Raw genomic sequence first — 72089 nt, forward strand, 5'->3', positions numbered from 1 at the left:
AATCTTTTGATATTTAATAGCTTAACGCTCATCTTTCTGTATTGTGAGTACTTTTATTTTTGACACTTAAGTTCATTTTGCAAATAATACTCAATGTCCTTTTGCTGACATTAAGTGAAGTTTTGAATGCAGCCATCAACTTGTAATGAAGTATTCTTGTATTGCAGTACTGCTGAATGCAGCCTGCAGCATTGATTTTTATAAATATGAAGCAATTTTTTTTTAAATTACCTAAATTATTTTACTTTAAATGCAACCTATTAGTGGAAGCACATCAGATCCTCTGACTATTCTCACTCACATTTGGTTCTCTGGCAGCTAAATACTATCAAAGCACATATCTGTGAATCTCACTGGGTTAAAAGGAAGCTTTATTTAGTAGTTTGACCTCAGTGGCTCCACCCAACCCTCAGCGAGCTGTGTGCGTCAACAGGAACCTTTATGTGGAAACTTTATTTGCTATGACATTGAGGATTTCCACAAATATCACAGCAGATACTGTATCTGCTGGGCCTTTTTTCCTAAAGTGGCGTACCGCGGCGTGATGTGTTATCGTCTGTGAGTGCTTTCTGGGAAACTTGTCTCGTGTAGCCTGCTAATTTTGAAAATAAGCAACAGCATGAGAAGACCGGGATAACAGAGTCGATGATTCATCAGTCACCATTCTTGTCGTGATTATGATTTCTATTTTGACATCTGGGGAAAGTCTTTGAAGTGTGTTTGATGCCGTGGAGAGCCGGCGAGCAGCCTAATGGAGACGGAGTTTTAAAAACTGTTCTGTGCCTGCAAGTCTTCTCTGAGCAATCACCCATGACACCCACCCGTGGTGAGACTCCAGCATTTAGCACAAAACTGGAGCTTTCTGGTTAGGAGACAGCGATTATGATCCTTTTCAGCTCGTGATCCACTGAAATGAAGCCGTGTCTGCTGAAAACTCTCCTCCAGCTGTATGTGGACGCTGTTTTATGCCTCCCATACTGCTTTTTTTGGATATTTTACTTCATTATTCAATTAAAAACTTTTTAAAAATTCCCTTTTTCCCCATAGAAATCATTTCACAAATATTCTCGTGACCACCTCCAAGATCGACAACCACTGTTATAGAAAAGTATTAGCCATCTGTGTGGAAAAACCTTTTCTAAGGCGGAGGCAAATATGGCTGATCCTTGAGAAAACAGTGATAATGAGGAGGAGAATTAGCTGGAGTTCCTGTTGTTTGTTGGTGCCTTCACCTCTGTTTGTCAGTGAGGAAGTCACTTGTAATGTCAAAATCAGGAAATAATGAAGCTTAATGGCGCCGCTCATGTGTTTTCTTTTTTACCTCTTGACACGTGTTGGTGCAGCTCCTGATCTCCACCTCTAACCAAGCGATGACCCCCCCCACACACACACCCACACACCCACACCGCCACTATTTGACACTTGTGTATGGTGTTTTATGTGATTTTCTTTTCCTTTGAACACACACAATGTTACACTCTGGCTTTTTATTCATGAAAAAAAAAAAAAAGAAAGAAAGAGCAGAACATCAAGGGAACGCCGGCCACGTCTGGCTGGCACATATATCAGGGTGTTAACAGGTGAGGGTAATTTCCTAAAGGTGCAGACACCTGGCCTCACCTGGGGTTCACAGCAAGGCCAGGACACCTGTGCTGTTTTCTATCTTCACTCCCTGCAGAGGGCTTTGCTGTTACAGGTGTTCACACCTAACATTTATTTATTTCAGATTTCACAGGTGCTTCAGATACACTCAGCAGAGAAGAGCTCAGGTACAGTCGGTTTGAGAGGAAGAGGCACGACAGAACGTTGATTTCAATTTTGTACGGCGAGCTCTTGCACAAACTTCAAATATATTTACAATAATAAACAATCAATGATTCATAAGATGTGATATGTACAGTTATTACAAATAACGTGTTCAGTGACTGCAGCTGAATGAGTCAGTAACTGGAGCTGATAGATTTAAAAACAATTCACATTGTTTCGTCTTTCGTTCGCAGAGGAGGAAATCCCGCTCTGGTGTCAAAAGAGTCTGGTCAAGTTAATGCCAAGAAATCTGTGGTACAATACAAACAGTTTAATTGTGTAATTAACAATCAATAACCACTTCTAGTTAGAACATTTCTGCAGAAAGGAACCGAGAAACACTTATAAAACAGTCAGTCGTAACAAAATAACTGGTGTTCTCATTGAAATAAACTCATTAAAAAATGAAACACTTTTATACAGAATATTTATACAGGAATAGCTTTTTGAATTGGATTGTTAACCAAAGGAAGACACATCGCAGACATCGATTTTCACACAGATTGCATATGTTTTTCTTTCTAAGGTGTTCTATAGGTTAGTCATTTTACCTAAGCTTATTTGCATGATAGTAAAAATTGCATACAACATTAATTGTGAAGCTTGTAGCATGAGTTGGTTGACGTACAGCACTTTTTATAGGCAACCTTTAAAGCACATTTCTCCATTTAAAACGTTTAAGACACTTTTTGTTTTTACTGCCCATTGAAATTACATTTATAAATAGAAAAAAGATCGGTGGAATTTTAAAAAAGCTCTACGCAACATAAACTTTAAAAAAAAAAAGTAATTACATCAGAAACACTGCATGAACTGCAAATAAATAATGTTGGACAACATAAACATGGTGTAATTCACATTTCTAACTGTGGCAATTCAGAAAGTTACAGTGACAAAGGTTTTGCAAAATAATCTAACATCGGCAGTGCCGTATAGTACAAGGCATTTGTTGGCATAGTTTCTTTAAGACTGTATTTTTTTACAGTTACAATATAATGTCTATATATATATATTTATATTTCCTCCCTAACAAATAATATGTAAAGACTGAGCTATTCTCGGAGATTCACCTGGGCTGGGTGATCGCGTTCCAGAGGTTGGAGTGATCCATCATCACATTATGCGCTTTTTAAAAGAATATCTGATCTGCCAGCAGGCTCCAGACTCGATACCTCATTTTTAAGGCCTTGTCAACCACTTGGTCCTTGATTTCATTTGCTATTTAAAAAAAAAAAAAAAAAAAAAAAAAAAAATCCAGTTAAACATCACGTACGTAAACACCTATCAAAGTCCTAACAAACTCCAGGGGGGACTTTTTTTCTTTTTAAATATAATCAGTAGCTCAAAAAAGATAAAGTAAGTCAGTGTAAAACAACAGACAGAGTGCAGTCAGCAAATATCCACGGCAACATACTTAGAATAATTTTTTGTGCAGATTATTTAAATGATGCATCAGTCTTTACAGTGAATAATACAAGTTTTACAAAATCCAAAAAGTAGTACTTGAGTCTGAAACGGGCTCTCCAGTGTGTGAACACTCACTTCACATAGCCTGTCGGTCTGCAGCTCACATATATAAACACTCCTCATACAGTCCGGGCGCAGCACTGATTAAAAACACTACTTTTCTGTATTTGCGGTGTGGTGGTTCTGTGTCGGCCGGAGCGTTACATTTAGCACAGTCATCAGTCTGTGTGTGTGCACAGGAGGACTCTCAGTACGCGTTCAGGCGGGAGAGTCCTACTCCTTGGCCTCGTGTTCCAGCTCCGCCTGGGCCTCGGCGCCTCGGGCCAGCTGCTCCTCCATCTTGATGGAGAAGATGGTGCTGTTGGTCTGCGTGCTCTCGTCCAGCTCCTTCAGCAGCTCTCCGCTCTCCCTGAAGTCCGTCAGCTCCTCCTCGAAGGCCGAGCTGCTGCTGCTGCTGCTGCTGGTGTTGGTGTTGGCGGTGGCCGCGGTGCCGTTGTTGTTGTTGTTGTTGTTGTTGGGCTCCTTGAGCGCCTTGGCTGGGTGATTGACATAGAAGCGCTGGTTCTGGAAGAACTTGATGATGGTGAGCTTGGGCAGGTCCAGCTGTGCCGACAGGGTGTGGATGGCCTCCTCGTCGGGGTACAGGCCTACGTCCTGGATGAAGCTCTGCAAGATGCCCAGAGCCTCCAGGGAGATCTTCCCTCCGCAGGTGCGGGACTTGACACCTCCTCCGCGGCTGCCCTCGTCCTCCATCTCTGCTGGCGAGGCGGTCGAGGGCTGGCGAGGCGGCAACCGGGGACCGGTGGTCGGCTGCTGTTGCTGCAAAGGCTGCTGGGACAGGAGGGGTTGGGAGGGTTGCTGGAGGGACAGGGAGGGCTGCTGCTGGGACTGGGGTGGCTGCGGTGGGAAAAAAGGGGAAGAGAAAGGAGACGGGGATGTTATCAGTGAACACTTATCGGCGCCTTAATAAGGCCTTTCATTAAAATCAATTGAGTTGTGGGGAAAAATGGGCCCGCTGTGTATAGAACAGGCACTTGGCTGAAGGAATTTTCCATGTAATATCTCATTGAATGTAATCAGTTCTGCAGATAGGAGTTTTTTTTTCCATTTTTGGTGGTGGGAGATAGTGTCTCTCATTGTGGGGGTAGAGGCAACTAGTCCCGCACCTAGACACACGCATGAACTGAAAAGACACAATCAGCCCTACACACAGTGGGAAACTGGCCGCTCTATTATAGCTTCTGCTGCTTATCAGGCTCTATTGCCAGGCAGTGATAAACAAGCTCCCTGTGCACAATTCATGTTGCGATGGTCTGGCTGATTTGCTGCAGTGTGAGAATGCTATCGATGGCTTTCACTCGGCCGTCAGAACCCGTTAGTGTAAACACATGACACATTACTCGTAAAATGTCTCATTGTGTGGTTGGAGAGGGAGTGAGTGGGCAACTCGTGGTCCCTATTGACCCCGCAAAATGGGTGCTCTTTTATTTTCATTTCTGACTCAGACACTGTAGAATAGGTGTTTCATAATCAAGTTTGCAAAACAGCACTTTGCTGGGACTTTGTTTGCCAGCTGCATAAATGCACCCAAAGATGTGATTTTACTGTACCAACGTGCTGAGCTATGATAGCGAATGGGAGCTAATTTGGCTAATGTATCGTGTTAGTAAAGGACTGGCAGAAAATATTTAAAGACTGGTCTCTTATGGACAGTGTGGAACGGCACCATTAAATCAGCAATAATTCTATTTTATCAATCTACAACCACTTCTGTTTGCATGCAAAGTGTGCTGCTGGATTCTATTTGTAAAAGAATTATTTACCGTATATCCCGTAAACGGCAGCCGTGGTGAAACACTGGCCACGTCTCCACATCGCTAATCAACCGCTCAGCTGTGGCTCAGACTTTTAATAGAGGTATTATTGTACTTCACTCAGATATTTCGACCGTTATCCGAGCCTGCGTGTTATTCTGCATTCATCTGCCAGATGTCTTTCATAAAGCAGCTCTTTAAAATAAGTTCAGGCTAATGATATCTTAGAAAATGGCTTTTGCTGAAAAGCAGGAACTTTTAAGTGTTGCTGTGTTTCTAATTAACAAGAATTCATAAAACTCCAAAGTGTTGTTTATTACAAATTCCTGGAAAATTAGTTAAGATTAAATAAACGAGGGGAAAATGATGTTTTTTACTTATTTGTTTTTGATATGAAACTCCATAAAAAGTGAGGAAATATGCACAAATACAAGCAGCAGAGTTTTATCAGAAGAGTGTTTGTTTAGTTTTACAAGAACTGTTCATCCACTGGATGTTTTCTACAAGGATCAATTCATCTTTGGTTCATAAAGGTTTTAAAAAACTAAAAAGAGAAAATGCCCTAAATGTCCAAAAATTGCTTTCGACCGACCAACAGTTCAACACCCAAATATATTCACTTCACCGTCAGATGAAACAAAGAAAACAGCAAAACAACAATCGATCAGTTTGGAAATGTTAAAGTCAGAGTGGTCTACTAACTAATGTGCTGGTGTGTGTGTGTGTGTGTGTGCGTGTGTGTGTGTCTGTTCATGCATATATGCTTCCTCCTGTTTAATAAACGTCTCCATTTCTCTGCACGCGGCTCGTATTTCTTCATCTTTTGTGGTCAAGTTTTCATATTTTATCAGAAACTTGCAACAGAGTAATTGTGCATTTTAATGTAAGTCACACACGTGCACACACACATGCACACACCATGTTTTGAGTGTTTGCATCATCAAACATTCACTGTCCAAACTGAGGATCCAGAGCAGCGTGATGCCTCGGTGCCTCGCCCGGAGGCCGAGGCAGCACGCCTGCGGCGGCGCTCACCTGTAGCTGGTCGGCAGAGATGTGCATCAAGTGCGACGGCCGCTCGTTGTGGTGCTGCTGCCCGGCGCTGCTCTCCTGCTCGTAGATGGCGTCGCGTTCGGCCTGGGAGAGGCTCAGGAAGCGGCGGATCATGGAGAGGTTCTCCCAGAGCGTCCGGTTCTCCGGGGAGGGATCCTCCTTCCAGCGCAGCAGCTCGCACAGCCAGCCCTGAAGGGGGGATTATGGGGGGAGAGGGCAGGTCAGTAAAGCACTCGTACGTGAGCCCAGGTTAAAGAAGAACCGCTGAGAGGCTTCAACCGCGCTAAAACTAATTTTAGGCCCAAGAGTTCAGAACACAGTCGACCGGTTTCATCGAGCTTTACCTACGAGGAGAACCACATCATTAAATCTGCCTCTGTGGCGTTAAAATAGACACGAGTGACAGAAACACACCCACAGCATCACAGCAGCGAGGAGAAAAAGATCCAGTGTAACACCATTTCAAACGATTCATCAAGATGAATGAAGAAACTGTTTTGCAAAAACACTCTCCAGCACTAAAATAACACACACACACACACACACACACACACACACACACACACACACACACACACACACAGAACAGCCCATTGTTTCACCATATCTGCGCCTGCAGTCAGTGTGTTTTCCTCCCACAGCTGAAGAAGAAGATGTGAATTAACCAAGGTCAAGCAGCACAGCAGGAAGGGACGACTTAACGTGACGAGAAACACACACTGGCACGCTACGCTGTGCAGCACCCCTGGGAGGAAGCTGGTGACTCCCATGTTTGAAACGCTCCAGCAGAGGGCCATGGAAGACAGAGCTGAGGAGCAGCACGATCCGAAGGGCTTAATTTCATCAGCACAATGGGAGCACAGCGAGTGTGACCTGCCTGAAAGATTCAACGTGAGGCTGACACTCGGCTGAAAGCGCAGGACGAAAGGCGGCACGAACTCACTTGTTGTGTCACAGACTGTTTTTAAATAATAAAAAACTGCACAGAGTTACACATGAGCACAGTGCAACTAAGGTAAGACGAGGCATCGAGATGTGATCAAGCTGCGTTTTCACAAAATATTACTGTTTAAAATGAGGACATGAAATTTTCTACATATTTGCATTTGTATCAATAAGAGATAATATAAAGGAGCAGAAACAATTAGAGATTATTCTGATAATCCAGTTGTTTCAGTCACATTTTAAGCAAAAATGTGCAAAATTTCCAACTCCCAGCTGCTGTTTTTTGTCGTATATGATCGTTAGCTCTGGAGACGTTACCTCAACGGACAGATTCACTGATAATGAAGACAGCTGATAGTTGAACTTTTTCAGTCAGGAGTTTGACTGAGGTCAGAATTGGGATCAGTTCTGGATGAGAGCTAACGGTTAGCGATGAGAGTTCCATGTTATTTAATGATCGAACAGATCACAGTTACTGTAAATCAAATGTGTGTTTGTTGAGGCAGACAGAAGGGCCCTGCAGGGGTCGAGTGACGTGACGACCTCAACCTCAGCAGGCCAGTGCGTGTGTGTGTGTGTGTGGGGAATGACACACTGCAGTGCTCTGTGGGAGAGAAGTGAGGGGGATGAAGCTGTAGTGAATCGACAAGAGAGCTGTAAAGGGATGAGAGTGGATGAAGAAGGAGGGACGGTCGGGGAGTGAAACCAGCGAGGAGGAAACACGGCGTCAAAGAGGAGCAGCGAGGTGTGTGTGAGTGTGTGTGTGTGTGTGTGTGTGTGTGTGTGTGTGTGTGTGTGTGTGTGTGTTACAGAGGGCTACTCGCTCAGCCGGGTCCGTCCTGGCAGCGTGACAGAGCGGCGCTGTAATCTCCCGGCCAGTGCGCGGCAGCACCTTTCATTTCCACAGGATTACACCGCGCTGCTGGTCCGCACACACACACACACACACACACACACACACACACATGCACACACACACATGCATGCACACAGAGGGCAGAGCCACGCCGCCACACTGCATGCAAGAGATAACTCAGCAGTTTGGTTGTCCCCTGTTCCAACTCCTCCCATAAGCCACATCAAACCCAGGAGGGGTTTTGGAGGAAGCCGAGAGGGGGAGAAAGAGAGAGAGAGACATAAAGAGGGAGAAAGAGAGAGAGAGAGAGGGAGGAGGGCGGGTAGAGGGGGCCATAAAGCCTGCGTGCCCACCTTGTTCCTTTGCCACGTTTATTGTTGCGTTTTTAATTTGCATGCAGAGGGATTTGGACGGCGCTCCAGTTGGGCTGTCTGTGGTTTCAGCTGATTCGGTAGTGAGGGAGAACACACACACATTCACACACCCCGCAAAACACAAACAGACGCACACAAACCACCACACACCATCTTGTCAAAGCCAGAGAAACAGTACCCCGGCCCAACGATGGAGTAATCCAACTCAAACACTCCCCAAACCAGCAGGATTAAACCCAAAGTAGCAGAGCCAATCAAACAAAGGCACGACGTGAACTCCATTTCAATGCCAGGAAGTCCATTTGATGAAATAAAGTACAGAGAGTTTATTAGTTCACAAGTGCGAATGTTCGTTTGTGTGGCTCGTTTCACTTTGCTGCCTGCATTTCTGCGCTTTTCCGAGCTGATATTTAGCTTTTATAGAAGCCGTTGGTGACGTTCGCTAAACGTTTTTCATGTGATGTGCGTCAAACAGCGTTTAGGCTGCTCCCGGCCAGCACTGTGGACAGTGGACAGTCAGCGTTTTCCATGGCACTTTCAAGAGCTTTGTTTGTGTTTGTCTAATTGCATTGCTTCCACAGGCCAGGCAGAGGCAGCGGGGATAAAGGCAGGAGAGACAGAGACGGTGAGAAACAGAAAGAGAGTGACAGAAGTTAGTGATCTGACTGCCGTTATGTCGGTAAACTGACAAAAATAAGTAAAAAAGAGATATAATGAATGCATAAAACATATTTCTTCTAAAATGTAAAGCAGTTAGTTTGATATAAAACAATATTCTTTCCTAAGAATTACTAAACCATCAAGATTTCATGTTGGGCACTCCCGTCCAACATTATCATACTGCTGCAAATCTGTTTTCCCCTTTATTGTTTAATGCAATTTGTTGAGCCTCTCCACCGCAGCTGACAAGCACCAACCGCTCTTGATTGGATCATGGAACTTGCTGCCCCTGCTGCTAAAGTGTTCCAACACGGTCCAGAAAACAAAAATCTAGGGCTCTTCAATCCAGTGTACTCTGTGTTTTGTTGAAGATCATTAAGGGCTCTCTATAAATAAATAGAACAGGTAGTGCAGAACAGGCCGAGCTGTCAGCCAACACAGAATACAGCTCGCGCTCCCCGTTTCCCACTACGACTCCTGTTCAGTCAAGACATTTTCTCAAGTCCCTGTTCAACCATCATGGCCTCAAAGCGCTGCAGACAGGAAGCAGACTGGTGATGATGCAACGCTCATCAGAAACTGTTTTTTTTATATATGTATAAATGTAGGAATGTAAGGTTAAATCTCACACCTCTCCTCAAACCTCACCACACAAAACCACAGGCAGCAAACCACCTCAGACGAGCCGGTCGCTCAGCACCAAACGGCGGGCAGGCGGAGTGAACGGGGGGCTGGCTAAGAAGACGACAGTTGGCTTGTATCGGTCTTGATGCTGATGTGTCTGCTGGACGATGCAGTGGACAATTGTTGCTAACACGTTAGCCGTTCTTCAAGAAAAACGTCAGTTTGAGATTCAGGAAGTTCTGATCAGCATTTCTCTATTTTCTTTATATTTTATGGACAAAATTATTAATGTATTAGTCAAGTGAAATAACTGCAATGGCAATTTTTCATCATTTTTTGAGATATTATAGACTGTGCATCTAATGGATTAATTATAAAAATAACTAATAGATTAACTGATAGCAAAAATAACTGCAGTAATTTAGACCATAATGGGACAAAAATAGTTTTTTGAAATTGTAATTGTAGTGTTGTCACTAAATGCACATCCATATCCACAGTGGATAACACTCACTGTGCCGCTGGTAGAAAATTATCTAACAACTGCGAATAGGTCTGCAAGTACGATGGTGACGGTATCAGAAATCGTCTGGTGCTTATTTTCAACACAGCTGCTTCACAACAGTGTTGTTTATTTGGCAGATTACAGCATGACATCCTCATGAACTGCTCAAAAACGGAAAGAAATACCGATAAGCCAATCTTAACCAGTGCTAACAGATCTGATCACACGCAACCCAGCTCACAGGGAGCATTAAAATACACCTCCACATGCGTCTCGAGTGGCCACCAATAAACGTCCATCATTTCCGACTGCATCGTCGTTTTTGGCCGAACAGTACGAGCCAAGACGCTGGAGAACGGACACAATGGTTTTTGCACAAAGGTCCAAATACTTCAAAATATTCACAAAGTTTATAAAGTTACTTTTAATTCAACGGTGCACAAAATTGCACCTTTTTTAAGGGAGTCTGGGCACCTGATTGCATGGTTTACTGCTGAACGTTTGCAGGTTAGACCCATTTTTTAACAAAGAGTAGCTGACGGGCCACGACAAACTGACACAATGATCTAAGGAAAGAAACATCATGCATGCATTTAATGCTGAATTTACAAAAAGGCACGAATGATTAAGAATCTGCCGTCGTCATTTGGCAAAGTTTATGAAGTTTCTCTCCGAATTGGGTATTTTTTTCTAGGACTCTGTGGACACTATGGTTTTGTAATCCACTGGTGAAATCAGTTGAAATTTTCTTGGATCTCAATGGGTCCCCATTGCATCTTGGGTGTGTTTGCACCTGTACTTGGGGCCGTCCACTTGTGATTGGATCACTAATGCCAGGTGTAAACAGGGCCTTATAGCCCACTGAGTAGTGAACTAGAAACCCAGTTTATTTATGATGCTGAACAGATCTCTCAGTTGAACTCACAGATGCTGCAAACATGTTCATTGGAGCAATAAGCACTGACAGGCATAGGATTATCTTGCTATGCTGGCACACACCTGCGACAATATTACACAATAATCCGCTGCCTCTAGGTCATCGTTGCTTAATTATTAATTAGTTTCAAACAACAGGACTAGCAATCAAGAACCACCAGCCTTTTCTTGTTTTACAGCAGACACGGATCTGACCAGAGGCTCATGGGGCTCTGGGGTCATAAGGTGGCAAATTAAAAGGGTAATAAACTCTTCAGCAGGCTATTGTATAGTCCTGGTAAAAATAGCAAACGGTTGCTCTGATAAAAATATTTTCCTCGCAACACAATAGTTGAATTCATGCGTGAGATTCACCCAGCTATGCAATGTGGTACACCGTGTATGTGAGTGCTGCAGTCACAAGCTGCCAATAAGAGCATAGGCCTGCTCTGTCAGAGAACAGCATGGTATTCACCGCCCAACCTACCCGCCCATTCACCCATTCAGCACCAAGCTACCACTGCTAACACCCCCAACATGGAGGCTCGCAGGGACGCACATGAACTGGCTTTGCTGTGAGACAGTGACAGTGGACAGACAGACAGAGGGACAGACGGACAGAGGGGTCTGTCGCACGGCCTGGCCGACACCTTCCCTCTAATCACATTTGCTTGTTATCAGCCTCATCAGGCTGACCTCGGCCACTGCAAAAATAAATAAATAAAATAAACCAACAGATGTCCATCAATTTTCCATTTGAGTTTTTCCCCCCTCCTTTCTCGGATTACTGCCTGACCAAATATAACGCCGCAGTTTCAACCCCAGAAGCAGACCGTGTGAGTCTATCCAGTACCATTTGGATTTTGGACCTTCTGGACAAAAAAAAAGGCCTCGATGACACATCAAATAATGAAGGAAAAAAAATCACAGATGAAGAAATGATTGCGGCCATTGTTGTGGCGGGCTGGTTGGAGGACGGGACTGTTTCAGAGGCAGCCAGACAAACCTCTTCTGTGTCTGAACAAGAGAGACAGCTAAAAGTAGGGGGAAGACAATGCATTATTGTCTTTCCTCCTCCTTGAACCTGGCAGAGGCCCAGCCCTGGCAGACAACGCTATGCAGATAAATGCAGCCGATAACATGTTTCTCCTCCCTGAGAAAGCCAAAGCGGCGGCTGCACGTGCCTGTAAGGTAACGTGTGCCGTGTTGTGAGAACATGACGCCACTGGTGGACGCCCATCTGCTGACGACAGTGGAGTGCTGAAAGGTTCCTGATGCTCGGGCATATGCGGATCTCCCGCAACAATAAGCAATAATTGACTGCACAATTCAGGGCCAGACATTTTTGGGGAGGAAAAGTCTTCATAGAACAGCTCTGAGTGACTACAAATCATCTTCGGCATGCTGTGAGGAGGACAGGGCAATGAAAACGGGGTCAGCAGCCTTATTTGAACTGCAACAGCAACTGGAAGGACAGTAATGATGTGCAGAAAAACACTGTAGCCTGCCATAACACCACAAAGTCCTATTTATTTGTCCATTAATGTCTTTATTCAATTTCTCCTTTAGCGTCTAAGCAGCCGGTGAAAGCTGTTTGCTCATCCTGCTGCGCAGCAATTCCTTTATACGCTCTATGTTACGGGATATCATGAGCATTGGACTGAGCGAATAACTGGAGCCATTTGTATCAACGGATAATGAGTCAGGTAAGCAAAATCCCAAACTCCCACCCAAAAGAAGTCCATTTAGTCCTTTAATGAAGGGACAAGTGTTCTGTTGGCCCCGCCATCAATGCATCGTAAGAGATCATTTATTCTTCACTGTAGCGTTTAACCCCTTGATTATCGTTGCACCACTGCAACACTAGATGAATAACGATGGCGTGCATTCATTATGTACCCTAAGTAATCATGTTTATATTCTTTTATGGACTCTGTGATAGGGAGATCATCACTGCGAGGGCAAGGTTTGCACTAAAAATGACTGCTAGCAAGATCTTAACATACGAATTTGCCACACTACAGAAAAGGAGAAGATTACTGAGCTGTGCATTCATTATATACCCAAAGTAATCGTGTTTGCTTCCTTTCATTCACTTAGAGCGCAGTGAGGAGAAGGTTTGCGCTGGATGTGGCTTTGCTAGATCACAAAATACTCATTTATCCAGCATTACTGAGAAGAAGATTACTGAGCGTTTGTCAACATGCTCCGTGTACATCCATACATTTTTAAGGAGGACTGTGTCAGCGCTCCAGAACATCAGAGAGGGCTCAGCGCAGGAGCATAAATCCACCTTTACTCCCATCAGTTCTTTGGATTCGAACCAGCGACCCAGCGGTCACGAGCTCGCCTCGCTAACAGCTTCCATTAGAGAGTATGCACACATTAAACGGCATGGTTGTAAAGAAAACCAGAATTAGATACAAACAAAAGGACCTTAACATTTTTCTATAAATATGTACATTTTTTACGCCGTGCCTGCGGCGGTTCAACATATGGTGATCAAAGAGTGGAATTTATTATTAGGCCACATTTATATTTCCTGTGTGATTTTTCATAACCCCACCAACTGATTCCACTTCACACGCTGGTCCTGAGCGTTCGTAAGGAAGCGTGCTACAAAATAGATGGATCGAATGGACGTCTTTTTGAAGTGACAGATAGGCCCTAAGGATGGTTGGATCTGCGACCGGTGATGGATGATGAAATTTCTACTTCTCGTCTGTACCAGCGATGAAGCTGCGCCTCTCTTCAGGAAAAGCTTATGAGGATTAAAATCTGAGTCATCTATATCATCTGAAACTAGCCTTTTAAAAAAAAAAATAAATCTTTTTTTTTTTTGTCATTAAATAATTTTGATGCCACTCTGATGTCTTGTCAGAGTGGACGCTTTCCAGATCGCCGTTGCCAGATTGTGTCACTATCCTCTTATGTGAGGATGTCAGAGGCTGAGCTTCAGGAGAGAAATTTGCCAGTGTGAATCAAACATGCCAAACAATTAATCTCTATTTGAGCCGCGACACAGAGAAGTCTTAGCCAAACTGAAGAGGGGTCGCGACCTCTGCGGATACAATAAGCGAGTTGACAACAATCACAGACTGACAGCTAACACGACACACATTGTGGAGGAAGGCATGACTGTGCAGGAAATGGCCCTCTCTGTGTCAGCACTTGCTCCCAGAAACAATACCAGCCAGTTTTGTGTGGCGGTTTACGTCATGGCTGCCGAACCAATAAAGTGTGCAGGGAATTTTCAAGCAACCAAATAGAGGCAGATGGAGCATAAAGAATAGCCAAAGGCAAATGACCAGTCCATCTAAAATGGAGCACATTAAACATCTGTGTGTTACAGTGTTTTTTCTCCTTTGACTGCACGTTTTGTTCTTTTTCAGCAAAGCTGGTCTTCACACACAGCTGCACATAACACACTAACAACAATATAAGCTGGGAGTTCCCCGGTGCAACCGCGGCCCACATGCGTCTGAGTCTCGGCAGGAGGAGTGCCTTGCTCAAGGGCAGGAGCAGAGAGAGGCGCGTCTGAATATCTAAAATAAATGAAAAGTTTGAATACGTTCGGTGTTTGTCCACAGTTTGATCTCTCAGGAATGTAAAAATTCACTTTAAATGACAATTGAAACCACATTTTTGTGAAATTGTGTGTCCACTAAAGCACTTCAGATTGTTTATGTGTACAAAATGGCTGAAAATCAAGTCACTGATGATGCTACAGTACATGTGCCTCTTTGTATCAAATATTAGTATTGCTGAAATTGCACCATAATCCAGTTTAGCCTGGTGGTGGGCTGATATTTGGGTACCAGCACTGCCTGCACGGCACACTGAGTGTTCAAACACTGTTCTCCCACCACAAATTTACCTCTTGTTTATAATCTTCTCTGTTCAATACTGTCGAGGCAGATGGAGGATGAATGCACAGAAGACAACAAACACGCTGAAGATGAACCAGAGATAAACAACAACGGCAGCAACATTACAAACACAGAAAGCACCTACATGGAGTCTGATTCCATCAATTATAAGAGCTTGATTGAGATTTAATTCAAAGCTGGGGTTTAATTGCTAATATCAAAGCATAATTAAGCTGATAAATCATGACTGATCTTATTGAATTAGGGATTGAAATAGCGGAGAACCTGCAAATTGTCTATGTCAGCTAAATAAGTGTTCTTAATTGGCCTACAAGTTTGCTTCAGATACTAATGAAACTCAACAAATTTTCATCCCCAAAAAGCTGAAATAGAAGTCTTCATATGCACTTGTTTATTCGGCGCTATGGCTGCGTGTCTTGTTCAACTCGGAAATTCATCCTGAACTTAAAATAGAGTATTTACGGAAGCGGCAACAAAGTCAACACAAAATCTCAAGTGTCTCTCTGTGTGTGCTGAAAAGGCAACTTATATGCCCTCCTTCAAGCTCAGTTTATGCAGTACATTGTAAAAATAGTGAGTGCAGAGCAGACAGAGCGATGAGGATGGAAGAGTCGGCTTCCCCTCAGAGAGAGAGATTAGGACACAGAGAGGAGATTGTGAAAGACAGAGCGGAGAGAGAGAGCAAATAATGCTAGCAAAACCAAGTGCACACAAGCACCAGCACGAGTGCTTGGATCGGCCCTAATATCTCCCCATGCAATTCCCCCTCACTCAGTCACACACACTCCTGTATGCGCACACACACTCTCTCTCTCTCTCACACACACACACACACTCTCTCTCTCTCTCTCTCCCCCTCAGACTGCATCTGCCGGAGCTAGTGGCTGTAGTTAAATTGAAATATTTCCCGGCGTGTGTCAGAAGCATGCAGAATGATAATTATGACAGATCTGATTAGGCGGGCCGAGTCGGGCGGCTCCGGGCTGCAGGTGCGACCTTGTGCATTCCTGAGTGTGTAAATAAAATTAATTACAAGCGTAGGGGGCGCGCAGCGCGTGACATCAGCGCGCACAGGGGGGACTCCCACGGGGGGCACCCTAATGGAATATTTTCCCCGAGTCTAATAATACAGTTGGTATTGACTTGAGGTAATTAGGGGGATCATTAAAGCGCTTTTCCCGGCGTATTTGCCTGCCTGATCAGATTAGCGAGAATGGGCCTCAGAACAAGCCCTGTGTGGTCTGTCAGGAGAAGTGGAGACAGTGGGAGAGGGTTAGCTAGCAAACATTTGTAGTGAAGGAAGAGCTAGCAAAATGCTGTGCCTGTCACCGGGGCTGGGGTAGCATCTGCTAATAAGCTAGCACAGGCTAAGGAGTAGTAAGTTAGGCGGGTGGCTCGGAGGATAAGCACCGGTTAGGCCTTGATCTGCTCATTCAGAGAGGTCTAGTGGACTGTTAGAGAAATGCTGGTTCAGTTAACTAGCAAGCTGGCTAACACCTGCTCCACAGTAGAAAACATTTGTCATATAATAATGCATCAGAGGTGATGACGAAGAGACAATTTGGAGTCCTGACAGTCGGGGCAGATTCCTAGTTTGGACTGCAGGGTGGGAGGCAGGCGAGGAGGAGGGAGTGGGTTGTGCAATTGGAGACAGATGGGGTGAGAGGTGGCATGTAAGGCGTAAGTGAGAGAGATGGCAAGAGAGACACTAAGTGCTCTGGGCATGCTCAGTGAGACCCCCGGCTCCTGCTAAGAGGAGGAGGGTTCGATGGAACAAGCAGCGGAGAGAAAACAGGCTGGTGGGAATTCCACTGTCCATTAAACAATAAGAGAAAGGCTCATTTCAGAGGGAGGGGAAGACTTACCGTTTGCAAGATAATTCATTCGCTAAATTAATTATTCAGACAGCTGGGTCTCCAGTTCAAGAAATTGTGTCTTTAATAATAGAGAGGATCTGGCCTAGCCTGTTTCCCATGGCAACCTAATAACCAAGCAGGCACAGGAGATAAATAAATAAATCAATTAATAAACAGTCACGGCCCTTTTAGATCCCTTGGGGTTGTGAAATGCTCGCTCTGATCTGCTAATTTGAGGGAGAGAGAGGTGTGGAGAGCAGAAAATGAAGACATCTTGATACCTGCCCCGCCACAGCAAACAAAGTCCAACTCAGGAAAAGTGGAGCAGAACTGGAGCCCCTCCGTCACATCGCCGCTAGCTGTTCCTGATATTAAAACCTGTCCGATAGCAGCTTCGCTGTATCGATCTGACTGTCCTGGGATGCCATTTGTACAGAGCTCCTCATGCAAACATGACTTCCAACACGCTGACCCCGAGTAACACTGTACTCGCAGCAACACACAAACCTGAACGGCCACGATCCAGAAACAGACACCCAAAAGGTCAGCCATCTGCCCCTCTTGTTAAGCAGCCATTGGATGGAGCAGAGAGTGTGTGTGTGTGTGTGTGTGTGTGTGTGTGTGTGTGTGTGTGTGTGTGTGTGTGTGTGTGCGTGCGTGTCTGTGTAGGTGGGTCATGTGCCAGATATCTGAGATTAAAGCTAAGAAAAGCGTTGGAGCCCCCGTAAAACACCACAAAGCAGATTCCACATCTAACAGGGAATTAGTCATTTTCCAAACATGAAGTAGTTACAGTTATTCTGTCACCCTCCCTTCTGAATCATATCAGCGTCCCCCACCCACCTCCACCCACTCCCCCACCTTTCCAGACCAACAAGGCACCGTCACCACCCTCACAAGCCCCCACCCTCCACTCCAGGGACTACCGTGCCAGGCGGGCGCAGGGTGACAGATGGCATGCACCAGCCTCCCCCCCTGCACTCTCCCCTCTCCCCCTCTACTGCACCAGCCCCCCTGCCCGGCCCCCCCGGTGGCGCAGCGGCGGACCAGATCAGTGCCATTCTGTCTCATTAGAGCCTGGCTAATTAGCGTAGCCTCTTCCAGGGGAGAATGAGCGAGTGAGAGCGAGGCAGAGAGAGAAAGAGCGATGGGGAGAGAGGGCGGCGTTGGTGGCGGCGACTGGGTTCTGTACTCTTCTGGTCATTGAGGAGTCGGAGGGCTTTGAGCCCCGCCGAGCGCAGGGCTCCCAGGGTGCTTGTTTCATGACAGCAGGGACTCTGATTCCATCCATTGCGCAATTCCTCTCAGGAAGTGTCGGGATGTTTAGACATAGAAGTCGTGTCAAAGGAATGCCCCCAACCTGCTCCGCCCCACCCTCAGCTAACCTCCCATCGCTCAGCTGAACATTAGCCGCCCCCTCTGCCGCGCTCGCCAGCACAGCAAGCCTCCCCTGTTAACGGGAATGAAAACAAAGCACGGTGGCTTACTAGAGAGCGCTCCATCCCTATTGGGCCAGTTAATAACGTTGACATCGACTCCACGCTATCCAGATCATAGCTTGCACCTCTGCAGGCGAAAGCGAAATGGGCCGTTTGGCGAATACAGCTACTTCTGGCAGTGTCATCGCTGGATTCGACCCAGCTGCGCGCAGCTGTTTTCTCCAAGTCTGACATCTCCTGAAGCGAAATGGAGATGGAGCTTTCGATCAGTTTGAATCATTGAGGAATGGATCATGAATAATGGTTCTGATTTTATCAAAGAGTAAATGTAATATCTGTCCTAATAAATCAGAACTGCTGCATGGATTACGTTAAAAGAAACGTATGCCCAGACTTGAAGTGAATGGCGACCATTAATCTGATGAAGTAATATGGCTTGGGAGATTCACTGCTCTATGGTTACTACGCTGAATATGTGGCAGTAAAAGAGTGATTGAAATGCAGCATTGAATATGTGAGAGAGGAGGGGCAGTTAAAGGGTGGCTGAGGCCTGCTGTGGTTACGAGCCCTAAGAGAGGACAGGATGGCTGCGATCCAGGACCCCCCCCCCCAACACACACACATACACACACACACACACCAACAGACGCAAACAAACACACTGAAATGTGCCTGCACATAAACCATATTTGATGCACAGAAAAACACACACATTTGTACACAGTGTATGCACACACCTAAGCATCGTGCACCAATGAGCAAACTCCTGTTTACTGCTTTTTACCCAGAGGAGCTCTACTGCCTGTGACCTCCTTCAACTCCACATTTCTCTCCTTTCAGATCTCCACCGCTCGTCCTCTTCCCTTCTCACTGTATCATCTGTCTGCCTGTGAATGAGGCAAATATGCTGCACGCTGATTGTGAATGCGCTGAGACCCGCCACGCGGTGCACGCGTACCCACACATACGCAGGACTGGTACCAACCGATCCCGGTCACCTGATCCTGTGCTTGCGTCAGCATGCTGGGAAATCCTAAGCTGAGCTGAAGAGGCAGAGGTTGAACTGCACACCAAGCTGACAGGATGGTGCCAGCCTCGGCGATGAGGCCTCTTCCCCACCCTCCCCCCACGATTATTTCCCTGGACCCCATATGGGCACCCTGCCAGTCCGGCCCATCCTCCATCCTGATCACCAACCACATCGACACTGCGCTCCCAACCTCAGCACCAGCAGTCTCTGCTGGCATGGTGCTCTACTCAAGGCTTGGACGGTGGTTATTTTCCTCTTGCAAGGCTGCAAACCTCTCTGGACATCAGCTGTCACTTGAATGCATATTCTGCCTCTTCCTGGCTGACACACTGTAGCAACCTCACCAATAATGAACAGTGACGAGTCAAGACTCAGTGTCAGATCCCAGTGAAAATTTCCTTTATCAACAAAAATTTTCCTGTCACTTGACGTGATAATTTCTTTAGTTGCAGCAGTGGCACCGAAGCCTTTGTTTGGAACAGGCAGAAATGAGGAGCTAAGCTGTGCAGCCATTGAAATGACACATCTAATATCAGGTACCTTAAAACCAGCATCCCCTGAATTTCCCAGGGGTTAAAAATTCAAACTGTTAGTATTGTTCAAAAGCCGAAAATGTCCAATTCACAGTGAGAAACAATAAGACGTGCAAATACTCACATTTAAGAACAAATGTAGAGTAACTCAAATGTTTGATTGGCAAAATGGTTCTAGATGAATTTTCTAATTAACAGGTTACGGTTGCAGCTCTAATGCTGACAACAAAATATAATCCTGTGGCTTCTACGCTATGTGTGGCAGGGACAAGAGACAACACTGAGACACGTTTCCACCCATATTGTTGGACTGACGTGAATTCTGGGAACTGAAATGCTGTTGAATTGTGTGCCTGCAGCGAAATAAGTAAAACCACAATCTCATCTGACTTTAGATAAAAAAAAAAGCAATAAGGCAAATGCTGGATTTTAGAAGATTTATGTGGAAAGAGCAGCTGAAAAGTGGGTGCTGGTCTCTGATTTTCACAGTTCAGGGGTCCTGATGGGGAGGAACAGGCCTGGCCTGGCGGTGCTGGTAGCTGTGGCAATGCCGGCTGGGTAGTAAGGGGGGAGACCAGCTGCCCGGGGAGCGCCCATTACGAGATGGAGCCAGAGATAAGTGCTCTCCCAGGCCCCCTTTCACAGGCATAATTAGCACACTTCTTATCTGCTGCTCAATTCACATTCACACCCGCCTGCCATGAATGGAACGTGAAAGAGAGGCAGAAATCGGGGGAACGAGAGAGGTAGAGGGGCAAGACAGAGAGATGGGAGCGAGGTGGAGAAGGCAGGGTGGAAACCAGTTCCCAGACAAACCTTCATTTGAGAGGAGAGAGACATGTGCGAGCTAATGCTGCGACCGCCTCGCTCTCCCCCTTTCTCTTTCTCCATCCTTCCAAGGAGTCTTTGAACTCCTTAACAAAAACAGTGGTTTGTGCATCAAACTGCAATTTGGTAAAACAAAGCTATCTGGGGGTATAATCATCCTAATCAGCAAGAAAAAAATAAAGCCTTTGCAGATATTTCCAGATTATTCCGCCCTTGGTGATCTATTTCTCCCCCCACCTTCTTCATCAAGCACAATTGTGGAAATCTTCCCCACTCTGCCTCCGACAGACACATGAAAACCTTTAATAATAAGTCCTTAGTGCTACATTTTTTAAATTACTTTTAATAAAGAGTTAAACTGGTGGTGTGTTTTTTTTCCCTGTTTCCAACACACACAAGCTTGTAGTGTGTGAGCGCCGTGCTCTCTGGGAGAAGATAACAGGGGCCCCATCGTCTTACAGAGCGCAGCTAATATAAACAGGTTTGTTTGGTGTTGAAACAGTGTCGACTGCTAAACTCCAAACCCACAATAAAGAGGACATGTGTCATTATGTCGATAAATCATCGCAGCGATGCGCTGAGGCGAGGTTTGATGGGGCCGGGCAGATTCCTACCTCTCTGCCTTTAACTGTGTGAAGGCATGCAGTATCAAATGTTTTATAATCTTTTTAATGCAGTCTGTATAGACTGACTGTGTGTGTGTGTGTGTGTGTGTGTGTGTGTGTGTGTGTGTGTGTGTGTGTGTGTGTGTGTGTGTGTGTGTGTGTGTGAATTAAGAGTTCAAGTGCGCCAGATGCTCCTCAGATGAAGGATTGGACATCAACAGGCCTGCCTTGGAGCTGAAGGATCTTTATTTTCTTGCTTTTATTTTTGCAAGACATCCATCAGCCATGTGTCTACGAGTGTGCGTGCATGTGTGTGTGTGCGTGTGTGTGCGTGTGCAGACAGTCATGAGCATGTATGCAGGAAATTCAGGTTTGGATTTATGACCCGTCAACACAGCGGTAGGAGCTGCTTTGCAAAGTAATATCAGGTGAAACGACTAACAGAGTTTATACATGATGCTGTTTTTTAGCAGCAGGTCAGCGACATCTTTGATAAAATAAAAAGATTTAGGATGATGAATAAAGATCATGGGTCATTGTTTTTTAGCTCCAGTGGTGAAAAAAAGGAAAGCTCTTTGTATTTTGAAACTAACACTAGAACCAAAGTGGTCAGTTAAGGTTTCTGGAGGAAGACGCCAACAGAAGAAAACACCAACATATTTGGAAACGGTGGCATCGCAGCGAACGTCCCTCCTCTCTTAATCCAGCGAGGTGTTCAGTGTGTTTTCGTACCTGGCTCTTCGAGGCAGCCACCTTGGCGAACAGCGCCTGGGAAACTTTGGCCCTCTTCATCTCCTGCTGGATCTCGTCGTAGATGGAGGAGTTGATGTTGAGGATGCAGCTCTCTGTTTTGCCGTTCCACTCGCTGGGCAGGGGCGACGGCTTCACCTGGTTGAGCGTGAAAACAAGGGAAATGATGAAAATCCTACACAAAACCACTCGCACTTTCCTTTTCAGGCTCAAATACTTTGTTGAATCATGTGACGAAAGTTGTGTGCACGAACTGTTTCATCTGAAGATTATTTTTTGTAATATTAATACAGTCATAAGTGATAGTTGTTAAACTAAACACTGTGCATGTACGTATTTTCACTTTATTTGACATTTGACAACAAATGAGGTTAAAAACACAAACCTCAGTTTAGATGTAATTAAAATCTAAAGCTCTGTCATAATATAAAACAATGTATTATTGCTATTCTATATAAATATATCTATATATCTGTCTAACTGATGAAATGCTAATATTAGCATTGTACTTACTTCGTACCTGCTTCACAAACATGTAAATACTGAAACAGAAACGAACTGCATGCTGGGAAATGATAAGCTCTAATGTGTGCGTTGTCTATAAGAATGTGTGCATTCAGATTGACGCTTTTGGTGGTGGAGGAGAGAGGTGGGTGGAGTTATTTGCTCACAGGGGAAATGCCCACGGGGATTCGGGGATTCCAGTCCTCGGGCCTCAGGCAGTTGGAGTCTTCCCTCCGGGGCTGCAGAGTCGGGAGCACAACACAACAGTACTTATTCAGGCTCGCATGAGAAAAAATAAAGGTAATCTGGCTAAACACCAGCACACACACGCATGCATGCACCCATCTCTCACACACACACACACTCTGGAGTGTAGATTACACCCACACACGGCTCCAGCGTTACTTTGCTCAAAAACACTTAGATGTGTTGTATGAAATGTTATTATTCTTATGTCAAGCTGGTGATTAAAAAATAAATGCAAGTCAAGTGAAATCAAATCATCCTCATTCAGCAGCTTGTTGCATCTTGACAAAAATCCTTTGACAAGGTAACAAGTATCCTAATAAAAGCATTACCCAAGAACCATTAGCATATGAATCATTCCATACGAGCCCTTTTGAAAGGAGACATCGACGGGGCTGGGGATGAGCACAAGTGCATGGCATTCAAATAAAATAAACCATAATAACACCAACAGCGGCTAAATCATGATACAGCCTGTGTTCAAAAACATATATATTCAAGTACTGGTCTAGACACCTAATACGAGCTCCTTTATGTGTGAAAAACATAATCCTGAAATCTGTGGTGAAACTGGAATGTCGGAGCATTTCATCCTTTGGGCCTTTCATCCAGCTTTTTTTTTTTTTTTTTTTTTTGTAACGACAGCCCGACGTGGGCTCGTCAGTCTGAGCGGTAGGTTACCATGTCAGGCTAATTGTTAAGGCTGGGACGTGCACTAACTGGCTTTGGGGGAGTCGAGCCGACCCATCGGCACACGTGAGAGAAACATACCTCTGCATCTGTTTTTATGAGGCCAATAAAAACCCTCCTCTGTCTCTGGCTCAATTGCCACCCTGGCTGATTTATGTGCTTGAATTCACACCGCATTGCTCCATAGGAGAGGCTGGCAGATGGCCAGGTGCACGAGCGCGCGAACGCGTGTGCGCGTTTGTGGGCGTGCACGTGAGAATTGCCCTGTGTAGGAACAGGTCTACATGATAAATGTCAATGGGTTTCAGTCATACAGGTGAGGTATATTATGCCTTAAGATATTCTATTGACGTGCCAACACTATTCTGAGTGAAAACAAAAACCACAAACCAGAGGCTTGGAGTTTTGGGTCGGGTTTGAAATAGTTAGCTTGTACGCAGCAGAGCAGTCATTGTGCTTATTGTTCAGTTTTGTGCTGCATCTCCACAGCTCTGTAAGCTGGTCTCAGACGTGCCGAAAGGCCCTCAGTACATTCAATCTAATTCAACTGATGCGATTATTGGAAATCTAAAAACTCGTAGTTCCACATCCCTATCTCTGCTTCTGGGTTGTTAATCAAAACATTAACAGTGGGCTATGACGCCGAACAAAATGTGCAAAAGTTCGCTGTGTAACTCTGAATCTGTGTGCCGCGCTGACACAGCCTCCGATTGTAAAGACGAGCCGTGAGCTGCGAAGTGGCCCCGCTGAAGTTCAGCACCGCTGCTCCAGAATGCCACTCTTTCTTTTTAGTTATGTAAAGACAGTAACTGCCATCACGCTGAGCCCTTTCAGGGGGAGGCTCCATTTTGGAGATGGGTGGGCATGTGCCTGTCTGCCTTTCCTCCTCGCCTAAATAAAAGCCAAATCTTCACCGAGCACTGGACAGAGGGAGCCTTTGTCCGCACCTCTCACCTCCCAGATGCAGCTGACCGCACTTCAAATGGGCTTAAGTGGTAGAAAGTTGCCACATACCTTTCAAATGAGGGACACTGATTTGCAGCGAGGGTGGGAAGTTGTGCTGTGGTATGCAGGGACTGACTAAACGATGTTTGATCTTTCGTGGAGCTTGTCATCACTGAGTGAGCTTTATTTTGAAAATGGGAGGGCTGTTAATGCTGCCTAATGCATGGTAAAAGGTCAAAATTAGCACAAAAAATTATCCATCATTTGTGCACCATTCTCACCTGTGTGGTGAGGGCGGGGATGATGCACAACTCATTTACATGCAGGGAGAATGTAAAGTATGTTCTCCGGCGCGCACGTTGACAGACCAAATGGGCTTTTATTTATTCCAGATCTTTCCAGACAGGTTGTAGCCTGATACAATGGAGGGGAATGTGAGGTGTGTAGCAAACAGCGCGCTCGGGTGGCGCTTGTGCGCACGCTCACTGACGTCACATGTAAACAAAGAGCGCTAATGAGTGCAGTGCACGAGCGTGTGCGTGGATACACACTGTTTACACTCTAACAGGCATGGGACCACAGCACTGACATTTTGTTAACGTCTCGCAGAGCCTTTCAAAATGACGTCACGCGTGTCCAGAGTCAGCCTGTGACACCACCACAAGCAGAGAATCCAGCTTATTAAAAACACTCCAACCTGCTCTCGCACCTGCACACCTTGACCTGAACACATTCACGCAATACCAACAATACCTGGAAACGGCCAGCTAAACAGTTCACGGGACTAGATCTAATCACACGTGTTCTTCTACGATGGATGAATGCAGCCTTTGTCATCTCTCTCTGCTGAATGCTTTCTGAACTATGGCTGCACTTGGCCTCCGTCCAGTACAGATACTCCTCATACTCCCTCTTTCACTTTTAGTACACAGTATTCTGACTTGCTGCAGAAAGTCTTGTTAGTTAAACAAATATTTCTCTGTATCAGAGCTGCTCTGAGGGGAGAAATTAACTCCTGCACCCTCAGTGGGCGAAGCCAACAACACAATTTTTTATTGGGCGAGTTAGCTAGCAGGCAAACCGGGATGATACGCGTTGGCCTATGGTTTGCATTTGGCTCCCTTTCGAGGCTGCATAAAAGGTCCCTCTGCAGCTGATGTGCATCCCTCAGAAACAGAACTGCACATCTGGGCTACATGATGAACTGTGATTGGTCATCTGGGGCTGCCTTCTGTTTTCACCACGTTTCCACCACTGACAGTGTTTGCTGATAACGGAGAACACGAGCAAATCTTTTGCTTTTCCGTAACACCAGACAAATCTGCATTGAGTGATTCGGAAAAGCGTTCCCACTTCTTCTCCCTGTTGTTGTTCTCTTTAAAAGAGTGAATAAAGGAATGTAAATATGATTACTTAAGGTGCATAATTGATGCTTAGCACTGGGTTACAATGCATGACACATTCATCTACTGCTGCAGTGGTGCTACAACTATCGATCGGTCAAACCGTAAATCAGATCCCCTGCTGTAGGTGTGTACAGCAGCACCACCATGATGGAGAAGTATAAATCTGTTTTTACGGCGTGACTTTAAATTCTAACGCCACTGTGAACAAACCTTTTGTGCACTAAGGTTTATAGAGCAGCTCTGGCCCAAAGACATGTTTGTAGAACTAAAACTCCGCTATTGAAGTCCTACTGAGTAAGATAACAACAGGCTGTCTGCAACATGAACACATGGACAGAATCAGATCTGCGGTACCTGCACAGGTCGACTGGGCGGAGTGCTGATGAGCGGAGCGGCGCCCATCGCCGAGGCTGCCGTCAAGCTGCGCTCCCTCTCCTCCTGATAGATGCGGTCGCGCTCAGCCTCCGGCAGCTGCAGGAAGTTCTGCATGGCACGCAGGTTGACCAGCAGCGACTGGGACGCTGTTTTAGGGTCCTCCTCCTTGCGCAGAATCTCAGACAGCAAGCCCTGCATGACGGGGCGGGAGGAGAGACGGAGAAAGCGAAGACAGAAGGAGAGGAGGTGATGGAGCAAGCGGAGGAGGGATGACAGAAAAAGAAAGCAGAGCTCCCAGAGAGGGAAAACAGTTGGGTGGTGGGGGTCAGGACGGCAAGCAAGAAGGGAATTATCACATTAGAGGACTCTTAAATAAGACAGTTAAGTAGAGCCATGAGTGTAAATGGAGACTCTAATGACCACAGAGATGTGACACTCTGATACCCACTTTAACTGTAAACTAATTCTACTTTTTAGCTCCTCCATTTAGAGCACAGTTAGTTTCTTCCTCCATACAGTGTTTCTGATGAGGTCACAGGCTCTTCCTGTGACTGCACCTCCACACTTCCCTCAGCCTGAGCTTTCTCTGCAGCCACTCTGCACCTTCCACTGTCATTGTTGTTAAATCAAAGCAACCTTCACGTCCTCCCGTCCTCCTCTGCAGAGCTTCAGTCTCACAGTAAAAACATTTTCAGTTTATAGCACTTCATCGATGTTAAAACTACTTCACTGAAACTTCTGTGTCGCACTTTTGTTGTGTTATTTTGCAGATCTTGGACGTATTCTTAGGGCCGTGTGTCGCTTTGGATAAGAGCCGCAGCTACTCGCCTGAAATGCGAAAGTCTTGTGCGGCGGGCAATCAGTGTATCCTCTGTTTACTTTTCAATAGCGCTCGATTCCATCATTATGAGACGGCGATGACTCCATTATCAGAGACGTGTGATTGGGCCTTTTCATCAGCTCTTGGCCACACACTGTGCAAGCCATCGCTCCGCTTCTCTCACCATCAATAGGTGTGATTTGGTAATAAAACAAGGTGACGGGGAAAACATGCTCGCGCTTCTTATTTTTTTGGAGCGTGCAAGTCCTCTTGGGAAAAGAGGAGAGCTGCAAATACGTGCTTGGTGTCGTTTATCGGACTATTAAAATGTGCACAACTGTGTGTCATGTTTAATAAGCTATGTCTGTGGCATCCAGACAAGTGTGAACAGATACTCAATGAAATCCGACTCTGAGTGACGTTTTTTCGGCGAAAGGGGACGGAGCACTTAATGTACACAAGCGTTGAGGGGACGGCTTAGCGGCGTGTCTCTTTCTGCCGGTCCTGTGACTCTTTGTGTTTATCTCTTTATCTCGTTGGTCAATCAGTTTCCTCTAAAAAAAAAAAAAAACGCTGTTAAAAAGCCCGAGTCCCTGCCCCCGCCTCCTCTGATCCACCTCGTGCATCGACAGCGGGCCCTTCGTGTCACTACTCGACACCGCTCCCCCCACCTCATCCCTTTATTAACACACTGGCAGAAAAAAACGCACGCCTAATAAATAATCCTCCAAAGGGAAACTTTCCGATGGCACACTGGGCTAATTCCTCATATCAGGCACAGATAAGACTTGGTTTGTGTGGGAGCACGCAAATCTGCACAGAAACACCAGTGTCTGACTCCATCACAGAGCACACACGCGCGCACGCATTTATTTTTTGGGTGGGGTGGAGGCGGGTGGGGTTGCGCTACGTTCTAATTCTAATAGATCCTTATCAGTTTCTGTTTTTTCCCCGTTTTCATACACAGCGACTTCAAAGCAAATGGAGTCGTAATGAGGTTTGCTGTCACCTCCTTCCACCCCCCACCCCCCCATACAGACGGTACATCTTAAGACGTTATCACTGCCTTCTGTGTGGGTGTGTTCGTGTGGATGTGTGTGTGTGAGGCCTCTGACTATGAAGTGAAACTGCATATTTTGGCACGAAGAGGACGCACGCCATGACCGAGCCCGGGTCTCTCACATGGCAGGCTGCCAGCTGAAGTACAGTCGAGGTGCTACATTGCCGGAGAGAGAATTATGAATGAGATATAAACTGTGGAAATAACCCAATTCAAACAGCGGGCCCTTCTTTGGAAATAGAAATTCTTTCATGACTTCCTTTGTGTGGCGTTTTTCCTTTTCGAACAGGATGTGCGTGTTTGACTTCAAACGCGGGCTTGAAGACGTCTTTGGACGGCCACCTCTCCCTGTGACTTCAGTGGTGCTGCATGATGTTTTCAGCTTTCCAGGAACTTCAAGTGCTGCTTTTACGAGTACCGTTTGTACTCTAAACATTTTATTACCTTGTTAATATGAGTCAGACTGGGGCATAAAGTTATAGATAATAAATGAAATTAAAACGAAATCATACAAAAAATAAATTAAATCATTAATCAACTTTAAATGATGCAGCAAACACTGGATGCTTTCCATGATTATAGAAGTTAAATATCAGTGTACATAAAACAACTCCTGCGTTCATTAAAGTTGATCTTTTTGTATCACATGGAATCTGACCAACAACAAAGTTCAGGACAAACATCAACTCCACAGACATGGATTATTCATTAATTTGGCTAAATCTGAGATTTCAGCCAAATCAGAACTTCATTATCACAAGCAGGAAGAAGGAGACTGTGGCTTTGGGATGAGCTGGACAGGTGCAGCAAATAATTTTAGTTCTGCCAATGAAGGAACGTTTTAGTTGTTGTTGTTTTAGGTCCCGGTTATTCCCCCCACCCCTCCTCACCTGGGTTCTGTTGAAGGCCACGCGGGCGAAGACGGCCTGTGAGATGCCGGCCCGCTTCAGCTCGTCCCTCACCCACTGGTAAATCTCTGAGGACACCTCTGTGTTGGATGCCACCTGTGGCTCCATGGGCTTGTTGTGGGAGTTGCGGTTGACAGGTGGGTGGTTGAGGTACTGCTGGGACAGGGACTGCTGCGCCAGCAGCCGGTTCACTGCATACTGCTGGTTGAGGATCTGTGCCATCACAAGCTGCTGGTTGACCAGCTGGGGGCTGATGGGCGTGGACACCAGGCCCGGGTGGTGCAGACCGGGAAGCTGGGGCTGTCGGCCGCCGGTCTGTCCACCGTGTGGTGGTGGAGCGTGAGATAGCGGGGGCACCGGCGAGGAGGGAGTCTGCTCTGCTGTGCTGCCGGGGATGGGCTGCTGCTGCTGCTGGGAGAAGCCCAGGTGGTTGTGGTTGTGGTTAGGGCCGGGTGGAGAGAGGTCGGACAGGCCATCCATCTCTAGCGGAGGTGGGAAAAAGGGTGAAAAGTGGAGGACAGAGGGGACGAGAGAGAAAGAAAAGATGGGGTCAATTCTTGATTTGAAGTCTGTCTTTAACACCACATAGAAAAACAGCAGAGGAGAAAGCAGAAGAAAAACTACAAGCACTGAGAATCTGGAAAATCTGGAAATCAACCTTCATCAAAATCAGTTTGATGTCACCACAGCCACTGTCTCTAATCGGAGGAAATTAAAAAGATCTGTTCTGCATCAGATCCAACGTTAGCCTCTGTGTGTTAGCCTCTCAGCTAACATTCCCGGTTACTTTTACGACCTTCAGGACAGAAAGACCTTTCTGCAGCCAGCACACGCTCATATCTAAACAACTAACCACCAACAAAAAGAGGCAGGGGCGTCTCCTCCGTAACAGGAGCCTATACAGACCCCTTCTTCCCTGATTGGATGTGAAACAGCTGACGAGCCAATGACTGGTTAAAAAAAAAAAAGATGTAAACACAGATAAAAGAGCTTCATTGTGTTTGACCTGCGTCTTCCACAGCCCATGCCTTCAAAATTAAGCTCAGAACGTCTGTGGCCTCATCATGTGAAACAAAATCTTGGAGAAACAGTGGAGTGTGTGTACGTGTAGGTACAGGATTAATGTGTGTGTGTGTGTGTGTGTGTGTGTCCGCAAAGGCAGAAGCAATGCTGATAAATCTGATTCTCTCTTTACATCCTTAATTCTAAAATAAGGAACACAAGCTAACCAATGTGACATTTTTAGTGGAGGATGGTCTGCATGTAAATGTACAGAGAGCGCAGGCAGAGGGAGCGACCTGAGAAACGGCCTTACTTCAGTGTGTTAGAACAGACTCGAGACACACACACAAAAAAAAAAATCCATGTGCCGTCATTTAATGGCATTTTGGAGATTTTTGCAGCATCTCTTGCTTTGGGAATCTTTAAGTCCATAATGGCTGCTAGGGAATATTTTAAGACAGGTTTAAATGATGTGCTTAGAGGATGAAAACAATGATTTAACATTCAAAGTACTACCCACAGCGAAGTGAATGAGCATTTGGAGCAGCTGAATGTTTTCAGGTTTACGCCTCTCTTTAAGGAATTCGCATATGCTGAGGCTTTTTGCGTGCCGAGTGAGCGAGTGAGGGGGCAGCGTTTAAGAATTCATGCGGATGGCAACATTAACACCTTAGAAGTGTGCTGCGGCCTCCACATCCCACAGAAAGGCGTCGTATGAGATTGTGAAAAGAGTAAATTGCTGTTATGGGGAAGGGGGGGGGGGGGCGGGGGTCTTCAACAAGCTGATTTTTTTTTTTCCACCAGATGAAAGATTAAGTGCATGGATGTTTTCCAAAAATACCCACAATAATCGTGTGTTTGAGCTGCCTGTTTCTTGACTGTCAGCAAGCACAAAACACCCGGCCAAGACGGGTCTATTGAGCGTTTGTGGAAAACAAATGATGTGGGGGGAAAAAACAAAACAAAAAAATCTTGGTAATAATCACATCTCTTCCCATAATCCCTGGCATTCCCTGGCTCTGATGGTATGGCGTGTCTATTCACTCATATGTGAATGTGTGTGTGTGTGCATATGCTCGCTCGCACACTGCTGGGGGGCATGCTCACAACACACAAACACACAAGCACACGGAGGCATTTCCATGCAAATTGAAAAGAGAAGGGGTGACAGAAGAGCATGGCAGGCCCTGGGAGAAAAACGCTGCCACAGAAGCGGGAGTCCTCGTGTGGAATCCTGCCACAAAAGAGCCCCGGATTAAACACACAATGGGAATGGGATGTGGGTTGAGGGGCGGGAGGGAGTGTGTGTGTGTGTGTGTGTGTGTGTGTGTGTGTGTGTGTGTGTGTGTGTGTGTGTGTGTGACTGTGAGCGAGAGAGGGAATGAGAAGGGGAGACATACAAAGTGACCCAACTCCTGCTTCGTTGCCACGTCAAAAGAAGAGACCCGGCGCTCGCTGGAGGCCGGTAACACCACTTCAGCTGGCAGAGCGGCTTGCCAGCACCTGTGACCAGGTACACGCTGTCTTCAGGCTCAAGCTGCTCGCTAAACGCAGTGTGGCGAAGTAAATGCAGAGTCACATCCGACGCCGATGCCAAAACCGTGCCGCTCGCTCTCTCCCAGCCTTCAAACTTGGCGTTTCACCACTTGTGGCCGCGCACGGCAAACAGCAGCCCGCGATGAATGCCGAGGCCGGGGGAGTTGCCGCAGGCACGCGGTGGGCACCTGAGAGCTTGTCGCTAAAGGTTTTGTGTCTGAGGTTTGGCTAACACGACACGTGGGTGCTGGAGTTTGTACGAGGGTGTGTAAGCACAGCTCGAGATGCTATCGCTGCTGACGTGGATGTACATTGGTGGTTTTGCTCTTATCTGGGCTTGATGTTCAGAGAAAGTGACAGAAAAAACCCCTTTAAACTAACAGTCGAGCTTCTTTAAAGTGAGAAGGAAGCATTACGTCAACGATGCAGCCATGTTGTTTGGTTACAGGTAGAGATGAGAAGGGGTGAAGGAAGGATTGGTGCCAAGCTCCAAAGCTAATTAAGTGAAAGTCATTTATCATTTTAATTTGACTTTACTGCTATTTGGGTTTCAGATTAAGATTAAGATTTTAATTGCGATTCAGTTTAGGCAACACAGTCATTTAACTTTAAGCAGTGCGGTTAGGTATTAAGGAAAGTATGCAGCTCCTAGACAAATCAGCGTGTGTGTGCTCATGTACTCTTGTCCCACATCCATCAAAATCTGTTCACACGGGCACGTTACGGCGACAAAAACCTGGTCAAGCACCGCATTTTAGGGTTAAACCTTCTTTTTCCTTTAGGGTTGGGTTAGGTTTGTGTGTGCTGGTCATGGTGAAGGAGTGAATTCACGTTAGAGGCAGAATGAAGTAACCACAGGTGTGTTTGTGTGTGTGCCCACGTTGCGACATACCTAGTGCATTGGCACGCGGGCTCTCACGGAGGACACACGTCCCCAGGTAGCCCTCCAGCTGGGAGGGTTGGCGCATGCCTACACAGTCGGATGGAGGGGCAGGGCACGCGCATGCACACACACACAAACAGCATACAGCGAGAGTTGTGAGGAGAGAAACATAAGGTTAAGGCTTTCTACAGTCCTCCTCTCCCGGTGAGGCTAAGCAGAAACACAGCATTTAAAACAGCAGCATCACTGAGGCCACACTGGCAGCTGCAGCAGCCAGAAAACCAGAGAGAGAACAGTTATGACAGAAAATGTGTAGGAGTATGCAGGAGAACACACAAGTACAGCAGGTCTGAAGTAAATAATGTTCCCAGCGTATGTTGCCACTTTAACAGAAGAAAAAACATCAGATAAGATATGATCACAACACGCTATTTGCATGGAGGCTGTGAAAACATTTTGATATAATATCTCATCTGTCATCGCGGCGAGCAGTAGCACACTGGCAAAGAAAAAAGATTGTTCAACAGATTGTTAAAGCTAATATCTCAACATTACACTGCCTTATGAGCCCTGCAACAGAGTGGTGTTCTGCTTAATCAAAAGACATAAAAATATACAGGAATTCTATCTCCAGCGAGGGGGCCGCTGGTATCATATAACCTCATTTCCTGGTGGGTCAAAGGGGATTTTTTTGAGATAATATAAAGCATGCGTTGTTAGAGGGTTGGTAAGAAAATCTAATTGAATTTCAGACTAGGCGGTGGCTGTGTCAAAGTCATCGCTGCCTTTTGTTCATGGAAAACTGAAGCGTTGTGCTCGCTGGCAAACAAAAAATAAAACAGTCAGAGGCCTCAATTTGGCTCCTGCATTAGTTTTGGTTAAAGCAATAATGGATAAATCTGAGATAACGCTTTGTTCAAATGCAAAACAGTGCGGAGTGATCCTGAATTATTAGATAACAAGATAAAAATGTATTTCTGCTTCACGCAACGGCAGGAAGACAAAGAGACGGTTGGTTAGAGAACATATTGTAATGGCGACTGGTGCGTGTGTGTGTGTGTGTGTGTGTGTGCAAAGAGACAAAAGTGTGAGCGCCATACTTTGCGCCCCTCCGTTTTGCTTACCCATCATATCTTTTGTCTTCTTGAAATGTTTATACCAGCGCCCAAATTCCTGACACTTCGCCGCCGACACATTTGCATAGTAAGTGCTGTTCACAATGGAGGAAATCATACTCTGAAAGAGAGAGATTGATTGAGAGGGAGAGAGAACGAGGGAGAGACTTTAGATTCTCATTGTGGAAAATGCAGACATAATATTAAAGCTTGTGAAACATGCAGTAACACTGTAGCTTGTCAAAACAAATAAAAGATAGGGACACGGTAAAACCCAGCACTAAAAAAAAAAAGCAAATGAAAAGCATCATGCAGAAATTCTGGATCCCCTCCTCGAAAGGTAAAACAAATAAAATCAAACAAGGTTTTATCTGTTCTTTTTTATCAAATGCCGTTGAGTTTGTCTGAACATTTTTTTTTTTTTTTAAATTTCAGAGTGGGTAAATTAGAAGTTCAACCGAGTCTGTTGACATGACGAGCAGGCGGCAGGAAAGATGTGCACCTTCAAAAACAGCCACGATGGCGGCTCATTGAGTATCAGCATCTGGGGAGCCGGCGATGTAAACAGATAAACCTCTGTTATTTCTCAGCTCTTTATTTACACAATCTGTTAAAGACAACAACTTCAAGCAGATCGCGGCCGCGCTGAGCTTGTCGTTCTCCGACGCACGTGCGCCCCCGTCCCCCCCTGTGCAGCCGACTCTTCGCCCCCCTCGGTTCCTTCAGCCGCCTTCCTTCACCTCAGAAAAACAAAGAGGCAATATTTTTTTCCCTTCGAGTTTCATTAAAATGAATGTTTTTACACCTTGCCGGCCTGCAGGCAAATAGCGAGGTTGGTGCAGGAGAAATTGTTTTTGATTGTTATAAATATTCAAAAGAACCAAACCATCTGTTTTCAAATTACAGGTTTGCCATCTTTATCATTTCTTTATAATGTATGCGTTGGAGGATGGCGGGGGAACCTTCTGGCAGAGCAGCATGGCGGCGTGAGCACAATGAACTGGTACAGGATGATTCTGGTTCTGTGGCTCCAGCTTTCCTGCACAAAAGGAGAGTGAAGGACGGCAGCCGCGGCGTCAGAAAGGTCCATCTAACGCTGAACTCATGACCTCTCCGTTAAAGCTGCAGGCACCTCGCGCCATGGCCTCACTCCAGTCTGAACACACCACAAACTACCAGAGCACGCCAAAAAAGCGAATGGAGGAAGAGGGATACAAGGTTCCTTCATCAAACTAGAGCCAGCTTTAAGCATTAATTCAGCTTGATTTGACAAAACATTCCTATTGGACGCCTGGAGCCAATGACATCACAGAAAAGCTAAGAGTTCTCAAAGACAATGACTGAGCTGGATGCAGAGTCTCAGTATTAAAATGCAACTAAGAGCAAACTAAAGCAGTTACATGTTGAGGAAGAGTTCATATGTTCTTTCCATTTCAACAGAAGTCAAACTAATCGTCAGCGTTCCTCCTCGCGGACCCTCGGCCCACCTGCTCGTACCAGGTAGAGTCACTGTGTCTGCACTTTGTCACATCCATTTAGCTGCTTCTCCTTTCAAAGTCAAATGTACAGTAAGTGAGGCGAGAGTCACGCTGCACCCTGCAGACGGCCGTGAATTTGTGCCAGCCACACTGTGGTGCATCGTGCTGGCATGATGAAGAACAAGGAGGGTGAAGAGGCCTGCATTTGGACCGCATGGTATAACAAAGCAGTCTTGCATGGATGCGCTGAAAAGTCATCATTCAATGAAAAGCCTGATGGAGTTCAGGTTAGGGTTAGGAAGTCAGATTTGGACCTTTTAATGGGTCATACATTTATGCATGAAGCAGCTGCTTCTTTTGGATTTATGCAATATTAGCATTAGTAAAGAGCAACTGCAAGTTCAACCGTCTTCAGTCCTGAAATGAATTCCTTATGACGGTGTAAATCAGAATGAACGGCGTGGTGACAATGCTGTGACAATCAGCTGAGCAGCAAACCACACATTCCAGTTTAACCTGGTTCCAGTAGCCAAGACGAAGCTCAGCCTGAAAACCATAAATTCAAAGTCAGAAGAATTCTGCTGTAAGTCAGTGGGATAATGAACTCCTCTCCTCCAGCCTGACATGTTTTATTTACAGTATATCTGGGCTAAGGCAGCTCCAGGCAACAAACAAGAGGCCTGCAGAAGACGGTGCGCCTTCTCTCTCTCTCTTCCCATCTTTCTATCTCTCTCGCTCCCTCTTTCTCCGCCATCTTTGACACAGATGTTCTAATAAACGCTCCTCATTAATCAGCCCTCTCCCTCAATACATCACTCTACCTCTCACAGGGGGCCCTGCGTGTGTGTGTGTGTGTGTGAACGAAACAATGCGCACACACACACCTATTCTCCCTCTCGCTCTCCCCGCCGCTCTGTCACACACACACGCGTACGCACTAAGTGAAATCAAGCAGATAACCAGAGGCTCTGCTGCCACTGCGGTGCCAGCGGGAGGGCTGTGCTAGGGCTTGTCAACAGGTAGCATGGCTGTGTGTGTGTGTGTGCGTGCGTGCCAGTGTGTATGAGTGTGTGTGCGTGCATGAGCATGTGTGTGGACCCTTTAAGTGATAGCCATCTGCAGCACAGAGAGCTTATCAGCAAGACCAGGAAGTGGCACTGGGCTACTATCGGTCCCCAACATCTACTCCACTCCCCATCATGGGAGACAGGAAGAGAGAGAGAAGGAGTGTGTGTGTGTGTGTGTGTGTGTGTGTGTGTGTGTGTGTGTGTGTGTGTGTGTGTGGGGAAGAGAATAGCGGTGCAGCAGGCAGGTACTGTAGGCACCCAGCTGCCAGCATTAGAGTGTGGTGCACACACTGGCAAATGCAAACACACACAAAGTACAACCCCTGCAGACAAACACACATGGCGCCGTTACACAAATGCACACGTGCAGATTAACACACATGCACAATTAAATACACGCACACACGCATTCCGACTCAGCCTGCTGTCTTGATGGCTGATGCCCCGCGACAATTTAACACACGCGCACAAACACACGCACATACACTGGCAACCAGGTTATGCCTATGGCAGCCAAGGTGGCGAAGACCTGCAAAGATGGCATTCTGATGACGATTTGCTGCTACGCAACGCAGCAGCTGGTGCATCAGGGGCCGCTCAGTGAGAGCGAGCAGGGGGTGGGCAACAAGAGGTGGTGGCAATGGAAAAGAGTCGGGGGGGGTGTCTCGTTTGTTGCCATAGTTTCTGCGCACATGGGCAAGGGGGTTGCTAAGCTTGGTAGCAACCTGAGAAAAAGCCACAAGCCTGATGAGCTGATTGAGGCGGAATCAGAGGAAGTTTTATTTTGGCGAGCTGAGCTGTTAACTGTGAATCCTTAAAGTGGCTTCATACGTGTGCAGGTCAGAATCAGCTCCTCCGGCGGAGCGACAATGGCCGTGAGTGAATGCATTTTCTGTCTCCGAGCTTCCTCGTGTCATTTGTAGGCCAAACACACAAAGCGCGACTCCCCGCTACAAAAGAATGAAACTAAATGTTCGACAAGGCCCCAGACAAAAGCAGCATTTCACAAAATAACCCCCCACTGCCCTCCCTTCCCTGCTCTCCCACCCCTCCTCCCCGTCTCTCTTCAGAGCTCTGTTCAGAGGTGAGCTAATTCTCTTTCACTCGCTTGCTGCGACTCTCTCATCTGTTAACCTCTCTTTTCGGCCTGGGATTACGCAGCAGAATATCAAGGAAACACTAATCCTTACAAGGTGCCAATCTTCTCCTCCCTCCTACGACGCCCCTTTCCCCTCCCACTCATTTTCACTTTTTTTTTTGGGTCAACTCCGAAACCTCGGAGGGAGGCTGGCTTCTCACCTTCTCGTCAGACTACACGCAGGCGGCGACGTCGCTAATCACGGGGCAGGGAACGGCGTGCATCGACGCAGCGTGGGGACAGCCCTCAGACGTGACAACCGGTCTACTGAACCAGCTGGGTTTGGGAGGAACAAGCCACCGCTCTATGGGTGTAGCAGGCCACATTAAACCCCACAGAGTAACAGATGTCAAACACCATCATGGCAGCCATGTTTGAACAAGGCAGATACAGATACATGTAGATCATCAGGGTGTGAAGATGCTACGCAGCAAAGCTGCCGGTTTCTCTTGAAATTACATTGAAAAACTGTTAGCATTTTGAAGCCTGCTGCCTTAAAAACAGATAAATAATAAATAGAATAATGTGCAGGCAAGATGTAATAAATAGAAAATCCGTTTTTTTTAATTAAAGCTTAGATTTGGCTCAAAAGCAATAAAAAAAATGTGATATCTGTAGATGACATACAGTTCTAAAAACTGGTTTCACTTGTGTGGTTAAGCATTATTCTGATTAAAGCTATTTATTAGCAGAGATGCACGACAACAACAGAAGAAGAAGAAGAGAACGATGAAACTACACTGAAAAGGGAGAAGGACAACACGTTTGCAGACACTGAAGCCGTGGAGAATCTGCAACGGCCGGCAAGATTTTCTGCATGACGGTGAACGCAAAGCCATTTAACGCCATCAGGATCTGAGGTGAGGACAAACTCAGCCGTTCAAAGAAAGGAAGAGATGCAGCTCAAGGTATTTACAGCACCTCCTTTCACCCTCACTGGAAAGCTAAAACAATCTTCAGTTTAATTTGAGACTGGTGTGTATGTGAAAATAGCAAATGTGTGTCTGAGGAAGAGTGTGTGTGCGTGTGTGTTTGATCCTCCGAGCTCGCGTGTGCTCTCTTCTGAGCCGTCTTCACATATGGACCGTAAACAGGGTGATTACCAGACCGGGCTGGGCTCCGCCTGAACGCCACCCAGGGACTCTTTACATCATCAGCGCACTGCTCATGCCCGGCTAAACACACAAACACACACTGAGAGCAGCCGCTCACACACATGCGCGCACACACTCATACAAACACGCATGCAGCGCAAAATGAGGGTCTCCAGGTGACCATACGGTGGCCTAGGAGGAGAGCTGGCTGCACACTGAAGGCACCTACGCACAAGCTTGCATCTAAACACGAACACGCGAAACGCAAATAACACTTTCACGCGCACTTCCTGTGCGTTGGTATACGTTTCACAAACACACTCAGGCAAACGCACACAGAAGCGCACACCCCTTCGCACCGTAACGCACACACATTATCGGCGCCTGTGAGAGATATACTGCCATTTCATTCCATTCACTCCAGAGCTGCCTCCATGATATACTGACTGTACTGCCTGTTAATACAATATCTGCACTGGTGCTTTCTATCCAGCCTCCCAGCTGACAAAAAAACAAAACACAGAATATAACAGCTAACATGCGAGCGCACGCATCTCCGGCCCGATGCTATAAAATGTTGAGAATTAACTAAACGAGGAAAGGAACAAAAACATTCCAGATCGTTCTGGGTTTGGGCCAATGTTTATCTAACAATAGCCATACGTTCAACAACACCTCTGCTTTTTGGCTGCCGTTGCATACAATCTGTGTGTGTGTGTGCGTGTGTGTGTGTGTGTGTCGGGGGCGTGAAAAGGAACAAAAAAAAAAAGAAATCATGCAAACAAATGACAATAGCCATTGATTTGGATTTTCTATGCCGATTCTCTTTCCCACTTGATCAAACTCAGGGCATTTGATAAGTAAAGGATAAAAGGCGGAGGTGATGGAGATAGGGGTGTTTGTTTTGTTGTGCAGTATGGTATTGGGGGGTGGGGCGTTAAACCCTTTTTTTTTTGTTTTGGAATAAGCAGACTGGGCTTCAGCACCTGTGATAAGGGACATTCTTTAGCCAGAGAGCTCTGATTCATGTCTTTGAGTAACTCCTTGAGGGCGTTTCTTACTGTAGAGTGGCTCCATTGCTCGGGCGGCAGGTCCTCCAGCTTAGGACAACTGTGGAGAGAGAGAGAGAGGAGACATACGGGGGTGTGGGGTGGAGGGGGACAAGATAGGGAGGGGAAAGAGGGAGGGAAGGGGGAGATAGGGATGCAGAGGGAGAGGGAGGAGAGGGGGCGAGGGGAGAGCATGAGAAACAATTCAGATGGAGAAGAGACTGAGATATAAAGGAAAGCCAGCAGCCCTGATGGTATCTTGAATGAAACGATAAAACACACAAGCCACAAATTCAGCAACACAATATCAAAATTGTTTAATCTGACTGCAAGGGTTGGACATGTCCCTGATATATGGAGCAAAGGGGTAATAACACCGATCTTTGAATCTGGAGATAAATTTGACCCAAACAACCACTGAGGGAAGTTATCCCGCAGCATCCCGCCTGCAACACTTCCTCCTCCGGCATCAAACACAGCCTGATGCTAACGAAGACCGAGACTGCTGAAGGGAACACGTGTTACACACTTAAACAATACAAGTGTAAATCATTTGCATTATTACGTCAAAGTAACCGTTGAGTAAAAACGACCGCAAGTTGCCAGAATGTCTTAAAATTACTTGTTTTTGTCCGAACGACAGCGTTTAATGATGTAAATCAGAGAAAAGCAGCAAAGTCCTGACACATGAGGAGCTCAAACTAGTGACTGCTGGGCATTTTAACAACACACTTTCTATCAATCCGCTGATCGATGACCGTTATGGAACTGCTCTGAATTGTCAATCTGGGTAACTTCGCCGGAAAACAGAGGCTTAAAACAGGGTTGCAATATTAGCCAAAAGCCTGTTTAAAACATATATTGATGAATCGGCCAAATCTGCGGAACAATCAGATAGGCAGAGCGGTAGAGACAGAGCGAGGAAACCGGAGGGAAAGAGAGCCGAACACAAACGGGCTCCCGCTCTTTTTTCCTGCTGCAAGCGCCCCTCCAAGACAGACAGATTTCATTTGGCGCATCAAGCAGATGCATCTGGAGATTGCTCTGTCTCTCTCTCTCTCTCTCTCTCCCGCTCTGCCTGCCTCGCTCCCTCTCCCTCTTTCATATTCTCCCTCTCTCTCCCTCTTTCTCTCTCTCCTGATTGTTCTGATTAGTTAATTACTTTATACAACACATCTGCTGGATTGATGCATGAATTATACATCAGCTGCATGTGGCGACTATTATTTCGTGTTACTTCTACCTTCCTGGCTCGTTGTGCTCGGCAAAACAATTTAAGGTGTTACTGGCTAGATTTCTGCGGCAGTCAGGGCTGGGGGGTGGGGGGGTGGGGGGATGAAGGGATGGGGGGGCGGGGAGAGAAAAGGGGGAAAAACAAATACAAAACAATAACAATACTGACAACAATATGCAGCAAAATCAAAATAGATTTATATATCAGATAGATTGGCTCTGGCGTTAGCTGGGTTGCGTGCCGCAGGGACTCGGCTCTACCTGAGGAACACTCTGATTTCAGGGGTTTTGAAAATGAGAAATGTATTTACGTGGTGGGTGGGAGTAACTGAACTGAGCACCAGTGAGAGCGCCCAGTTCGCTGTGGATGAACACTTCACGTGTGCGAGACATATGTTCGATGTGTTTCATGTCGCACGTGTCGCTGAATTACTTTTCGTTAAACCTGCCGTGACACCTCAGAAGTGAGAGAGATGAGAGATTGAGCGAGGGATGATGAGTGTGCGAGTGCACAAGACACCGTGTGTGCGAGTGTGTCCGTAAATCTGCCAGTCGGTGTGTTGGAGACATTACGAGCAAGGAGATAACACTGGAAGAGAAAAGGATGCGTGCAACGGTCGAGGCTAACATCTGCTTGTAGGAAAACACACAGCCTCACACACACGTGCACACACACACACACACACAAACAATGGATTTTCCAGAACACCTTAAACTGCTCCAGCAGCCAGAGAGCCTCTGGGGAGGAGGAAGTGAGCAAGAGGAGGGAAGGAGGGAGAGGCAGAGAGGGGTAGTGGAGAAAGACAGCTATCCATGCATTCAGGGCGAGCACGCCGGAAATAAACACAACCTTCTGTATTCTGGCTGGTGGACGAGTTCACATCAGTGAGCGTGTGTGTGAGAGCACTTCACTGGTGGAGGTGGGTGGTGGCGGAGGGGGGAGACAGAAGGAAGAGAGAGGAAGAGGCAGAGCGAGGTGGAAAAAGAGTAGGAACAGCAGCTGGCACAAGCCTCCACACCAGCGCCACCCGGCTGTTTGTGCGCGTGTGCGTGCGTGTGTGTGTGTGAGCACATATGAGCCCGTTTGCATCCATGTCTATAAATGCTCGTGCGCTCGCGCTGTGTGTATAAATACAACGAAGCCTCACTCCTACAGAGTAGCATTTAGCGTACAACATGGTGAGTGATGGCACAAGACAGCTAGCAGTGCGGCGTGAAGGAGGTTTTAGCTTGTTAGTCTTCTTTATTCCATGTGATGAAGATGCAGAAGAAGCATATTTCACTTAAAATAGCCAGTGCAGCCAGCTTTATTTATGGAACTATTTCAGGTGAACAACCTTGTATTCATCTTCTGCAGAGTCATTTTTAGCCGTGAGCAGTCTCCAGTTGCCCACCACATTCTTTTTTCATGAAAAGAGCCAAAACAGTGCTCCGTTCAAAAACTGCTGCTTTATTATCGCATATCGTTTTAGCAATCTCCGACGCAAACGTGCCACTGTTATCTGCACATCACTTAGCAGTTAAATGCAGAGCAGCTACAGGAGATAAATCTACTTGATCACTCATCACAGTGTAAGCTAAACTGTTAGCATGGACTCAAGGGTGATTTTTGCTATCTGTGTTCCCATCGCTTAACGGTTAAATTGACAAATAAACCGGTCTCTGTGGTTCTTTAGCACCGTGAAATGAGGAAGTTTTCAGTATTCAAATGGGTTTTTCCCATTTCCTGGGAAAGGTCAGTCTGCTGTGTGTGAGTAATAACGCTATTCTCAGTATCAAACATGCAGAGGGCATCGGCTGATTGGCACCTGCCTCTGGGCAGACAATACGTGCCGTGTGTGTGAGTGCGGGAGGAAAGCTAGCAGGTAAAACAGGGCCTCTATATGTATGTGTGTGTGTGTTTCAAGTTATGACACTGCACTTGTGTGGGTGGTAGGCGTGCAAAAAAAGTTGCATGATCTGCTTCCAGGATATACTGTCAAGGGAAACATGTTGCGCCTGCGCGTGTGTGTATGTGTGTGTGTGTGTGCGCGCTTCTTACCTGTGCAGCTGGATCTTAAGCGTGACCACGTGGTAGACGTCCTGCAGCATGTCGGCCACTGTGGCGTCCGGTGCGTCTGTCACGTATGACAGCGGGACGGGGTTCCACTTCCCCACCTGAATCATACCTGGATGATGCAACGTGCACACACAAAAGAACATGAGTAAACGTGGACGCGAGGGGATGATGTCACACAGAAGCACGACGGAGACGAGTTCAGTTCAGTTTAGCGTCTTGGCTCGCAGACTCATTGAAACACATCAGGCACAGTGTGAATAAAGCCGCTCCAGAAGCTCTTCGGTGCCATAAACACTCTTTGTATACTTTATCTGTAGCTGAAATCACAATAACCATGTAAGAAATTAAAAAAAGCTGCAGCCTACACAACAGGATGTAAGCATACGGGAGAGGTGGACTTGGATGTGTGTGTGTGTGCGTGTGTGTGTGCGTGTGTGAGTGTGATGGACAGGCTATAATAAAAGAGCATGCTAAGAGGCACCTTGAAACAGCCACCCTCGGCCTGCGTGTGCTCAAGTGCAATTAGCAGACCCTTTCCTCCACCTGCCCCTCCCACCTACTGAGTCACTGAGTGTATGTGTGTATAAATATACAGTATGAGTGTGTGTGTGTGTGTGTGTGCCACTTGATCATATGCACAGTATGCGAATGTGCATAGAAACAATTCTGCGTTCAGACTTTGTGTGAATGAGCACACATCTGTGCGGGAATGCGTGTGTGTGTGTGTGTGTGTGAGTGTGTGTGTGTGTGTGTGTGCCACTTGATCATATGCACAGTATGCGAATGTGCATAGAAACAATTCTGCGTTCAGACTTTGTGTGAATGAGCACACATCTGTGCGGGAATGCGTGTGTGTGTGTGTGTGTGTGTGTGTGTGTGTGTGTGTGTGTGTGTGTGTGTGTGTGTGTGTGTGTGTGTGTGTGTGACCCCTGTGAGCATCTCCTGTCTGGGATCAGTGTCAGGATGCGTTACTGTGGCCTCAGATCTGCTGGCGGTATGCTATAATGGTCACAGAGTGTGTGTAGGATGTGTGTGTGTGAGGCAGCAAGAAAACGCTGTAAAGACAAATTAATGAGCTTTAGAGAGATAAAGCAGGAGAACTAAGGGCAGGCCGGTGAGTCAGTGAGCGGCGGCGGCGGCGGTTACCTTTGGCCTGGGCCGCCGAGCTGTGGGAGTAGCCCAGCGACAGCAGCGCCATCTCGATGAGCTGGTTGAAGAGCATGTCCTTGCGCACCAGGACGAACTCGGCGTGCTCCTCCTTGCTGTCGAAATCCATGGGATTCTCGTAGTGCTCGACCACGCAGAACACGGGCAGCATGTTGCCTGAGGGCGCGGAGGCACAGTTAAGACCTGGAAGAGTCCCTCACATGCAAACTTTAACCTGCAGGATTTTGTGTTTGTGGAGGCACGAGATTAGCATTTAGCACCGATGATTGAGTTACGCTGAGGGTGAGCATCCAGGGATTATGAGCGAGTGGATAGATAGCTGCTGAGCGGAATTCTGGGCAGAAATGAACTAAGGGGTGAGTTTGGACCAGAAGGGGATTTTTCATCTGTTATAGGCCAATTTCGATCTAAAGCCTCACCTCTTTGTCTCAGTGCCAAACTCTCACATCAACACAAGGAGTCAAATACTCCTAAGGTGCACAATGAGCTGCGCAGCTTCACAAACTGAACGTGCTCTACCTTCTTTTGGCAGCACAAAGTCACCTGATTTCCACGATCTTCCTCCTGAGTTTGTCAAAGATGGTTTTTCCATCTGTAATCCTGCTTTAAGGAGCTTTTTTAATCAGCTCTTCGAGGATTTCTTAGGTTCATCTTCCAGGTTTCAAGATGATGGCATGATATTACAGAGATGCTGCGCTATGGGTTGTGTGAGTTTAATAATCAAAGATATATTTCATAAGAACGAGCGATCATCTTCAGCTCGCTGTGAACAAACACGAGCAGACACAAAAATCCTCCCGCTCAAATGTCTCCTCCTTTTGGCACAATAAACTTTTTATTCACTATCAAGGATCTGGGCTCACATTCGCCTTCTTTCTGCCTGCCAACCCAAAATCATCTTCCCATGATGCAGCGCTGCAAATCCCGAGCCACCTCTGTGCCCTGAGGTTTACTAGTCTGTGTCAACAGTGGCTCTGCTTTAAGGTGGAATGAGCAATCCTTGTCCAAAGACTGCCGAATGTTCAAGGGAGCCACTGTGCAAATATCATCCGATATGCCATTTTTTCTTGAAAAACATCCCTGAAATTTAAAAAAGTTTAAGGGCGGGGGGACAACTTGGCCTTTTGAAGTCTCCGTCTGAATGAAAACAACAGCAGAAATCCCTAATTTGATGAAGAAGGTATCTACAGCTTACTGTACACTGTTTATGAGGTGCCCCGATGCCCTACTTTCTGAGTATGTCTCCACTGTACTGTCATCTGGACAAATGTCTGCACATTTATTGTCCTTGCCGATTAAAAAGATTCACATTCTAATATTTTCCAATCCCAGGCATTCCAGAAGATGCACACAGCTCTGGCAAAACAATCAATAAGCCGACAGATGCCAGGGAATGTGCTGAAAGAGCTGCTTTTCTCCTCCCCTGATTTTAATAGATAAAGATCTAACAATAAAGACTGCTGTGTAGGTTCATTTGGGGGATCAATACTGGCTTTGTTTCCAGGGAGCCCAGAGAGGGCTGCGGTAAATATTGTTTCGGGCTCGGACACAATGCCCACTGTGGGCCCTCTGCGAAGCCTCCGCCGCGGAGCGCCCGCCTCCCTCGGCTGCTTCGCCCTCTCCCCGGGAAGACACCGAAAAAATAACTAAAATAAACCGGTGAGAGGAGAGGGGAGGGCGACGAGGAGGCTTGGAGGAACAAACGTCGTAGGAGGCCAAGAGAAGCAGAGATGATGAAGGTGAAAAATTAGGCTCTCTCTGCTGGAGTGCGACACGTAGATTAAAGGAGCAAATAAGAGAAACGGCCCATCCGAGGACACTCACACAGCCACATTCCAAGAGTTCCTGAGTCCCTGTTGCCCAAAGAAAACCAAAGCAGCCAAACAAACAAACAGACGAGCCGTAGCTGCCAAGTGCCATTACAACTCCAAACCGGCAGGTTTTGAAACTCATTTCCAATCCACTAAAAGAAAGAAAAAAAAACACAACAAAAAAACAAACCATAATCATAAAAAGGTTCATGTTTTGGATAGCTACGCCCGCCGCGTTTTTCACCAGACGACACCAGTTATATTAAAAAGATATGTCATAATCTCAAAGTAAAGGCTCCCTTTAAACAGGAACGGCTCTTAAAGGACTCAAACTTTCCCTTAATAAGCAAACGTCGGAGCAGGAGGGCTGCGGTTGGCGAGAGGAGCCGTGACACAGCGCGACGCAGCACGGCACGAATAACTCTCACAGCGCTCCTCCATTAGCTATTGTCTGGCCAAATAAGTGGGAGTGTGTGCTGGGTGTGTGTGTGTGTGTGTGTGTGCGCTCAGATGACTAAAGATGCATTGTAAAAAGGTTTAAGAGTTTTGGAGAGCACGCGGGGGGCGGCGGTGGTGGGTGGAAGGTGGCGTGTAATGGTGTGGGAGGGGGGCTATTCAAACTGCACTTAAGTAGCTTTCCTCTATTTACGTGTTTTATTCTTCTCTTACTCATGCAAAAAGTTAGTTCGACTATATGTTTCAAAATCAGTTTGCACCAAGAAGGGCTGCAACTGCTGTAGAATTCCTTTATTGATTACTTAATCAGCTATTTGACAAATTATTTCATCTTTCAGTGCTAAATTAGGGCTGAAATTGATGATTATTCTCATTATTTTCTTGATTAACAGACTATAAAATGTTAGAAAATTGGGAAAAATGTTCATGGCAACTTCCCAAAGCTAAAAGCGGCCCATTTAAATTTACTCTTTCTGTCCCACTGGCAGTTTAAAATCTAAAATATTCAGTCTTCTGTCACATACAGACAAAGAAAAGCAGCAAATACTCACATCTGAGGAGCAAATGTTTGGTGTGTTTGCTTAGAAAATGAAATTTAATGTCAAATTCATCCACTAATCACTTCAGCTCTGTCAAAAACAGTGAGGGACGCCTTCACATTGCCCAGAATCTAAAATAAAGTCTGACTGTTCTGTCCAATAAACGGTCCATTTAAAATCATATGAAAAACCTCACGAGGAAATCGGCAAATCTGCGAATTTGAGGTGCTGTAAGCTGCAAATTCTTGGCATGTTTGCTCACTGGATGTCACACATTAAATCAAACTCAGTTCTTGTCGATCAACACACACACACACACACACACACACACACACACACACACACACACACACTCTCCCTCTTACCTCTCTTGTGGCAGGTCTTCAGCAGGTGGCTGGTGGGCTTGTATGGGACCCCTGCTAGCTTGGCCCCGGTGCTGCCCAGCCTGGCCCGGCCCAGGGGGCTGCCGTTCTGCTCCAGCCGGGGCAGCTTGGCCGGCGGGGCCTTGGCCTCCGCCATGCTGTTGACCAGCTCCGAGTTCTCCTTGCCCAAACACGCCTCGCTGAGATGGTCCATCATTCTCAGCACCTCTGCTCACTATCACCTGGGAAGACAGACGGAACGATTCAGCCGTCAGCGGAGAAATGTGCGCGGCATCAAAGACGAACAGCTGAAAGGTGAATCTCTCGTGTTGATGTCCCTGACATGAGAAGACGTGAGGGGACATTTTTATAGAGCGAAAAAAATGTGCTTTCAGTAACTGAAACCTCTGAGAACAGACCCATTACGGCAGTAACTGTCAATTCTCCGCAGTTATGTCGACTCGGGCCACGGTGACGTTTCGTGCCGCTGTAATGTTCCCATTTTTCAGCACATGTATTATGCATGGGTGTCCCGCTAGAGATTCCCATGCGAGAGGGGGCAAACAAGCCCCGGTTTTAGTGCAAACACATTAATTTGCTGGGAGATTCCACTTGAATGAATACAGTGCAGTTCAAGGAACAAGGTTCTGCCGCGGCGCACGCAGAGAAGGAAGACGGACGCAACTCGGTTTCTGACTCACTTGGTGTGGCCTCACTTTCATGACGCAGCTCTGGAGGGAAAGGGAGGCGAAAGGCCGCGACGTCATTGTGCTGTGACAGACGTGCACGCCATCAGTTTCCAGGTGTGAACTTTATTTTTAGATGACGCAAGAGCGGAGTGCAAGTGCAAGTTTGCAACCGTGGCTGCAGGAAAACTTCAAATCCAACAGTTGCTGACTCATGAGGACTCATCGAAAGTTAAGAACGATAAGATGAGGAAGGAAAGATGGAGTCTCTATGGCAGCTTTAACCACAGGTGCTTCAGGGCGAAGCCGCTGAGGCTGACGCAGGCAGTTCATACAATATCTGAACTCTGGGTAAACTTTAAGCTCTGATCAGTCATTATATAAAACATGCTCATTTATGAGGCTGCAGTGGAAAAGTGATCACAGGTTATTCTGCATGCAGGTTAACGAGACGAGCATGGACCGAAGCGCTGCTGTCAAAGAGTGAAAAGTGCAAAAACAACCCACCCCCACGCAAAAACACCATGAACTTCACCATTCTCAACATGCAATGAGGCAACTAATTCCCCACAAATCAGGGGCCAGAGGAATCCAGACCCGGATGCAGTCCGGATCCAGGTCAGGATTTTTAAATGACCTTAAAACACAGAAACAGGAGCAATAGTTCAAATGGACACATTACCTCTAAAGGGGGAGTTAAGGGAGGACAAGTTGAGAGGAAAAAAACCTTCCAAACCAACCTGAAACGCAGCACTTCAGCACTGGGGAGCATACAACACCGCCCGGAAAACGCGTCTTCTTCAAGTTTGGCCAGGGTAGAAAAGAAAAAGAAAGAAACCCCCCCAAAACAACTCCTCTCCCGTCTCCTCTCTCTACGTGTGCATGACAGCAAGCGGTTCTTTAAGAAGAAGAGGAAAATCAGTGTTTAAAAAGACGCTTTCTCCTGCTCCTCTTCGCGGAGGTCTGACAGGCGGTGCGAAAAAACAACAGCCCGGGTCTGCGGGAGAGGCGGCGAGGTCGAGATGGACCGCGATGGGCGAACATTGGTAAGCGGTAATGTGTCTGTGTGTGTGTGTGTGTGTGTGTGTGTGTGAGTGTGTGTGTGTGGTGTCCGCGTAGCCCTAACGGTAGCTAATTCCGTCCAACAGGAGGGCAAAAAAAAAAAAAAAAAACGCCAACCGAAGCCGTTAGGACCGGCGACGTTTAGCACAAAGTGAGCGGTTAGCCGCGTCCGTCGCTTACAAGTGAAGGCGACTTCTGCTTTAGTTCGCACCACAACATCCAAATCGCTGTATCGGCGGACGGGCAGCGGTACGGCTCAGTTAGCCGTCGCCAGCACACGGCACGGCACCTCGGACACAGTTGTAACGATAACAACCGCCGCCGAGACCCAGCGAACCCCTCGCTGTGAGGGACCAACGTACACAAAAAATAGCTTAACGTCGGTTTAGCTAGTATGCGTTACTGTCTGTGGATGTGACTGCCGGCAGAGACTGAGAGAGGGAAATAAGGATAACCGACAGTGAGAGCTGGCTACCGAGGCGATGTGGAGACGATACGCGGACAGCCGGAGCAGGTTCGCGGAATAAAACAAGGAGAGGGGGGTCAAAAAGTGCGGTTTACTTTCCGATGTCGAGCGTCAATACGGCTCGCCGCGGACGCGCAGGAGAGCCGCCGGCGGTAGTGAGAGTAGGAGGTGTCCTGTTGGTTGGGGATTGGCGTCCGGACGGAGCTCCTCTTTCTTTCTATCTCCCTCTCTGTCTCTCCCCCTCTCACTCCGTCTCTCCCTCTCTGTCCCCATTAAATTATTAGTTGTATTGACTCATCACTCCCCCCCTCTCCTCTCCTCGCTGCCGCCGCTGCTTGTGCCTTCCCTTTCTCCTCCTCATTTCAAATGGCGTGTGGAGGGGGTAAAAAAAAAAAAAAGGAAAAAATAGAAGATAGGAGGGGTGTGTGTGTGTGTGTGTGTGTGAGTGTGAAATGTGTGTGTGGGGCTGGAGAGTGTGTGAGGAGGAGAAAAATAATCCCCTAAAAAAAAATAAAAACATGATTCCTCCGCACCTCAGGCCGAAAGTCCTGGCGGAGACAAATAAAGTGGAGAAAGTGGACAGGGAGAGAAACACACACACACACACGTAAACACACATGCATGTACACGCTGTCGCGCGCGCGCGCACACACACACACACAACAGGCGAACGGTGGTGCGATTTCCGGCTGTGCGCGCAGGAATTTTTAATCAGCTTGATTAGAGTGAGGCGGTCCTGCATTTATTACCGGGTACACACAGATGCTCGCGCGCACGCACACACACACACACACACACACACACACACACACACACACACACACCAGATACCTTAATTTATGGTGTGTTTTTAATTTACTTTTCCACAATGCATTTTATTTTACAAAATATTTCCCGTTCAGCGATGAGCAGCCGCTGAGGCGACTGTTTGACCTCCAGGCAGCTGCATCGCCCTGAAAACATCCCTGGAAACTGAAGGAAAACCAAAAAAAATGCATGTTTTTGCACAAACAGGCACAATTTAAGTTAATCTCAAGGCTGCTTCTCCTTTAAACTGATCAAAGTTTGTTAGAAATTTTACTTCTTATTGTTTTTCTCTGAATTGATATCAGAAATCACAAACCCTTTAAAGCATCATGTTCACTCTCAGACGCTGACTATGGCACCAAAAATAAATATCTGTATATTTGAGCAGGTATTTATTCATCCTTTGAAGTACTGTCAATAATGCAAAGTCTGAATTTTTAATATTTCTGACTTTAAAAAGCAGAAAGGCTGATATTTAGTCATTCCACTTTAAATAAAATGCATTTTTTCTTGCATGATATAATCACAAAACAAAGGGGGGGAAAGGTATTTTCAACAGGGTGTTTTCCTCTTTTATTGTTTTATAATTTAGGTCAGTTTGTGTTGATGTGTGCCAGAAAAGTAGTCTGATCTTCATAAACTACAAATAAAAAGGTGAATTTTGCCGATCTGTCCCATCGATGCACATCTATCCATGTCACTAAACAAGTTGGCAGACATTTCCCATCTCAACATTTAGCTTCTGCACTGTCATTATTCTGCTATTATCTCACAAAATTTACCTCCATGGCAGGTTATGTCAAACATGATTACACCAAAATATTAGACAAGCTAATCTCTGTTGATATTGTCAACAAAACCTTGAACTGTCAAAGTGGAGGAAGAACCGAGAGGAGGCATGTTTAGAGGCTGGAGAGACGCGCAATCTCTGCAAACAATAGCAAGCTGGAAGGTTTTCTCAAGTCGGTGTGAGAGCTATTGTTATTATTTTGTAATTATTTCATGAAGCTTTCCCCGCTGGCAGGCTCTGATGCTCCGGAGCAAACGGCGAAAATATCAGACAAGCTAATCTCTGTTGATATCGTCAATAAAGGCCTGATATGCTGTTTGTCCCCAACCTTAAGGTGGCCTAATAATAACCGCTTCACTTTGACTTTATGAGCAATGGCCTGACTAATATCTGGTGAACACACACACATGCGCGCGCACACACACACACGCGCGCACACACACACACACACACACACATAGGTGTACCAATGCTGTCTGCTGGTGTGAGGTGTAGATGTATTTAGCTCCCATTTCTTTAGGTCCTATAGAGGCAGAGGTGTGTGTGTGTGTGTGTGTGTGTGTGTGTGTGTGTGTGTGTGTGTGTGTGTGTGTGTGTGTGTGTGTGTGTGTGTGAGGCAAAGTTCAGACCACAGGGGTTTTTACACACGTCAAACATAGTAGTACTGATGGCACATGAGTACTACGCAGGATGGAAGCAGTAGAAGGTGATACTGAAGAAGTGTTCATTCATTTATCGCCACTGCGAAGCAGATGGAGCATTAAGCTTTTTTTTTTTCCTTTTCAGAGGTACAGAACAGGCAGGGTGGGGCGATGCGATCCGACTCGTCAGGCCAAAACCCACATCAAATGAAAAATGAACGAGCGTGTGTGTCCACGTTGCATAAGAACAAAAACAGGAAACCTAGAGAAAACAGGAAACGTGCACCTATCGCGACGACAGAGCCAGAGGCTGCGAGCCGACCGTGGAGGTCAGGCGCATGAGAGGTGCTACATAACGCTACCTGCTTACTATTAAATCTTTGCAGGGCTCATAAACCCCCGCCCCCCCCACCACCACTGTGTGGGACCATAAATACAGTAATGGTACATCCTCTCACACAGAGCTGTTGTTTCATAAACAATGCAACACTGCAGACGTGAGCTCCTCAGCTTAGCTCGACAGGAACCACAGTCAGGTGACGGCGGCAGTCGAGAAAACTCTACAGGGCCAACGTGACGAAAATCAGATTGAGAGGAGGTGCGTGCAGCTCAGGTTTAGGGGAAAGACGGCCGGACTCCTTTTATAAGAAGGCTGGAACAGATCACAGAGCCGGTCGTGGAAGAAGTGATGGCGCGTAGTGTCGCTGTGCCGCGCGGTTACACCTCCCATTCAACCCCTGGTTGTGAAACCAAATCATTGTTCCTCCCACCCATGTGAGGTCAAAAGTTTGCTCTTTTCAGAATACATTTGTGTCCAGAAAGGCGGCATTAGGAATCCGGCCAGCAGAGAGGCTTTTAACGGAAAAATACAACTCACCTTCGCACCTGCGATGGAACAATGTCTTGTAATATTGACACCTAGTTAGTGGGAGGTGTAAGTTTTGAGGGGGTGGCTGCACTTTAAAAGGGTCCCACGGCTGTGGTTTTTCAACAGGAAATGGAGGCGTCGTTGAGACTGTAAGCGAAAGACCCCGACGTGCTCGAATTCATGAGCAGAGGCTGCTGCACAGATTCAGTGATCAATTCTTATCTTAACCATTCTCGGGGTTTCAGCGAGCTGCCAGCAGTGTGTACTAAACACAGCTGCGGTGTGCAGTGTGGTTAAATGGCTGTGCTACGTGTCTGAATAAAGGACCCAAACTGTGGCGTAATTACTATATTTTCAGAGATTCATTCCAACATGAGATATTATTCAGCTTCTGAAAAATGTGACAGAGATTTGCACAAAGTCACCGAAGACATGAAAGTAAAATTGACAAATGAATCACGTTGAAGTTACTGTCTATCTCCAGCTCTTTGCGACATGATAGGTAGGAGGATGAAATTGTCCTGCAAATCTGCTTTTTTTAAAAAAATAATAAGCCGAGAATATCAGGCAATAATGGATGTGCTGCTCTTCAGAGAGTGTTTGTTTTTTCCAGAAAGCGCCTGCTGTGGAGGTTCATTGGTGTCACTGTGTAACATGACGTGCACAGACAGGCTGCAGCCCCCCACCTCCACCCCCCAAACCTCCTCCTCAGCAGATCACTTCGACCTGCGCGGCTCGGCTGCACGACATTCTGCATGTTGACATGTTTTCCACGTTGACATGTTTTACACGATGTCGCTGCAGCTCCCGTCTCTCTCTGCTTTTTTTTTTTTCCTCCCTTGGCCGCAGTTAGCAGTGTTCGGAAAACAGGAGCGACGGTGAAAGCGAGCCATTGTCGGCAAATGCTCTTTTCTATCTGGCATGACGCAAGCAGCCGCAGTCATTTCCACTGTGATTGTCGGGCACCATCAGAGAGCATCGATAACCCCTGCCAGGCCTTGGCACCGCCAACAGGTGCCGGCACTGCCAGCTAGGTTGGCACCGACGTGGCTGTGAAAACCCTCTGACATCCAGAAGGGCACAGATTTGCACTGAATGCACCACTGAATCAACACTGCTGATTATCAATTAACATATACCGTTTTGTATCACACAGAATAGAGGGAAAAAATGGGTTTTGAAATACAGAAAGCCTGTTTAAAAATACTAGCTGTGTGCTGTTATAATCACGCGCTGAATGCAGATTTAGCTCTGTTCAAGGTGGGTTTTTACAAGCCTGTGTGGCTTTGTGTCGGGGAGATAGAGCACGTGGTGCGCCATGCATGTGCACAAGTGGAATTGTTCAGGCAAGATTTTGTGCCTGTTGGCTGCATTTGTAAAGAAAAAAATGAAATACACGAGAAACATGACAGACTGGATGCTAAACAGCAACAAAGACACCTCATTTAAATGTCAGGAGTCATAGCATTACACCGCAGATACATTTCACCTGCACGCTGCGCGCGCTACCACAGGTACTGTGTGTTTTCACCATAACACACTTATCAAAACTATCACATCTGGCCCGCTGCTTTTTAAACCACATGTTTATGTCTCAGCAGGAATTAAATATTATGTCTGTGTCTTTAAAAAGACACTAATAATCAGCGCACAAAGGGGGGAAATATGAATAAGAAAATGTATCAGTGTTGGCTCAGCATCAAGAAGCGTCTTTATTTACTGTGTCAGGCGAAGCCGGCGCCATCACTTACTGTACGTAGGTGTTGTGATGTCTTCATGCTCGCCACTTGTGTTGCTTCTAATGGGCATTAATACGATTATTTGGATTACTAATACAAATTAGTCTGCGCATCCAGTCTGGGCGAACACAAACAGCGCAGGGGGAAGCGCTGTCACCGGTTTGACTTTGAGCTCTTTCTGCAAGTGTCTGCCACAATAAAAACACACACATAAACATAATGGTATTATTAGAGGCTGCAAAGCTTTTTAATAATCCGTCGGGGGAACGTGTCAAAACACGTCCGCATCAGTGTGGGTGCGCAGATGAAACCCAGCGAGACAAGATGTCACGTACAGTGAAAAAAATGAAAGCCAGGGCAGCGTACAGTGGAAGCAACAAGCAGTTAAATGAGTAGCAAAAATGAAATCAGCCTCTTGTCTAAACAACGGCACTGAATGGATGCAGAAGGAGATTATTTTATGTTAACAATTACTGGTTTCATTAATTTTATTCTGAATGAATTCACACAAAAGGGGAGGATTTTTGGCACACAGAGTGTTGTCCAGGGCCGGACGTCATGCGGACGAATGGCTTTCAAAACTGAAGCACAACTAAAAGAAAATCCGAGCTTTTCTGCAGGAATAAACGCTATAGAAAGTGTAGAAAATTATGCCTTCGCTTTGGCGGCGCAGGCCTCACTTTGTTCTTTGTCTTCTCAGAAATGCAATGGTGTGTTTGAGTGACACTTTTTTTTTTTTAATGACTGATCTCTGCACAACTGTTGCACAAAAACACATCAAGGTTCACTTCTGTGCAGAGTTCAGGGTTTATTTAATGTCTCACCTCAGGGATCATGAAAAGTCTGCTGCTACGAGGTATGCACAGATAGACCAAATATTCCATAATGAACACTTCCTCCAAATCAGATTAGTTTCATGTTTTCCATTAGCCTCTCATACAGCCGGCGTGGCTTTCAATTACGCATGAAATAAGGTGATTTCTACGTTTTCATATGTCCGTGTTTCGGTGTGGGAGGAGGGAGAAAAGAGAGAAAGAAAGAACAAGGGGGTTGTAATGAACCGAGAGTCGACTCCTAAGTGCTTAATTGTTTTATAATCACATGAAGCCGACAGAAATAGAAGCGGAGTGAGTGGTCTCCACCTCAGGTCTGCTGACACCAGGGCCGAACGCCAGTTGGCCTCGGCGGGTCTGAGCGTCGCCGTGGAAAGAAAGCAAACATGGGGACTGTTTTTTTCTTCTTCCTCGCTGATGCTTCAAAGACACGCCAGCCCCTTGTTCAACACGTCTCAGCTCTCGACACCCACCCTTTACATCTGTGGCGTTCACTGTACACAACTCCCACGCAGACGCACTCTCGCAGACGCGTCCGCTCGGCGGCGGCGCGTTGAACAAGGCCTCGGCCCTCAGGGCCGCGGTTTGAACCCTGACCCAGCCGTGGGTGTCATCCGGTTGTCAGCGGCCGTAATCACCGCCGAGCCAGGTCAGCTCAGGCCTGCTCAGTCCTCACAGGGATCTGTTTTAAAGATTCAAAGACCCTCCGCCGCCTTGTCTATCGCCCCCCCTCCCTCACTCGCCCTCTTCGCCTTTATCGAATTATAAAACCAATTAGTCACAGAGCAATCAACGGGCCTCCGAGACAGGGCCGATGCTGAAGAAATGACTTTTCTGTCACCGCTCGCCGGACTCCGGTCGTCACATGACCGAATAATTAAACTCTAATTTCTGCCTCGTGGATTGCAACAAATAAACAATTAATAGATTGAGAAAGACGGGAGTGTTTGTGTGCTTGTAGGAGGGAGACAGCGAGGCTGAAGACGGCTGAAGGGGTGAGAAAGGTTGCCACATCCTGCTGGGTTTCTCCTGAGCCGGGGGGGGAGGCGGCGAAGGGCACCTCGAGGGGAGTTCTTGGGAGTGTTAAGGAAATGAAGGCAGGTGATGGGATGGTGTTACTGGCCTCAGTGTGCGAGAAGCGACGCGACGCCGGGATGAAAGAAGCGACGGGACACGAGCATGTGGGGAACACGGCTCTTAATATGGAGGCTTAGGCAGAAGTATTGAATGAGAGGTGCAGACTTAAGGATGTGCGTCTTTATCTACATATTTTCCTTTGCATATTTAATCCCTTGTCAAAGGATGCATCATCCAGCCACTGATGAACAAAACAGTTGATAAGACAAGGGTGTGTGTGTGTGTGTGTGTGTGTGTGTGTGTGTGTGTGTGTGTGTGTGTGTGTGTGTGTGAGAGAGAGAGAGAGAGAATACAGTATCTGTTGAAATTGTTTCATTGGAGTATGTGGGTGGGTATTAACAACCTGATCTTAGCAGGATGCGCTTTCCTCTAAATCGCTCTCTTTTTTCCCTCTGAACAAAGGATTCAGAAAAACCTACACAGATTGGATAAAGACAAGCATCGGAATAAAAGACAATGAGTTTTTTTTCCTCTGGAGAATTTAAAGAAAAAATAAAAAAACATACATTGAGACCTGTAATAATGTGATTTGAATCGTGGAAACTTACATGTATATGCTGTCTTAAATGATGTTTGCCATGGTAGCATGAAGCATGCGAAATAACACGAACAACAAAAACAATCCAACACAGGAGGGATGTCATTTTCTAAAAGCGTGACAAAACCGACTTGACGGACTTTGGGGTTTTTTTTATCTCCCGGCGAGGACACGCCAACCCATTCGACAAACGCGGCTGATTGTCAGGACCCAAAAACAATGTGACGCTTTTATCGCTAAGCCAAGGAATCTGGATCAACAGTATGCAAAGCATATGCCAGAATAAATGCAGTCAAACATGCTGGGACAACATAACCCCCGACTCCCCCTCCCCCCCTTTTTTCTTTTTTATAAAGAACTTTCCAGATAATGACAAAATGAGCTGTAACTCCCCGAATCACACACTAAGCACTCACCCAGGGTGGTATGTCTGTAACCCTCGGGAGGGGGGGGCTCTCTTACATTTTTGAGCCCTGGAATGCAGCGGTCCCTATTAACACACCAACCTTTTCTTTTTCCAAACTAGTCGCAACACGCCATCAAAAAAGAGAAAAAAACACTGGGAATCATTGTTATCTTTCTCTTCTATTAGCAATCATAACAGAGCTATTTCATACAGAGGAGGGACGGGGAGGGGGGAGGCGAAGGGGTGGAATCCCCAAAGAGCCACACATTAAAAAACGAGACAGGCCTCTTATTTACTGGCGACAGTCTAATAAATACATTTGCTGGCAGCTAAACAGGTATTTACTCTGCTCCCTACCGCAGGTATAATTTCACTGTTTGCTGAGCTGTTATTTTGCTACAGCGATAATTATCGAGGTGGTAAAGAAAGACGATTAATGGTTTTAGCCGAGATATCAGTCTCAGCAAAGTGAGGCACAGCCCAGCTCTAAACTCCCAGCGAATGCTCAGCGGTAGAGGTTTTAATAATCTGCATCTTCTGCTCAGATCTGCTGCAGCTGCTGCAGACGTACAGAGGTTTCTTTTTCAGTGTGGCGGCGACACTTTTCCCTGCACCTTTTTATTTTCTTGTAAGCGACAGAAGTGACGGTTCAGAGCCGAATTCAGTTTGAAATCAAAGTGAAGTCGGGCTGCTCAGCAAAGACAGAAATCAGGAGCTGTGCTCTCCAGCGGGCAGACTAATTGGTCTCTCGGGGTCAGAGGACAAACTTTGTCGTCCTCTCTCGCTCTCATCTGACAACCTGCTCTTCAGCCTCTGTTCACCCGATTGAGAGCTCGGCACGCCGGCAAGCAGCCGCTGGATTGCTGCTCATCTCATCTGGTCTACGCTGGAGGGGTGTGAGGTTTCACCTGTGATGCACAGACCCGCTCGCCCCCGCCTGTCCTATGTGCAACCTGAAGTGGCTGCAAAGGTGTCACTGGGCTTTAAACGGAAAAGACAAGAGATCCCTCACTGTGAACATCACAAGCTGATTTCCTGCTATCCCACTATGACAGTACAGTAAATGCAGCGTGCACTGGTTTCGATTAGCTGTAATGAAAACAAAACCAACCTGAGTCTGAGTACAGCAAGGTTCAACCTGCAAGTTCGAAGAAGAAAGGTGGAAACACTGAGGTGTTTTCCGGATCTCTTCCTAATTGTAAATCACAGGGTTACTGTAAGAACTGTGAGCACGGCAGAACACATTCAGAGGAATTAATTACACACTAATAAGCTGTGACAGATGTCTAGGCTTTACTGCTGGATCGGTGTGACCTGGCAGTCATAACGCTGCCGCCGCCGCCGCCGCCGCCGTTCTCGCACTCTGATTCTTATCATTCCTGCCAAACAAGTTTAAGTGGAGAAATTTTGCCAGACAGATCGACACGCCGCAGAGGATGTGTGTGCAAGCATTTTTTGTGCCACTTTCACAACCACAAGTTGATATTTCTTTATAAAAAAAAAAGGGGGGGGGTGTAATGAAGGCTGAGAGCCGAGGAGTAAAACCGAGAAGTTTTGTTTCAACTGCCGTTTAGGCTTTCATTTGTCTGAGGACTCTTTACAAGAAGTGACACATGGCAGCCTGAGACAGGAAAAGGGCTGTGTGTCATTGCTCTCAGAGGCACTGACCAGATAAGCCACAGCACCTTGAACTGCCACAGATCTGCAAAGATAAAAGGAGAAAGCTCACCGGTGCTGTGCCGTAACCTGTTTTTTCCCATGCAGAGGTGCCACGCTTGACCTCATAATCGCATGTGAGCAGAGCACACAGCCTGGCAACAACAGCAAGACGATAAACAAGCGGTGACACTGAAGGCTGGAGATGCGATCGGGATCATTTCCCTCGTTATCTGATCAAATTTCTAATTTAATGCAAACTTCTTCACCAGATTTTGTTGTGATTTTCTTTGGACTCCAGCTTTCTTTTATTAAAATTAACAAATAATCTTTATGACAGATTACTCCCACAGTACAAACCGTATCAGAGAGGAGTGTTTGTGCTGATATCTGCGCACAATAATCACAAATATGCGAGCGAAAGCCTCTGGCCACGCCGCTGTGTGAAGTGTCAGCTATTTTCTAAAGGAGGCAGAGAGCGAAACCTTTAAAAACCTGGAAACCACAGAGCACCAGAGCCCACGCAGTTTTTAAGATGGCAATACATCTTCTCATAACTGCTCTCTGTCTCTCACAAACACACACACACTTGAACGCATCTGGCTGTACCTGAGATTAGTTTATCAGCACGGTCACAAAAGCCACAAGGCAGACCAAGCAGCTACTACAACAGCTCAGTATCATCACACCAAGTCAGGCAGACGGAAAGCAATAGATTCATTAACTGTTTGCTTCCCTGTGAGTCTGTCACACCTTCTTTTATTCCTTTTTTTTTTACCTTGCTGGACTCAGTCAGTGCAGTGTGTTTTCGAGAGTTGCACAAAGTGTCTCATGCTACAGCAGTAAAAGTGTTGAAGCAAGTTGACACGTAATTAAATATTAAGCGTGTGGAGAGAATAAATGAAGTGGCTCTAACGGCCTAATAAAAAGTAGTAAAAGTAGACGGGCAGTTGGGCTGCAACAGCTTCAGCATTTCTATTCAGACATGTCAGCGCTTTGATAACAACTGCGGTTTGTCAACACACACTTCATCATAATGCGTCAAAATGAAAGTACAGGTTTGAATTATGAAGCAAAGTCCGGACAGCCAAGATGCAAAAATGTACTTTTTAAGGCTCCTGAGGGGAGAGGAAAACCAGAACTCTGAAGCAAACTTTGTTCACCGCTCAGAGATCCCAGGTTCCTGAAAGCATCAGGTCAGGAGCAGCGGTGGCAGCATCACTTCTGGCTCCTCTGCCGCGCGCTGAATAAGTTGTTTAATGAATTGGAGGAGATGGATGTACTTCAGCCCGCCAGTATCACGAGTGCTGTGCTTATTCGTGCAGAAAGGCCTGTTTCTGTACATTTCAAATGAAGATGGCGAGAAAAAAGTTCTGAATGCGTGCTTTTATATTTGGTACAATTAAGCGTGTCATCCATATTCTGTATTTTTTTTTTTTTATGAAATATTAATTCCTAGCAGCCACTTTTTTGTCTGTGTGGGTTTTAAGTGATTTAGAGAATAGGTCTGCAAATTGCTTTTAATTCATTTAGAAGCGAGTCATTCATCCTTCTAAAACCAACGAGATGCACTTTATTTTTATGAGCCATGCAGTAAAAGAAATGTGACCTAAAATATATGCAGATAAAAAAGAGGTATGTGACAGAGTGACAGCAGAGGCAGATGACAGAGGAGAAGCAGTGCGGGCTGCGCTGTGGGACCGTACCTTTAAAGTCAGCAGTCGCCCGACCTCTTGTTTTCCATCAAAAGTTGAACAACCTCTTGTCACTGCTCCACGACGAGAGATCCAAAAATAGGCGACTGCTCTGTGGGAGGAAAAAACTGCTTTAAAAAGTCAAAAGTCCTATGGTCGAGGAGGGGGGAGTCGTCTCGCAGAAACCGCACAGGCGGAGGCTGAAGTTGGGGAGCGCACACGGCGGATGGAGCGCAGAAATGTGAGCAACCGTGCGCTGCGGGCTGCGGGGGTGAAGTAGAGGAGAGGAGAGTAGCGGCATGTGAGGAGGGCTGCTTTGAGAGGGTGGCAGGTAAACGAACCGCCCCTCCCCGTTTCTGATGCTCAAATCGATGATTTGCCAGCTGTGGCGCAGCTTGTCTCATTGCCCCACTTTGGTTTTTACAGCCGCTCCTCTCCGACGCGCTTTTCTCCGGGGACGCACAGAGAGAGAGAGAGAGAGAGAGAGAGAGAGAGAGAGAGAGAGAGAGAGGGAGAGAGAGAGAGGGAGGGAGGGAGGGAGGGGGGAAGAAAGAGAGAGAGAGAAGTCAGTGCCAGGAGAGCTCTCACACTCATTCATTTTCATATTTACACGCCACATGTTTGCATGTCAAGAAGAAGAAGAAGAAGAAGAAGAAGGGGGAAAAGTCTGGTAAATAGTCGATTGCGCGCAGCGGCGCGCGTTTTGCTCCGTATAGAGTCAAAGCCTGTTGTTTTAACAGCGGAGGGCAACCTGCCAGCTTTCCTCCCCGCACACCTGAGCGGAATATGAAACCACACGGCCCCGTATAGGCTGCTATACATCAGATGCTCTCACCGGCATAAAGAGCTGTTTGTTTAATTTGTCTGAAAGCGTGAAAAAATGATGATAAAAAAAAGTTTTCAAGAATAATTAAGTTTGAACAATGCTTGTTGAAAGAGAGGCCGATGCTGCAGTCGAAAGCTATTTTTCCATTAATTTCTCCAACCTAAACAAGGCTTTTAGCAGGAAAATATTATTATTCTCATTATTCGCCAGTGAATATTTTTAATGCATCATCACTGAACCGGAGTCACTTTTATTTCTGCAATCAGCTTTTTTTTTTTTTTGCTTTTTTTTTCTGTTGCAACTTAAGTTAAACTCCGGCCGTCGCGCACACACTCTCACACACACATCCTCTCCATCATATTGAAAAATCATTCCGAAGGCCCATCCGAAAAACGAAAATAAAAATGTGGAGAAAGGACGCACGTTGGTCCGAATTTACGAGGACAGCAGAATGATTTCCTTCTTATTTTTTCCTCTTCTTGGACATGTTGAAGAACACAGCCTGAGGCAGAATGAGCCGAGGCGCACAGGACAGTGACAGATAACGCAGGACAAAAAAAGAAGAAGCCTTTATTTTCGCCCTCACGGTGTCTAAATGTATTTGTGCTCTTTTAATTGATTTTCAGCTGTGGATGTGTTGACTGCTGTGTGAAAAGTACAGAATATAAGTCGCTGTTTTTCCTGTCAAAGTCTGAAATTAGACGGGAAAAATCTCGACTTTCAGAGAATAAATTAAATTAAATAGTCTTAATGAAGAACACATTACTGTCTCTCCATGGTGATACCTGTTATTACTCCTCCACATGTTGAAGGCTTCGTTAATGTTTCCCACAATAGATGCTCAAATCTGAAAAAATAGGAAAAAGTTCATGCATGAATGAACGTTTCTCCTTCACTCATTGTTTGATTTTGTCATGTCTGTGTCCATTGTGTGTGTGTGTGTGTGTGTGTGTGTGTGTGTGTGTGTGTGTGTGTGTGTGTGTGTGTGTGTGTGTGTGTGTGTGTGTGTGTGTGAGCAGCTCCTGCACGCGTGCTTATGTGTGAGCCTATAATGTGAGCGTGTGCGTCGCATATTGTGGTTTGATTGCACATTTTTATTCGTGTCATGTGCGTGTGTGTGTTGCACGCATTTACACTCGTTTGTTGCCTGCGTGTGTGTGTGTGTGTGTGTGTGTGTCTTTGCACGTGTGTGTGCTTGTGCACGTGTGTGTGTGTGCGAGCGCGCGCGTGAAGTGATTGACAGTTTGCATCTGCACACAGGCTAACTGCTCTGCATTAGCAGGTGTGCAGGAGCCCACAGGTAATGCAGCTGTTTACTTGCAATATGAATGCGTTTCTCTTACCGGGTTTAGCATAAATAACACACTGATCCATTTACATTTACACTTAATTTACATCCCGGTTCAACATAGAATTAGTGGAGGAAAAAAGGAGCTAAAAGAAGCAGAATTAAGACAGCAGAAGGTGAGAGCTGAAGGAAATGAAATCACAAAAACGATTCTGATTGTGTGCATTGAGTTTATTTATCAGGGAAGATACAGAAGGACCAGGGCTCTTATTGTAAGCTGATACTGACAAATACTTCTCAGAAAAGTTCATTTGTTGTGGCTTTGGGACTCCACAAAAGTTTCATTATGAAGCATCTGAGATCTGCATTTAAAAAAAAAAAAAAAAAAAATCACACTCACAAACACACAATCTCTGCATATGATTCACACCAGCTCTCTCCTGGGAGATTGAATGGGAACTGAAAAGTTCCAGTAAAGAGATTCAAATTTGCTTTCTGCATAATTATAAATTCATGCTAAGTTAGGGATGTTTTCATCATTACAGACAACAGCTGGTGATTTCTATGCAGCCTGTGTTTTATCCAAAAATTCATGTTGCTGCCTCCGAAGCCCACATGTGCTGCAGTTCTCACTTTGACCACAAGGGGGACCGGTGAGTCAAATCTTAACGAGGAAGGTAGAGTGAGAGAAAAGGAGGGCAGCCAGTGATGACCCCTCTCTGTCAGACACTTTATATACTTTTTAACATGTTGTCATCCGGCTGGTTGTGCCAATATCTCTGATTCTGTTGCTTCAGAAGCAGCGAGCCCTGACCTCTGCGTTCAAACACGGAGGAGATTATTGATGCGGCGTGCGAGAGCTGTGGATGAGTTCCAGAACGTTAATGCAAATGGATAATGTGCATCTATCTCGCCGAAGCATAAAGAGGGCACATGTAAAGCACAAAAAAAGGGAGACCCAAATGTGTGTGAAGTGTAAACAAATCAAAGCAGACCTTGAGCTGAGACGCTTCTGTCGTCTGCACTTTTCTTTCCCCCTCTGAAAACAATAAACAGCAGTTGGAAAATTACAAGGGTTATACACCCCAGAATTAATCTTTCCAACCCATAACTAAACCGAGAGACACTGTTGCCTCTCCATCAAGTGGGTATATTTTAATTACAGGCTATTGACTACTGAAAGTAATTTGTCTCAGAAAGATGCCCAAGAGCTAAAAGACAGACGTCTCGTCTAAATCTGGAATGCTCAGCCACTTTTTTTTTTCGCTCTGGTTTTGCGGTTAGCCTTTGCAACTTTCTTCAGCAGCTCTTTTATAACTGCTCACCTTTTAAAGATTAACAAGGATTCCTGAGGAGGCGAACACTTGTCTCCTGGCTTTATCCCGGGTAAGCGCTGGATTTTCAGATTTTTCCTCCTCTGATCACCTCAGCAGAAATTGAATTGTGGATTTCTCTGCCTCGCCCCCTCCCTCGCTCCTCCATTCAGGGCCTCTCTGAAGAGTTGAAACGGAAGTATTCCACGAGCTCACCTCTCAAATGAAACACTATTAATCCTCATTTGCTTGCTGCCAAGGAGGACAGTGGAGATGAGAGCCAATCAGAACAATAAAAGCTGACCCGCAGCAGCGCCTTCAAAGTGCACACGCCTCTAGATGTTAATGGGATGTCAGTCAGCTGGGCGAAAGAAAACAGCCCAGAAGTATAATTACTGTCTGGTGTTAAGTCTCCCATCAGCTGTGGCAGCTTAATGTCACATTACTGCATGTGGAGAGCGTCGGCTGAACGCGGGTGGCAGCTGCCCAGATGTGAGAGGACTCTGTGAGGGCAAAGTTGCTGGTTTCCTCCTTCAGATTTGCTGATGTGCATCTGAAAGCCACTGGCCAGGGATCGCCTGTCAGTCAAACCGTGATGCCGCTTCCTGCTCACCAGCCCCGTCCTTGAGACCAACCTTCTTACGCCCGGATTACCTTCAGATTGTTACCTCCTGAGCACAAACACGTCCTGTGATCAGGTGGATCAACGCGGATCATTTTTAAGCTCGCTGGATCTGAGCCTCTGGCGGAACCTGCCTGTGAATTTGTGTCACGTGGTGATAAATTAAAGAAATTAAGAAAGTCGTGACAGGATTTTAATTTTGATGATATGTATTAAGTGTTACATTAGTGGGCCACAGCGGTAGCCCTCAAATTTAATTTTAATTGTTTTTACTTGGTTGGTTAGTTCTTAGGCAGTAATTCTTCCTTCTTAATGTACTGATTTCTCTCGAGCACAGACCTCGCGCTCAGGATCTTTGCCCATCAAGTCCTCCAAATTAAATCACAAATACCTAATATAAGTAATCCTCATACCGACATGACTGAATAGGTGGATTACCAAAGACTCCCAAAACAGCATTTATCACCTTTGGACAGTACCAGCGTCACACACCTGACTTCCTCCTTTGCTCCTGTCATAATTACTACAACCACTAGGGGGCATCGTCATTTCAACGCAAACATACGTCATTCTGGGACACTTGCCTTCGTTCTTCTTGGGTCGTTCCCAGACACTCTCACAAATGTCTGTTTTTGGCACGTGTCTGCGTGTTCGGATATGGTTGCCGTTACGTTAATGAAAGTTGTCGTCTTCTTTACACTATTTCAAAGCAGCAGCATTTTTGACGTCCGTCCTTCAGTCGTCTTAGAGAACAGACGTCTGTTTTATTAAATATACTGAAACAATCCAGGCCGACTCTGAGAGACAGAGTGACATAGACTCTCTACAGGATTTCCCACATTTTAGTGTTAGTGAGTTGTTTTTTTCTCGTGGATGCTAAGTGAAGCGTAATTTCCGACAACAGTCATTTCAAACCACTCAAATATCCCACTGTGTAAACGGTGTGAACTTATTAACAATGAACTGCCGGTCCAGTTTCACTATGAGCTTTGTGGTGTCGCTGTGGGCACACTGAGCGGGGAAAATGGATATATCAAAGAATAAAACCAGCGCTGGTTGGTTGGTTGACTGCATGGACGCTCCTTCGCGCTCACGTGCTGCAGACGCCACGTGTGAATTCCCAGCTCATTTCAAACAAACTGCTTCTGATGCAGCCTGAAATGTAAAATTGCAAGTGTGCAATGGAGCAATCAGAGAGCAGGTATTCAGAACTGCAGAGCTGATTTCATGAGGCTGCAACTGTCGAATTACTGAGCAGACGTTCTTTACATGTGAACATCACAGATTATTTAATTTTAAGGGTGTATGAGGTACTTATCTGTAGTCAGTGTATTACCGACAGTAGATGGTGGCTGGCACTCATCCAATTTGGACGGAGTCAGCAGCAAAATGTATTTTAGCCAGCTGAAAAATCAATATCAGTTTAAGTGTACGCCACATTCACAATATTTTCAGAGCTTTACCGTGCTGTCGGACAGCCTTTTCCTTTGGCGCTAAAGTTTCTCAATCGCTGAACGTCTGTATTCCTGCATTTAAGTGCAACTGTGAGCCGCAGATCAGCCGCTTGGGTCAGACTTTCAGTGGTTCATCGAACAGACGACAAATACAAGAAAATAAAAATGAGTGATTATGACAGAAACCGTGAAATGCCACTCAGTGTGGAGACGAGAGGATGAACCAGAGTGTGCAGAGGAAGGACTTTTACAGTTGGAGACTGAAAAGAAAGACAGAGGAAGCTTCTGTGGAAACTGGAAACTGGAGCTTTTCTGTGCTGGTTGTTTGGTAAGTCGTTTCAGTTATTTGTGGGCATTCAGTGCAGCAGTGTTCTTCAGTGTCTGGCTTGTGCGATGGAGGGAAATGATCACTGCAAACATGGAGCTGTCTCAGTCTTGCACATGGAGCAATAAGGTCTGCAACCAGTGCAAGAAGCCAGAGCTGTCGAAGGCCAAATGGATCACTGTGGTGACCAGTCTGATGTCACAACAGCTCTTTCTTACCACACAGTTACACCTGCACCGTTGTACTCACCCATAGGAATACAGAAGTTCTACAGTTTCAGTTGTAGTGTTAAATAAAGGCTGTCAAGGTGATACAGTATAACCTACACGTCAGCCGATGGATTTTTTAGGTCAGCCTTCTTTCAGGGGGCTACTGCTGACCCTGTCTTCCTTAGCTTACTGTACTCCTGCTGCTTCTCTAAACTGGGGCATGCCGACTGCCATCTGCTGTAGGTAGTACACAGACTATGTGGGTAAGCCCACCTCAAAAAAGTCCAGACTACCCCTTTGAGGGAGATGCTACATGCATGCAAAAGACATTAAACTCTCTGATTTTCTGTCATGGCAACATCAGGAGGAAAGAGCAAGTTCATTACGAAGTCAAGTGCTGCTACAGACTGACATCCATCCTTTCCACGTTGTTTAACCTTCAGTATTTAACCTCCAGCTTATTTGTGTCAGGCTGGCGAACATGGTTGGATGTCGGGCACGTCAGCCGGTACGGAGCCATGGGAGCCAGAGCGATACCAGGCCTCTGTGTTTGACATGCATCTCAATGCAGCGCCGCCGTCACAGTGAGACACCCTATCTCCTGGAGAGTCTATTAGCTGTGCTTAATTAAACAAATGTGATTAGACTGATCCAAACTCACACAACTGAATCCTCGGTAAGGAGTCAGCCATGAGACGCGGCTGCGGAGAGAAAGTCGAGTCACGCATGGCTTGGCTTTATTAATAGCGCCTATTACACACTAACACACACGCCGGCGAGCTGCAGAGTTAACGTGTGAGTAATATCTGCAGGAGTCGTTATTTCAGGTCCACTTCTGAAGTTTGTCAATCACAGTTTAGTGTTAACTGTCAGGAGAAAATGAAGCTCGATGTGTCAGGACAAAGGTGAGGACTAATAACAGATTGATTACTGGTTATTTAGCGTGAGATATGTGGGTGGGATTTAGCTACGGCTGTCAGTTGTAACCAGGTGGAAGGCAACAGGGAAATTCTCACTAACTTGTAAAAGATGAATCACTGACAGAGACAGAGAGATGAGAGAGAAACCAAAGTAACTCCGTGTGCTAATATTTCGGGGGGATTTTAACTCTGAGTCATTTCAATTCACCATAAAGTGTAAACGCTTTCTGTCAAAAAAATATAACTTGCCACTCAGAAGTACTTAGCTGAAGAAACAAGTAGCAGAAAGATGCAGAATCTCTGAAACTCAGTTAAAATGTGAACTTCCTCTGCCCTCTGCGTCTCCTGAATCTGATTGTGCACTCATTACTCAATCACAGGCAACATAGACATCCAGGGCAGTGCTGTTTAAAACAATGGTCTGTCTTTGTCTGAGGGAACTGAGGGGCTCTGATGAGCCACTGCAGGTAATATGGCTCCGATATGTCATTGGGTCAATGCCAATTCAAACTAATGAGGCCTTCATTTGTTTCTTAAAGAGTTCACTGAGTTTGGCTCATTTAAACGATCCATTCAAACTTTCCTCTTTGCATGAAAATAGCTGAGTCCTGTTATTTGTCCACAATATAAACAGGCTTTTGCATGTCATTCAGCTTTCCTCCAGGTTTCTTCAGGTTCTTCTATGATCTACATGCAGTCATTAAAAACTGGACTTTTATTTCATTTTATTTCTCCATTTTGTTTATTCATTTCATTGTTTGGTCATGCATCTCTTGTACAATGACTCTTCACTCAAAGACCTTGCAGTATGTATCCCAGAATAAATTAATTTCAGCCAATTCACTAAACTCCTCCCTCAAACGGTGAATGTCCAATCACAGCTTGGCATCTGTAACTAGGCACACCTGGCCTGTCAGACTTTGGATTTTTCCCTGAAAAATGTAGTACAACATACAAAGAGTATCAAACAGTGTGTTAGTCTGCTCTAGCATAAGATCGGGGTGGGACGTCAGACAGGCAAGCCAGGCAGTTGCTTGGAGCCCCCGGCCACTAGGGGGGCTCACTTCACCTCACTTTGAGCACCACTAATCTATTTTTTCAGTATTCATCTCAAATGTCCCGGAAATTGTGCATTTATGTGTGCAAAAACTAAATTTTTGCAGCATGCACGGGTGGGTTGGGGGCCCCAGGGATTTCTCGCTTGGAGCCCCAAGAGACCCTAGCAACGCCACTGCATAAGATGCTAACATTAGCATGCCCAGCTAACTAGCGTACTACGTACTTAAGCTAAGGTGTTCAAGATCAGCATGTTCACTGTGTGGCAGCAAAGATGATTCAATATCAGAGTTTAAGCTAATGTTCCTTTTGTTTAGGAAGGTTAATGTGTGATGAGCCACTTTTCCCCCAAACACTTTCAGTATAGTACCCTTGAAACCCTTAAACCAACAACAACAAACCAAACATATCATCTAAAAGACTGTACGTGAGCAGAGATTAAGAGCGACTGTTTCTCACCATCGTCACCAAAGGAAATATCGGACAGATTTCATAAAGCCACACATCTTCCAAATAATCTGACACTCAAATTACATTTTGCAGACATTCAAATCAAGAGAAAATTAACTTGATCTATGCTCACTCCATATCTGGAGATCTGAGCGGCAAAATAGTAAAACATTAAATTTGTAGTGCATCCAGCAACAGTCCATTGGTAATGCATTCATGTTAAAAACGCCCATTTCCAGTAATGCGTCATCTTTTGTTACAGAGCGTCTTCGGTTTAGCTAAACTTGCTATATTAGTCACATCACGCTAACCATCTCTGCTATCTCAATCTAGAAATGGCTCTATCTGACTACATGATGAGATTAGAATAGGTGGATAACAGCAACATGCAGAGCATCGTACCAGTTTGCTGACAGGAAGTCGCTGGTAGCCTCAGCTGCAGTGATGATCACGTGATGGTGCGAATGCTGTTTCAGAGGTTTTTGCACCCTGATGAGAATAAATATGTGAAGGGAAACACAGATGGCTCTAAAATGACGAGTCAAAGACATTAATATCTGCTTCATTATCAGTCGAGACCCATACTGGTCAAACTGCAACAAAAGGGACCCCAATGCCAAAGCTGCTTCAGCGGCCTGCACACCTCTCTGACCTGTAAACGTGTCAGATGGGGTACGTTTGCATTCAGATGTGCACATTTTGGCCAAGAAGTTATCAACAGAGAGAAAAAGACTTTTTCCAAAGCTGATGTGACTAATATGACAAACCCCAGACAAAGAATCTAAATATTTAGATCCTGTTAGGTAGAAATATCTGAACACGTGCTGCAGAGATGGAAATCTTTACGTTACTCTGCTGCTTGCTGTCATTTCTGTCAAAACTCAAGCAGATCGACAGATTTCTTCTCCGATGAAGCAAGACGGAGGGATGGAGGATACATTTACGCTACTTTGTTTTGTGTACTATGTCACGGTATCCCACATAATTATATAGGGCAGGTAGGCATGATGTAACCATGGCAACATCTGTAGACACCAGGGCACACCTGTGTCGGAGTTAAAGGAAGCGTGTGTGTGTGTGTGTGTGTGTGTTTGACAGAGTGTGTGGACTGAGCGTCTTTGCAAACACAGTCGAAGTTTCAGCTTCACTGGAGACGTCAAAACACTGAAGCGCGGCATTAAGACTCTGATTCAATTAACTTTAGTCCAAGTAAGAGATACTTTAAAGGCACAGCAGTGTTAAACTGCTGTGTGATGAATGTTAAGTACACAGCTGTTGTTGTTCTGTGTACACTATGTTTGCAGGAGAGGTTTGAATTAACTAATTCTTTCTAATGTATGTTGACGACATAACCGTGGACACAGGGAACACATAGCATTGTTATGCAGCTTCGATTAGAGTCTGCATGGATATAACTGCAGAAATGAATTTTATGAAAATGTGTATTCTTTACGAGAAAGTAGTATAAATAAACACGTTAACTGGAATTTCACGTTGCTTAATCAACCTTGATTTTATACGTTTGCTCCACGTGAGAACATTTTAAGTGCAAAGTTTGCTCACATTATCAGTGTTAACTTTGGTAAAAGTCTCTCTCCAGTTGTTTTCACTAACATGGAGCGTAGAGGCTCCTTGTGTCTATCTTTTAACAGGGCTATATCTGTACTAAACCATTTATCCAGGCCTGCAATGCCATTTTGTAGTGGTGCATCCATCACATCACCATTAAGAATTGGAATGCCTTTAAGCCTCTTATGCACATTTCCCTTTTAGCCACCATGGCTTTTTTGATACCACTGCAACCAGAGGAATCTCTAATTCTGCATACATTTCTTAGCAAAGCTTGGCTAACCTAATTGTGTTCTTAATGTCTGTTGCTGTACAAGTAAGACACAGCAGGTCTGGTGAGTTTAAGACTTTATGGTAATTCATTGTTTGGTGACTAAGTTATGATGACACCTATGCATGAATCGAGAGCGCAATTTAATGCACACTGTTGCAGCTTTTTTAATTCTGTTACCGAAGCTGTGAACAAAGCGTGCTATAACATTGAGCTCCACTGAATGTGACCGGATCAGGTGGAACAAATGCTAAAAATGTAACCGCTGGGCCGATTACCAGATTAAAAACAACAATGTAAGTCAATGTATCAGAGCGCTGGATGTGTGTTCAACCATGTCTGACCCTGAATCAGTGATGAGCGCTGGGTCAGTTCAACCAATTTACACTAATTATCTGTGGCTGTCACCCCAAAACAATGGAGGTCAATGGGATTTTTAGCATTTTTCCGTCAGAGTTTTGATTCAAAATACTCGTAACTGAACAAATTCATTCACCTCTATTGTATTGAGGCAGAGGCGGGAATCTCAGAAACATACATCTCAAAATGTGAGCGACTAAAACCGAAACCATCAAGCTGCTGCAAGAGTTAAAGGGCCACTCCACTTCCATAAAGTTGGGTGACTTATAAGAAGGTGAAAAAACATTAAAAGAATGGTCAAAATGCAGATGCAGCAAAGATTTTTTGATTTTAAGTCTGTAATTTGGGCCAAACTCCATTAATACTTCAACCTACATTTCCCATGATGCAGCTAAGAAGTGTCTTTCATCACACACTTCCTGCCTGGTAGTTGCCTGCGTCTTTAAAACCGTATCCTCCCGTTTGCAACATAGGCTGGCTGTAAAACTCTGTGAAAGTTCATGTTTTGCTTTTGATTTGGGTGAACTGACCCTTTGACACATCCTGAGAGAAATTCAGCTGATTTAAAGAAAGTCTACCAGAAAGTCTGAGCCCAGCCGGGTGATTCGTTTTAGTGCACATGGAGGCACCGCTTCATTCTTTAGTGTGCATGGAAGTGTCCCCAGATCATCCGTCAATCCTGAGACATCTCCATACGCTGCGATGCATCACTTCATTTCTAACAATCACTCACACAGTAAACCTCTAATCCAGCGCGCACTCTGGAGTTGCCTTTGACAGCAGCTTAGCCACCCTGCCATCCAGCATAACACTGCGGGTGTGGAGAAGCCCTCAGGGGTGAGATATCCTCCACCCCCCCTCCACCTCCTCCTCGATTGCCCCTGGTGACAGTGACAGAAGTCTGTAATTGCCACCTCGTCAGACGGCTTCATTAAGACGAGCATTGTGTGCGCAGCTGAACGGCGGTGGATGGGGAAGAGAGGAGCGCGAGCCGAGGAGAGGAGAGAGCCCACAATGCAATTACTGCATCGCCGTGACAGGTGGGGCCTCCAATCCTCTGCGTCGATGGGGCCCTGATGCATGTTGGGGAGCCACGGTGGGCCCGCATCATTTTTCACCCCCTCCCCGTCATTAGTTGGTAATGATTGGATTATTTTGCAGATGAATCGCGGTATATGTCTTTCTCACAAACATTTCCTGACCGTATTAA

At 45.9% G+C, this 72089-nt stretch overlaps 1 protein-coding gene across 1 annotated transcript; it reads right to left on the reverse strand.

Annotated features, from left to right (window-relative positions):
* Window positions 1-3050: 3050 nt before the first annotated feature.
* Window positions 3051-49561, reverse strand: satb1b (SATB homeobox 1b). The gene is made up of 13 exons (XM_070965910.1): window positions 48320-49561; window positions 46897-47135; window positions 43705-43881; window positions 42541-42667; window positions 39279-39327; window positions 33450-33561; window positions 32335-32412; window positions 28887-29386; window positions 26096-26308; window positions 22622-22693; window positions 21933-22088; window positions 6105-6329; window positions 3051-4161 (listed from the first exon to the last, which is right to left on the reverse strand). Exons 2-13 carry the CDS (start codon window positions 47108-47110, stop codon window positions 3547-3549), a joined length of 2538 nt encoding a protein of 845 aa, XP_070822011.1. The 5' UTR covers window positions 47111-47135; window positions 48320-49561; the 3' UTR covers window positions 3051-3546.
* Window positions 49562-72089: the final 22528 nt, after the last annotated feature.

The sequence above is a fragment of the Chaetodon trifascialis genome, chromosome 7 (genome assembly GCF_039877785.1).
Source record: "Chaetodon trifascialis isolate fChaTrf1 chromosome 7, fChaTrf1.hap1, whole genome shotgun sequence".
Classification (NCBI taxonomy): Eukaryota; Metazoa; Chordata; class Actinopteri; order Chaetodontiformes; family Chaetodontidae; genus Chaetodon; species Chaetodon trifascialis.

Excerpts from the sequence above, each read along its gene's own strand:
- satb1b (XM_070965910.1), bottom strand. The coding sequence starts at position 47,110 with ATGATGGACCATCTCAGCGAGGCGTGTTTGGGCAAGGAGAACTCGGAG. Across the intron at positions 43,882-46,896 it reads GAAGACCTGCCACAAGAGAG|GCAACATGCTGCCCGTGTTC; the intron begins GTAAGAGGGAGA and ends CCGCGCCCTCAG. Across the intron at positions 4,162-6,104 it reads AGGTGAGCGCCGCCGCAGGC|TCCCAGCAGCAGCCCTCCCT; the intron begins GTGCTGCCTCGG and ends CAGCCACCCCAG.